This window comes from Leptosomus discolor, chromosome 12 (assembly GCF_034619465.1).
Source record: "Leptosomus discolor isolate bLepDis1 chromosome 12, bLepDis1.hap2, whole genome shotgun sequence".
NCBI classification, from domain to species: Eukaryota; Metazoa; Chordata; class Aves; order Leptosomiformes; family Leptosomidae; genus Leptosomus; species Leptosomus discolor.
This window is the reverse complement of record NC_141402.1, coordinates 4,502,452-4,561,815: the sequence shown is the minus strand read 5'-3', so window position 1 is coordinate 4,561,815 and position 59,364 is coordinate 4,502,452. Positions and strand designations below refer to the sequence as shown.

The following is a 59,364-nucleotide window of genomic DNA, read 5'->3' as shown; positions in this document are numbered from 1 at the left end:
AAAATATCATTGTACTTTACCCTCTTAAGAAAAGTAGTAGTAAAGCTTATGAAATGCTATTTCTTGGACAAGCAAAATAAGCAATGTAAGTACGGCTGCTCCTTAAGTAATCCCTTAACTGCCCCTTAAAAGAAGCATCATTCACTGCTAGGTAAAAGGAAGAAACTCTGACAGGTCACTTTTGTTTAAGGCCACCACCAAGAAAATGACATCTTGCATTCCTACAATTGCAGTCTTGTGCTCAATACAATTATACCACTTCCTGTATTTACCACAATATCTATGCCTCTCTATTAAAATAATCTTACAAGAGATTACCACAAGAACCATGTTATTTTTTCAATATTATTCCTACTTTATTCTACAGCTTTTACACAGCCAGGTTAGAGTTGAGTCCAGGAGATAAGATGTCTTCCAGCAACAGCTAGTATGCATATCAAGTAGCAAGATAAAAATCAGGAATAATGAGTTTCTGCTAGGACGGTTACATAAACAGTCATCCTCATTAAAACACAGTTTCACTGAACTAGATGAGCCCTTTAGATGCAAATCATCACAGGCTTAAGTCGTGCAGCAATCTACAAATTGGAGATTTGCAAAAAACTCTGCAGCAAATTAACATAGATAAGTCAAAAGTCTGTCTTTATGTTCCCTTGCCATTTGCACCCCCTAGAAGTGCTTTTTGGGGTTTTTTTGGGTTTGGTGGGGGGGGGTTTGGGGTTGTTTTGGGTTTTTTTTCCCCTTCTCCTCCTCCTTGAATCAGACCAGAGATACATGCTTTAAACAGAGCGTACTTCTGTGGACTCACCACAGACAGCAAGATTCTTAACAGACTTCTCACAGATTCTTCAAATTTTTTAAGACACTGGCCAAGCTTTTGTTTTATCTACTTTATTTCAGCAGCTTATATTGTGAAGGACAGATATCTTTGTAAGAGGTTCTATACATTCCAGCTAAGTCCGAAAAAATAAAATCAGGTGAAACCCTTCACAGAGCAAGATTAAACCAGAATGTTTAGAATGATGTTAGAGTCACCAAGACAAGGTTTAAATAAAAGAGGGTATCTTCAGAAAGACTGAAAAAGTGACAGACTAACAAAGTTACAAAACCCTGAAAACCACACAACTGAAGTCCTGGGGAATAAAGACTTAAGGAAAAGTATGTATCCATTCCATGAGACAATTATTTTCAACACAGATAAAATCTACAGGAAAAAAAGCAGACACCAGATCCTTTTCCATACAATATATTAAGCTGCAGAGTTTGACATTCACTAAAGCCACAACTATTGCCATCAGGAAGGAATCCCGTCCTATCTACCGCCTAATTCCACAGTCGAGTGTTGAATCCGATCAGGGAACAGATTTGGAAAAAAAAAAAAAGCACCCAAACCAACAAAACACACCACAAATGCAAAAGCATTTTGCTGGGTTCCTTTATAGAGGGCAAGTCCCTGGTCCCATTTACAGCATAGCTGTGGCTTCCAGTGCCATTCAGTTATTTACTATCCTCCTGTTAGCAGGACAGTCATTCTAAACCTTCTTCTAAAGATGTACTGAGTGTTTTGTAGATGATCTAAGCCTAGAAGCCACAGGTAACATCCTAACAAGAAGTCTAATATACTTCATACTAATGGCTCAGACTGCCTCGGTATCCAAGCAGGCTTTAGGCTCTGTATTAATTTACAGCTGGTTAAGGATGCTATGTCAAATTTTCAGATGCAAGAACACCCTGACTTATGAAGTCCTCTCAATAACCCCTATTTGGCTTTTCCAAGAAGGGGCAGCATAAGGCAAGTGCAGTTTTCACAGTCTTGCTGTTGCCTAAAAATTCTAAATAGCAGTAGGATTTTTTCCTGAATTTTAATAAAGAAACCTAAAATAGGATCATAGTTTCTGACACTGTTCAGAATTGTTTGGGCTACAACTTTGAAGAAGATTATCAATGCGTTCTGGTGCTGCTTGATAATTACAGCAGCAAGTGATTTTTCTTAACGGAAAAAATATCAACATTGCATGATCTTCAAAATGACTATATAGAACGACAACTCTGGCTCCTTAAAAAAGTAGGAATCCTTATTTTTCTTCGGCAATTGACAGCTCTGATCTCTATACTCGCCAAGCGGTCTCCTACTCACAAGGAGTCACTGTTCCACAGTCACGATTGCAGATAAAACACACATTCCTTAGCACTCAGAAACATGGTGCACAGCTACTGCAGCACATTCATTTGGAACATCGAGAAAATCCAAATCCCTCAATAACTGCTTGTTTATTTTACAATTTCACATTACAGGGCTGCATTTTTGTCTGTGTATAATAGCACACTTGCACTGACAAATCCAGTGACTTCTAGCATTCAATACAGACACATATTATTAATAGTAGTAATCTGAAAAGTTGAATTTTATTTCTATTTTTGCAAGATGGTCTCATCAGCACATATACACTTAATTTGATCGCTGTATTTAAGTCTTGTCCTTGGGAAACTTCTAAACACAAATCAGTGTATAAATTCCTGTCAAATTTTATAAGCAGACTGCAGTTTTCAAACACTTTGAAGTTAATAAATGATAAAAAAAATCTGGTAAAATTGCAATAGTTTTAGCAAAACTTTATCCTGCATGCCAGTTTTAAGCAGTAAGTTCACATGATAGAACATCAGAAGCAAAGCTCCCTAGGCTTAAGCATGATTAAAACAAAGACAGACCTTCTCTTAAATAGTAACTACACTGCATCAGTTAACATTTTCACAGAAGTTTAGCTTCACTTTGAACTTCTGACTTTGTAGCCATCTAAGTTCAAAGGCAGAGAGCAAGCAGAATTTAAACTCCTCCAACACTTACAAAGAGAAGGGCAAATTCCGCTTGGACCATCTATCAGCAGGGAACTTCACTCACAAGACTGTTTCAATTCAAACCCCAGAAACAGGAAAGACAGATCCCCGAACCATTACTGACCATACCACACGAATTCACAAGAAGCTTGCAACAACTGGAAGTCATTGGAAGACCTACAGTCAGGACTGCTCTCATCCCAACTGCTGCACACTATTTTAAGTAACAGCAATTAATCAGTTTTCAACTGTCGATCTGTTCACCTTCAAGAGCACAACCCTTTCCAAACACTTAAAGAATAGGTCAAACGCTTCTTTTTCTTTTTTTAAAGAAAAAAAATAGAAGGGACTGAAGAGATTATAACATAAATTTGAAAGCGGTAACACAATCTCCTACACCACTCATTTCTCCCCTAAATTTGAAGTTAAACGGATACATTCATACTTCATACAAAGGCACCGTATTTACTGCCCTAGCAGTAACTCACCTATACTGCCTCTTAGTATATATAAAGCACTTCATATAAAAGCAGGTCTAAAAACCTCAAACATTCTATTTATCTACAGCCTTGAAAAAAGGTAATCTGTCTCTTGCAGTGAGACTTAGTTAATGTTGAGCAATATTTTCTTTAAGTATTCAACCAGATGTGATCAGACACAAGCCTGCAGACCTTTTTCTTTCGCTCTAGTCTAGCACAGCTTCCCTAAGAGCAACACTCCCTTGGTGGCAACTTTGAATAAGTGTGTTTAGAGTCCAAAGTTTGTTTGCTTGGCCAGGTACCTGTGTATTGCTATGTAATTTTATTTCAGTATTGCTCATTATTCATTATTTCAAAGGAGTAAAATGCTCTTCTTTTTTTAACAAAAAAGAAATATGCAGCAACAAAACTTTATTAATATCAAGAACAAAGAAACAAAGAGACATCTTACCATCTCCCTCAGCTCAAAGTTTCTGCACGGAATGGAAATTAATTTCAAATCAGATTTTTCACTTAGAGGCTTACATAAAAAACTAAAAATATATTTACATATGCACTAACCTAGCAAATACATGAAACTGAACCACAAAGAAATATTTTTCTAATGAGGAATTTATAGGTTTTTGGTAAGAAGCCTCAGGAGAATCAATATAGGATGTTACATCTCTACCAGGACAAAGACCCCCAAAGTTTAAATTAGTTTCCTATCTTAATGAGCAAGGGATGACTTTATTAGAGATGATCCTGTTACCTTAAGCAGAGGTAATCTCACCATCTGCTCATGTACATGTTAACATTCTTCTCTACTTCAGAGGAGTTGCACAACAATTTTCTTTAAAAAAAACAAAACCCAAGGCTTTTAACATCCTATTTATAATTTGTTCCAGTGCTAAACAAGCACAGAACACATTACTTGGTAATTCATTCTTAAGAAATACTTTGTACTTATCAGAAATCACTGCACATAAATTCCCTGGAGTCCAAGCACTAAATACAGAAGCAATGATAACAAGTCAGACCATTTCCTGCATTCCTTATAAAGTAATGCCCTGACATAGAGTAGCCAGAGGTCCCTCAAAACAAGTGCTATTTTCACAGTAACTGCGGTTATTTTGACATTAATTAAAAAAAAATATATATATTTGGGGCATTCCCCTAACCTTGAATGACAGCTAACTTCAGAATTAACAAATCTTGCCTGCATACCAGAGACGGTAGCAGTTCTATGGGATACCACAGAAAACTTAGCAAAATAAGACAGCAGTAATATACTATGGAAAGTACTAATCATCTGGAAAGGAATTCATAGCAAGACATTTGCCACAGCAGGAAAACTCCTTAGCAAGAAAAAACACAAGAACTTTGATGTTCAAAAACCCTCTCTGCCAGATCCATTCAGATGGCTACAAACAGAGAAACAATTGAACGGGTATTTCAAAAAGTCGTATCATCAGCAAATCCATTATTTTTAAAATTACTGTTAAGTTTAAATTAGAATTTTTTCTATCATGTGTACATAAGTAGTCCTGAAAGCTTAGTGTTTGAGGTATACAGTTCTACCACCATGTCTTTCCAGTTAAAACTTAGTAGCTTCTTTAATCTGGTAATTTTACCAAACTTAGAAAGTGCCCCCCTTACAGATGAGATTAACACAGTTAACCAAAAGGTTGAATGGATTTTGTTTCTGGTCATATCTACAGAATCTTCAGAGACAATTTCACTAGCTTGAATACAGGTGCAATTCTTAATTGGGCACCAAGTCTGAATCAGCACTCATTTCTCAAATGCTCAAATCATTCAGCTGGTAAATACCCAGGCATCTGTACCGAGACCAGCAATTGAATCTCTTAACTTTGATATTGAAATTTCATTTGTGTTTAAAAAGCATAAATTCATCACAAAACTTCTGACCTTGAGAGCTAGGTCAGAATAGGGTGTTTCTAGTACTAGGACAGGAAGCCTCCAGGAATGCTGCAATGTCTTTCAACATTGGCAACAAATCCCTTGAAAAATCCAGCCCCGTCCGCTTCAGTGCTTATAAAACCACCTATGAACTCTTCTATTTAAATTAACTGTCATGGAGGACACTGTGCCAAAGACCGTTACTAGATATGGCATACCTTGTAACTGTGTTATCTTGATTTTTTGATCAATGCGTCAACACAGACAAAGGGTGGAAGCGTCCATCACGATGTTCCAGCCAACTCAGTGTAGGCAGCTACAGCTACCTACAGATCATATGTTCTCCATCACCACAAAGTCTTCTTCCCCTTCTGGAATCAGTGGTTCATACCATTAGCCACTGAAAGCCACTCCACCAGTAGATACTGATACATGCAGATTTGGTACAGTACGATTGCAAGCTTCTTCAGCATATTTGTGCTGTTATACTCCTCCCCCGAAATTTTGAACCGAATCACCATTTCATTTAAGTCTGTTGAAGAGACAGGGCTCTTAACAATAATTAAATTCTACAAGTTTCATAAAAACAAGCAACCCAACACCACCAAGAACACTGGGTGCGAGAGCTAGAAGAGAACAGTAGCATGAGCTCCTATTATTGGACACCACGGATTTATTACCAGGATAATCTTTATAAATGCTTGAATCATGGCAAGAAGTCCTTAAAGCAAATCAGCTGATGACACAAATCAACAGGAAACTTGACATTGGTTTGATCACCTGTAGAACTACTCACCAACTTTTGCATCTCTGTATTCCTCCCTATTTTGTTCTCAGCTCTCTTAACAGCACACCTGCAATTCTGTTCCTGCCTAGTATTTTATGGATGCAGATACAAGAAAAAGCAGTAACAAAACTGATGGCATCCAAGGCTGTTTCATTCTGATGCATTTGGCCAAGATTCTTCTTTTCCATGCCTTACAGCCAAGCCTATTACCAGCATTGTTTGACAAAGGCTAAGAATTCTAGTTCTGTTGCAATGTTTCTCCTTACAGAATAATGCTTTCATATCCTTCTGTTTCAGAAGTTTCCTCTTAGAAAACTGGTTCTCTTGCTTTCAGGGCACCTCTGAAGTTGTGCTTTTATCCATGTCACCCTTACGATCACACTTTTTCACCAACCCCTCTTTTCAAAGGGTACTTGAAAAACATCCATGCAATACGAAATATTCCACACAAAATCAACATTACCTATTGGTTTAGGGTTTGGTATTTTTTAAGTAATGTCATTGCCTCAAATATTTTTATTCCCCAGCTGAATAGTTTACACAGTAATCCATGACTTGCAAAATAATTTTACTCTAGAATATACCATTTTCATGGAACAATTAAGACTAGAAGGGGCCTCGGGTCTCTAGCAAAAAAAAAGCAGGGTCAGCTTTGAGAAGGTGACATGGGTGCTCAGGGATTTATTCAGGCAGCACTATCACAAGTTTGGTTATCCATACAGCGCAGGCCTGATCACAGCAGTATGTGACAAACCACCACCATGCATCTATCTATCTATCCTAGCACTTCCACTAATCCCAATACCAGCAGTGCTGAGCAGAAGGTAGACAACATTTCAATTATGTACCCAATTCAATCAAAAATATAGAAAGTGTCCAGAGCATGGTGGGGGCGAAGAAAGACAGGAAAGAAACATTTGTGCTATCTGCTTTAATTACCTGAATAGAGATGCCCAAACACCTTCCATATAGTTTTATAACACTCTACAGCATAGGGGGAGGGCCATGGTAAAAACCCAAATTTTAAGTTATATGCCTGAAGTAAGCCCTGCAAATATCCTCCTAATGTCATGAAGCATTCAAAACACAGCAAAATGCAGGAAGTTCATGATGCAATGCACAGTGGCTATTAACACAGGGAGATGAAAACAAGCCTCCCCCACAAAGACCCTATTCTCTGCCCTGTGCAGCAGCGCACAGTATACACCTTCAACAAAACACAACCAAAACCACTAGTAGCATAGGGAGAGAAAACCACGTCACCACAGCTCTGTCCCAGACTTAACTTGAGATCACTGTATTAGTATCAACCTACCAGTCTAACCAAACGCAGTTCTGCTGCGGTAGCCTGATTATTTCTACCACTCGCTTCAGCGCATGAGTTTCCCCTCAGGCAGGAAACTTGCACAGTTTCAGTTATAACCAGCAGATGCTTCTTAGTCACAAACCTAGTACTTACGAAAGTATTAAGCAGAATTGTTGATTATTGACAGAACAAATGCACTGTTCTCATGTACTTTTTTGCTTTATACTTTTGAAAATACTAAATGCTTGTTAGATATATTGATTCAATGACTACTTTTAAAAACAACAACGCTACACTAGTGGAAAACTGAACAGCATGGCTATACTCGGTCAGACCAAAGGTTTATCTCAACCTTAACTTGTCTCTAAGGGTGGCTTCAGAAACACAAATGGAAAAAAAGCTAAACCAAGGCGAGCATGTAATGTCGTTTCCTCAAAATACTCTTCTGGTCTCCACTAATTTGCCACTCAAGTACTTCCTGAATCCTGAGGTAACTTCTCCAATATTAAGATCTCTGATGGATTTTTTCCCTCCAGGAATTTGTCCAGCTGCAGGCTGAACTCACGCAAACTTTCAGCACTCACCTTACACCTCAGCACTGCCACCACCCTTTGCTCTTCTGCTGTGACTACAAGCTAAGCAGAAGACCATATTAGTTACTGATAACCTGTTCTTGAGGTGTCTCCTACAACTACTACCATCAATTACTATGAGCTATAAACTCTACGTGGACCAAATTACTTCATCTAAGTAATCACACTGTAAGCAACCTCTAGATCACAACTCTTAACACAAATACCATGCAGTCCTCGTACACAACATACTGCCAGTTTCCAGTTATGGTTGGTTTTCTGTAAGTGATGTTTTGTTCGCAATTTTAATGCCACACACCTGAAAATTACAAGTTATATGAAATACGCAGACATACGTTCTCTATCTACTTCAGTCTCTTCAACAAAAGCACTCTGAAGCGATCATCACTTGAAATTATTTACTTGGAGTAAGTTTAATTTATTTCAGGTTGCATGTCTACTAAGGCATAGATCAAAATAATATTTCTCACAACTTTTTTTTAATGTGAGCTTAGAGGAAAACATTGTATTCTAAGTCTTTTATAGCTTAAATGAGGTTTACCATTACTGGCATGCTTTGAAACATTTCCCCTTTCACTTACTTGTCCAGTATGGAAACAACTTCTGCATTCTTCCGCAAAAACGGACATCACAGCAACCTCCTCATGTACAACAGGGCTGGATGAATGCTCTATTAGATGACCCATGTTACTGACCACTGCTGATAAAACCGAACACTGGTTCTGGTAAGTAATTACACATCCTCATCTTCTACTTAAAGTAGAGAAACATGTTTACAGTTACACTTCCACAAAACAAACAATTTATATTTGCGCTATACTCTCTCATTTTTAAGTTTGTTGTACTATTCTAAAAATAAATAAATGCCACAGTAGTTTCTGCACTAACTGCAGACCCTAAAAAGCAATACTTCAAAATAAAAAAAATAGAAGATCATTAACATTAGGGTTGACCTTACAACAGATACTACATTTTATGAATTCTAGTCATGTTCACATTGTGCTTATACTGTCCTACCTATCCATGTAAATTTACAGCAATTTTTAAAAGCTTCCATAAGATAGCCTTAAGATTGTTCAAGAGTTTAACAACAAACAACATTCAATCCTACTCTAATCAAATTCAAATCTAGAACTCATTGTTCTAGATGGCCCCATACTGGTCTGGTTTCAGTCCCATGTCAAAGCCTAACAGACACACACAAAAAAAATCCCAAGACATCACCTCTGCATTTTTTATTTTTTAAGCAATGTTTTAATTCTTCAGCTAGACAGCAGATATAATAGCAGCACTGGATAAGAAATACCAGCAGTTTCAAGTTAACTTAGTTTGAGACATAAGAAACAGAGGAACACAAATTCAGAAAAGATTTTTTTACTTGACGTTTTGAAATGCATCATTCTCCCTTGAAGGCATTCGATTTTTCCCGTTGCTACAGAGACAGCTATTAAAAATATATAAAGATAACTAAATCCTCAATTTATATACACTGATTATCTGTGCTGATGAACCTTTTGTTTGAGCTTTTAATGACAATAATACTCCAAAAGGAAAGAGGAAATTCAAATATCTAAATCATTACTATTACATTGTAATCAAGACAAATGTATTTTATTAAATCAATCAAAATTTTAACTCGTTCTTAAGATTTGCTATGCATTTTTTAATAAAAAAGCATCTTTATGTAAAAGACTGTTCAAATACAGCACAGTGTTTAAAAACATGGGACTCCAAAGTTTATTACTTGTTTGGTTTTGCAGAGGGAGGGTTCCCAACAAAAAAGGCCATTAACTTCCAGTACTTGTTACTTCTCCCTGTGCTTTCTCCTACTGCCTTTAACACAACTTTCTTCCACTGTCCATTTATTCTTACTAGCTTTGCTTCAAATTTTAAAGTTTTGCTCTCAGTTTAAAGGAAAAAAAAACAACTTGGTGGGCACTATAGCCCCTTCCCCCCTTCCCCCCCCCCCCCTTGGATAAATGAGCCAAATTTAAGCAACTTCTTTTCCTCCCAGATGCATAAAGGAAGTTTTTTCCAGGCCCACTCTGTGTTGGGGAAAGGACACAATTGCCTTCAAAGCTAACAAAGTACTTTTGTCTGTCAGATTTCATTCCTCTACCCTATTTCTGCTTCCCCTTTGGATTCTTCATAAATCATCCACCACTACCACTCTTGAACACAGTTCATATTCTAAGTACGTATTGCACAACAGCTTTTACAAACATCACATTTTTTCTTGAATTTTCAGTTCCCTTCGGAAAGGGATTTGCATTAAATGTGCAATGATGTTATTTAAAACCTGTGCATGTCTTCCCCTACCCCAATCAGCTTAACTGCACTATGCTCTAGGACCACATTTCGAGTAAGTAACACAATGATGACGAAGAGCACCAGAGCCTTTCTTTTCTTCCAACCTCCTTTTTTTTTTTTTTTTTTTGAGTGCATCTTACTACCACATTCTCTTTCGCCAACAACAGCATAGCTGTTAGTGGGAGGTCACTTGTGCTAACAAAGATACCAATATACCTTTTTTATTGCATTGATGCAGAATAATAAACTCGATTAAGTTGTGAACAGTCAGTCAGTTACAGGGTTCTACTACTAGTAGCCGGAAAGCTTCCGGAGGAAGCAGCGGAGCTGTTTAAGGATCAGCTTTGTAAACACTCAACTTCTCTGGCACCACGGGACGCACCACCTCGAGGCTGGCTGACCCCCTCAAAAAGCCAACCAGAAGATGAACAAAAAGGAAATGTGACCTGGTGTGTCTCCGCAGCCACAGCCAAGGCCCCCCCTACACCGGGCGGGCACTCGGGCTCCCGAAAGCCTCCCCAAGCGCCTCCCGCTCGGCCCCAGCGCGAGCTGCCCGCACCCCGAAGCCTTCACCCTCGGTACAAACAGCACCCCCGAAACCCGGAGTGCCCCGAAGCGCAGGCAGCTCCTCAAGACATGTCGGAATCGCCGCCCCGGGCCAGCGGCGGCACCGCTCCGGACAACGCAGCTCGCCCATCGCGTACTTTTAGCGGGCAGCGCCTTCGCCGCCGCCTCCCGGCTCGCGGGAGCCCGCACAGACACGGCGCTGACCCCGGCCCCGCTGCCCACCCGCCACCGCGGCCCGAGCCCCCTGTCCCACCGCTCGCAGGTGCCGCCCCGGCAGCGCGGGGAACACCGGCCGCCCCCGGGCCTGGAGCCGCGCCGAGGACGAGCGCCCGGAGGCCGAGGGTCGCGTCGCGGGACCCTTGAGGGAGGAGAATGCGAAGGGGGGGGGGGGGGAAGGAAGGCAAGGGGACACCGGCAGCGAGAGACAGCACCGGGGGGAGGAAGCAGAGCCCCACCATCCAGCGGCTGAGCCCCCCGCGCCTACCTCGCAGCGCCGCCGCCCCGCGGCGCCGGCCATTCCCCTTCTCCCCGCCGGGAACGCGCGCCCCGGGCCGGAGGCAGCCCCCTCCCGCCGCTTAACCGCCGCCGCCGTGCGCTCACTTCCGGCCCGGCCCGCAGCGCTGGTGCGGGGGAGGGGGCGGGGCGCGGCCCCGAAGAGATGGGCGGGGCGGGGCGGGGCGGGGCGCCGGGCACCCCACTCGGACCCTGCCCCGGGCGCCTCCCGCCGCCGCTTCACCTGTGCCCCTCGCCTCCTCCCCGGGGCCGGCGGCGCGGCACGCGGCGGAGCCCGGCGGGCAGCGGGGGTCCGGCCCCGCGGGGGAAGCGGGCTGGTAGCGGCGGCGCGTCCGGCGGGGGCCCGGCGGTCACCATAGCGGCCGGGCCGCCGCGGCCACGACAGCGGGGGCTGGGTGGCTGTGAGGTGACTCTCCGTCATTTCCTCCCCTTATCTCCCGATCCTCTTAAGAACGCTCGGCGCGGCTGGAAACTCACACAACGCACCCTAAACGTCCGGCCGGGAGGCCGGGCCCGGGGCCACCGCCACAACGCGCCGCCCCGACCCGCCGGGAGCCGCGCAGGGTGCGCGGGAAGAGGGGGAGGGGCGGCGGTGGTGCCGCTGGGCGCTCGGTACCGCCCGGGGTCCGGTGTAGAGAGAAACGGTGTCGCCACTTGGCAGCCGACGGCCCCAGCGGTGCGGGACGACGCGTCCCGCCACGCAGAAGTTCGCTTCATTGAACGTCAGGGCCCTGTCGTCAGCTCCAACCTTCCCGACGGACCCACGCGCCTCGGACACAACGTTTTGGTTTGGCCTTCACAATAGCTTCAAAGGAACAAAATGCTTTGAGGGCGCTCAGAAGTATTGCCCGTGGGATCTTATACAAAGTTTAAACAATGGGCCTTTCCTAAGATCGAATTAGAAGTTGCAAGGGGCATTTAAAAGTAACATGATTTTTAATGTAGATGAGAAACAATTCCAGAGAGAATATATTTTGTCCATTCAGGGGATACTACTTAAAATAATCAAATTCAGTTTATGCCTATTGGTATTTTATCCAGCACTTAGCACACCAAAGTTCCAAAAAATACAAAATGCTTAACGAAGCATAGATGACACATGAAAAAGTGTCAGTTTAGATGCTGCAACATAAATGAATTAATAAAAATAAGTCAGAAGTACATTGCTGGCAGTGACATTTTCTGTGTGATCATACATAACCCCCACCGTTTTCGCATCTAAGCATCTTCTGTTGGATAAATCTTGTCCTAATACCACTAAAGACCATGAAAGCCCTTGCAGGTGACTTCAACAGAAGAGACTTGGAAGGCTGACACAAAATGTGTTCCTGTAGAGGCACCATAGGCATGACTCTTTAATTACACAGATTAAAAAAAAATCACTGGAGCTCTTACTACCCTTGTGATCTAGGCCATCGAGAATTTTTCAGGTTGTCAGTTACTAAGAGGAGAAATCGATCCTTTCTAATGCCATTCCAGTATCGACAATCAATAAGCCAACTCTGCTCCACTTTGAACACAGAATGGAGCATCAGTAGAAGACATCCACTTTGCTCTCAAGGTCCAGGTTTCTTTCCAGACTGCCTGTCCAAATACACCTTCTTTTCGGATGGCATTTTGTATTTTTTGTCCTGGCAGTTGTGTCTCCTGGCCACCTCTTCTGCCGGGCTGCTGTGGTGATCCTGGCCAGAAGCACACTGTACGTGGAGGAGTCAGTGACCCAGGTCACAACCAGACGGAGGCCTGTGCTGTGCTGCCTGTACAGCCTGGCCTTCAGACCTGTCTGGTGTCGTGCATGTCCCTTGGCCGCAGGACGAACCTCGCAGCTCCTTTTAACAGGAGTCTGCCAGCAGCCCCCGCTCGGTACCAGTGTGCCCTGAGAGTTTTACACCATCTGTGTCTCCTTGCCCTTATCTACAAGTGCAGCAAAAGGTTCCTCTGAGAACACCCTTTCTGTTTGGCTGTAGAAACGATGGGCAGAATTGTTTTTGTGTAAGAAAACCCTATAATGACTGACATGGAAACCCTTTTCTATGGATGGGGTCCACAGAGAGTGCTGTGCCTGTCCGATGCTGCACAACTGAGGGTTCCCAGCATCTCCAGGGGTGTAGGATTGCCTACGCTATCCTCTCTTCATAGTGCTGGCTTTAATGAACAGCAGTTTAAATGGTCCTTTACAGAGGCAGAGTGCCTTTCTTACTGGGATCCTAACGGACCAGCACCTCCTGGGGCAAAACAGTTCCCATGGGGTTTGTGCTGCTTTCCCCCTCACCCACAGGTCACACTAAACTGCTCTGGATTACACCTCTGACTCACTGGCCACAGGGTTTGTGCAGTCCTGGGACAACTATTTGTCTAGATTTCATCCATCACCAACCGAAGGAGCATTAATCTGCTTAGTCTAAATAAAAGGCAGCTACCACATCCAACAATTTCAACAAGATCATGACTATTTGACTGACCAACCTCCATCACATTGCGTAATATATGACAGTATGACCAAGTCAAATACAAATCATAAAAGCTGAGATAGGAAAGATGATTTGGTTCATTCTATGGATTAGTGCAGAACTTCAGACTGTTATCAAGCCAGTACCATGATAACCGTGAGAACCTTCTGTGCCTTTCCTTAGAAAGTATTTCCTTCTTGTCAGAAAATTTTCCTGCTATTCTGCATTTAGTTTAATAATTTAAGCCCATCCTTATTAGCAGTATCTCATTTTTGCAAAATATTCTAAAGGTACTTCACGTTAAATAGGTACCGCTTTCCTTTTATCACACCGAGTACAAACTGAACATGCTATTCCTTCCTTTGCTTTCACTCCTTACACTGAAGAACAATTCGAACGTCAGTACTTCTGCCTCTGCTTTCATTGTTTCTCGTGCACATTACATATATACCAATTACTGGTGCACTCTAGCAGCAGTAGCAGCCAGTTTTAGAAACAGCATTTGTGTATCAGATGCCACGTAGTGTTCTGCATAGCTGGGCAGCCAGAACAGTTCTGCTTCAAGAGAGGGAACTGCTCGGCATGGGAAGCCCAGCTTCTAGGTAAAGCGACACTAACCCCTAGATAGTTGAGCCACCGAAGGGAACAATGACATAGCCTGCAGACTTGCTTAGGAATGGATAATTACAAGTTACACATTCCCGCATGAGAAGATTACGTCAGTTTTAAAGTATTTCTTATACAGGAAGTTATTAGTAAGTCCATGTAAATACAATGCACAAGGTGTGTGTCTCAGCAGCCTCACTATCTTGCTGCTACGCATGTTGTCTGTGATATGTTGGCCAAATGCCACAGTTGCCCTGAGAGTTTTCAGCAGGCACTCGATGAAGCTATGTCTTGTAAAAAATAAAAGTGTGTTGCAGATAGACAAGCAGTTAAAACCCATATTATTTTTTTAAGTAACATTTTTATTAAAATTTGAATTGCATACTACAGGCAGAATAAACATGAGAGATTTTCGTCAAATATTTGGAGAAAGTGTGTGCTGTGCTCACTATCCCGACACTTAAACTTCACAAAAGGATTTCAGCACAACATAGGCAAAAATCAAATCAACTTGTGTAACTAACTATACTGACACTGGTATTAACTGGAAATACGACAAACTGCAACTGGCAGACGCCTTTTAAAACAATACTTAGGATACAAGGAAGCTTGATGTATTCCCAGATCAAAAGGACAGCTACACATAACAAAACATAACAAATGTGTTTTGCTGAAGATAACACGTGGGAAGTAAAACAACAACAAAAAAAAACAAAACAAAAACCAAACCTTTAAAAACATTGCCTTAATTTTCTTCTCAGCCTAAAATGCGTTTATGTAAGCCCTCCAAATTTAACAGATGAACGCCTTAATTTAACTACTGGAATTGCTACTTGCCTCTAACTAATTGGAAGGAATAAACTTGATGTCTGTTGTTAGAGTACTCTTTTTGTGAATGAGAAATTGTTAGTAGAAGCACAGGGATTATTAAAGGACCAATGTGTTTCCTCTGACAACAGCAAGATAGAGCATATTGTACCAAGGACAAAAACTCTGTGCAGATAGCATGACGTGTACCAGAACATGGCACTTGGTGCAGCACATCTGTTCCAAGGAAATTCCCAAACATTTGTTCATTGTGGCAGGGACTGCCGCACAAAGTTCACCCCCGTCCCGCTGATATGCTCCCCTTGGCACAGCTCACGCGCAGGCGCCTCACTGCCCGGTGGAGCGGTCTGGGGGCACGGCACCGCGGGGCACGGCTCGGCAGGGTGGGCCACGCTCCGCTGCGGCCAGGGGCGAGCACCCGTCCCAGGGCAGCCAGCCTCGACACCGCAGTCCCAGCGCGACTCCGAAGAACTTCGTGCAGTTGTCGTAACTGGCGAGCCATGCTCAGCGCTGTGGCTATTCTTGGGTGGCCTTCAAAAGCCTTATGGCCTGTGACTTGTATTTATGGAACAGTTTAGAAACTCCTATTTAAAGAAAAAGGCTTAATTTGAGTTGTAAAGCACACTAATTCCGACTATGCAGGAAAGGAAAACTATGCATCTGCATTTACAACTCAAATATTAGGCTGCTGTTCAGGATAGCTGTAAGATCCAGTGATGTTTGAATTAAAGGCTAAAGAGTTTAAATTTATCTTGTTATATTTTCTTAAAGATGTACATATAAAGAACTCATGTTAAATATACTGAGAAACTATTAGCTTAAACAGAGTAAATACTATCAAAATCTACCAGTCCTCAGCTAAGCAAGACAGGTAGTACTAATGTCCTCAAGGTGACTCCTATGTATTGAAAGGCAACAAGTTTTAAGCACTAATTCTGGAATATCTCATAATCTATCTCAAAATTTCAGCTATGAACTTTTTTTTTTTCTTTGAAAACCAGCAGAGGGAGACAGGTTCTTTTTTACTCTTAAAGAAATCAAAAGATCATATTACTTCCTCAAAAATTCAGTATAATTTCCTAGATTAGCCTCACAATGCCTTTTCTTGCAATTTTGAACTTCATTATTAATACTCACTTTTCTTGTTCTGAGTATTTATTCAAGCTTAGCTGGCTACTGCTTACATCTGCAGATATTTATTCAAGAGTATGTTGCTATTAATATTTTATTGTGGATTTCTTTCAGGGAGAAAGGGGATATCAGTGTTAGTAATGAATGAAGGAGAAAAACAGGCCATTCCTTCACTGCTATGCAACAGCTTGCATGTGTTTTCAGCGTGTGCAAGGTCTGCATATGGCTCTCAAATCTATACAATAATTTCAGCTGACTATATATACAAGTTACATATTTAAGGCTCAAGCGTAGGAAGAAAATTCTGCTCTGCAATCAGAAAATACTGCAAATAATTTCAAGTGCAAGTAAAATCCTCTCTTGGGTTAATTTCTTAGGTTCTGTTTCAGTAAATGGGAATTTAGGCACTAGAAGCCAAAATACTACTACAGATCTTGGCACAGAAGCTTAGGTATGTCCCAGACAATTTAGGCAACAGTCTCATGGCATGACAGGGCATACATTTGAAATTCATAAACGACTTTCCATATTTACCCTTTTTTTTCAAATAAATTATGTCCAGAAGAGCTATTAGGGTAGGGAACTAAAAAATAGAAGCAACTTAACACATTTCATTACTTGTTTTACTGTAAATACTTTGTGATAACTTTTAATCTATTTTTTCATATAACTTCCCTTTACAGATGGTTTACATAATCAGAGAAGTAGTTACAAGAAATGTTTTTCGGATAGGATGTGTTCCATGCAATATGCACAATTTCTACCATTTGAAGGCTTTAAATAAAATGAAGCTTCTGAACATTCCTAAAACAGAGTGGAAGTAGAAGAGTTAGAAAAATGCACACAGAAAGTGTGTCAGTACTGCAATATACTCAGGAGGTACCATGGGACAGCTGTTAGTCTACAGTATGCTTTGGCCAGGGCTATTCAGGTAAGGATGATGCCAGAAAAACCTGAGGGAGAAACTGCGGGCAACAGGATGCGTACCTGGAAATAGCAATCATTCCTTGGGTAAAGGTAATTGAGGTAATTGGGAAAACCTCTGGTATTTAAAATCCCAATCACAGCAAGTCACACTTAATCAGACATCCAAAGGCAGAGGATGATAAAACTTCATATTGATGACTCACTTGAATTATCCTGTATTGAAGAATTAAAATCAAACAAGCAAAACTAAACCAGCACTACCAGTAGGGATCCTGGAGCAAGAGACTTCCACAGTGATCTCTTTGGCAGGTTGCTAAGAAAGGGGCTACAGGGTCTTCTCCCAGCTGCCCAAATTCCTGCAGCTCCAAGCTCTCACTAACAAGATCTGCTATTTCCTTTCTGGCATGACCTAACTGCAGGAAGCTTCTTGTAGTGACCCTATGTTCATCAGTAACACCACTTCATAGTTCTTTAAGCATTGCAAGTAAATGAAAATATTCTACTATTAAAAACATTTGAACAATTCCTCATGTCATGCATTTATTTGTAGCCAGACAGTGGATATTGCTGAAAAGAAATTATCCTATCAAGTACATTCAGTGAGGTAGTTTTCATATCCCTGTCCAAGTCTAATTTTGTCACAGCTCTGGCCCTTAATCCTTGTATTTTGGTACGCAATTTTTTGTTGTTTTCATGGGGGAAGTTAAGTGCACAATGTGTTTCCTGGAGGACGTTTGTAAAATTGGTTTTCAGGTTAAGGGTCAGTGATTCAAATTCAACAGATTTTATCTAAGAGATGTTCTGGAAGCAGCAAAATTAATTTGAAATGCCTGAAATCCTTGCCAAGATGCTTTAATTGGTAAAAAGCATCTTCTACTTCAGAATGACAGTTACATAAGAACAGAGTACTGGCACATTATTCAAAGGGATTTATTGCTTGCCTTTGCTGTCTACATTCATGAGCAGAAAGACACTCATGCTTGAGGGACAAAACTGCATATTGTTTTCACGAAAATGATCTCCAAGTTTGGTGGAAAACTTTTCAGACAGAATTGCAGTAGTCAGCCCCCAGCAGAAAGAAGCCAACAGCATTAATGTGTGTCACAACTCAAACAACTTGACGCGGAGCTTGTGTACGTGGGAGGAAAAATGTAGTGTGTGTTCATGTATGCACTGCCCACTGAGAAACTTCAAGGAGGAGTACGGCTAATCAGCATACCACACAGTTCTGGCCTCATTACAAACTCTGTCTTTGTGGATACTCCTCATCCATCAGAGCAATTCTACTGAATGTATCAGGAACTCTGTCAGGATCCAGCTTATGCACCCAAGTGTGGGTGTGCAGAACACGTTGGAAACGTCACTTCTCATCTTCCAAGGTGTCAGAGAAACCACCTGTCAGCAAACCTTCTCAGGATCCACAGTCATCCTTCTGCAATGAAGGAGTGACACATCAGGCCACGGAGAAAGAGAGCACTTCATCCTAATGAAGAGCAGAGCTCCGGCAGTACCGAAGCATTTGCAAACACAGTATTCACGTTAGGAAAATTACTTATTTCCAAATATAAATGTAATAGTAAGTTTTAAATAATAATGGTCCTTTGCTTGAGAAATACACTCAAGAGTAGCTGAAGCATATAGAAGAGGATACAGATAAGGGAATGGCACTGCAATGTAGTGTCACTGGCTAACTCTGCCTGTGATACCATACCTAATTTGCCACAGTGCAGTAAGTATTTAAATTTATCTGTGTATGTGGTGAAAGTATAAAGTGGTCTAGCGACTCTTTGAAACGTCTTAAAGGAAAAATGTGTAGCTATCTCATTTTAACTAAATCCCAAGCCTTTCAGAAAAAAAATTGTTACATTGTGTGTATGTCACCTGCAAATACTAGTTCCATTAGAGTACTGCGTGGTCTTTTGGAAGAGCAGAAATTCATCATCCAAGTCAGGAACCACATCACAGTAGCATTAAGCATGAATCTTGGTTTTGTATTTAAATCAGTGTAAGTTTTGCTCTGGTTTCACTGAAGCCATAGCCTAGAAAGTACAAAATTATCTTTGCTTCATTCCACTAAAACCAATGGATTAATCCACCTGCAATGTTTTGGCATCCCCCAAAGGTACCCGGCTGAATCCTTGACCTGTGAGAGACTACATATTAAAATACCAAACTAATGAAAAGCTAGGTCCTCCAGCTATTTGTTCATACTCTGTTAGCGAGATCAACCTGTCCTTCTTAGTCCCACGTTACTAAAAACAAGTCCAACTCTAACCTGGTCATTGGATTATGAATTAAAATGCCTGTCTCCTATCTAACATTACAACCCTTTGAAAATCCACAAGGTTTGAGTCAGAAAAGCCAGAATTGTTCTAAACCCAAGTAATCTTTATGAGATTTAAAACCTGAATAAAGATTAACACGCTAGTCTTATAAAATGGCTCTACAGTGCAGTGAAGTACTATAAATTTAGTTCCCTGGCACCTACATTTTCTTAAAGCAGCAGAGAATACACAATACTGATCAACTCTGATCTCCCTCTTTGGTTGAGAGAGACTTTAATAGCTTGTTCGGAAGACAGGCAGAACTGGACTTCTCTCGACCCTGAAAATATAAGAAACATTCCCAGCCTTTTAGAGAATTCCCTGGATACCTCTGAGTATGCATACAGCTTTCACTAAAGGGGAAGATACCGATTTGAAACATGGTGTGGTTTTTTTCCTAAAATTATTGCTACCAGAAACCCTACAGTTTGGAAGTCAGGCTAAAAACCCTTTTCTCAATCATATCGCTTCTACATGCTTAGTTTTTTTCACATCACAGTTTCATGAGCTTTGCAGTCACCACACAGTTTTCTGAGGAAAAGGACAGATAGCCTGACAGCTGCACAGAGCTTACACTGAAAGCATTTAAAGAATCCTTTAATCTGATTTTAGTGGAAATTAAGCTTTACTCGTATTTACACCAAAATTAACAGAGTTGATCTCACGGATAACTAAAATATTCCCTGGAAGTTTGGAATCTGTTATGTGTGGTCTCAAAAGCTATAATTATTATTATTGTTGTTGCATTCAGGTAAAGAACAAACAAACAAATGAACGGTCCAGAGCAAAAAGCTGCAACTATCTGTTTCTGCGACAGCGTGTATCATAACGTAATTTGTTCAGATTCCATCTAACCCCTCAATAAAGGGTATTTGCAGCAAACCCTGGAGTATACTCAGTCTCTGAAAACCAGGCCACGTGGTGGGATGTGGTTAAGACCAGAACTCGAGTATCCAGCTTCCCATAGGCTCTTACGTAACAGACTGTTTCAGAAAGTCCCTTTTAACCCTACATTACTTTAAAAATACTCATAATTTTTTAATCTTATTTCAGATACTGCAATTCTGAGAATTCACTAACCTTTTAGATTGTAATCATCAATGACATTTTTCCACTGCTGTATTTCTTTTCCTTTTTTCCCTTTCTTAAATGAACACATAGGCTGAGGAAGCTCAAACAAGCACGCTAGGTTATTTCAGCACCTAGCATTTCAGTGACTGAGCCCAAGTCATTTAGGGTCAAAACATAACTTTTACAACACTGACGACTCTGCAACTCATTATACACCATTACTTCATCAGTAAAGAATAAATGTTGTGTTATGCTCTCAACTAAATGCACACATGGAGATTGGAGAGTACTAACAGAGCATGACTAGCACCTTTGCAAATGAAGGACTTCAAAGATAAATACACTGCTTGCCTAATGGCAAAAGGCAGACAGATGTGATGACAGAGGTAGAGCTTCTATTGAAAGCTTTTTATTTTCTTAAACCCATGCTTAAACCCTATGTCCCTCTGGGATCATTAAGCACTGGGAATGAATGTTTGGGGCTCCTGTTGTAAATGAGGATTTAAAAAAAATCTGATGCTGATATATTTACTGGCTTTGAAAACAATTAAATGATTAAAAATTTTGACTGCAGTCTACTACTACCCCTTTAGTGGTACAAAAGTCAGAATATTTTGATGCAAGACACCAATTCTCATCCAAAATTTTAGTCCTATGACAAACCCTATGTCTGCAGTCATTAACATGAAGGGAGTTTTGCCTTGACCAGATGATAAAACCTGAAGACTGTGTTCCAGTAGCTAAAACCCCACTTTTGTGCAGTCACTTCAGTTGGTAAAATTCCTTAAAACCTCAGAAAAATAGTATTAATTTAAAAATAATATGGGAAGCAGTATTTGTTTCCATTTCTGTGAGTATAGCAATTCCACTCAACACAGACTGTGTGATTTGCTGGGCAGGCTGGGGAAGGATGACTCTTCAGGAGGATTTGCTGGGGCTCCATATGTCCCTTTGCACAAGAATTTTTGGGGAGAGGCTCAGACATGTCAGAGAAGGATGAATGAAAAGGATTCATTGGGCGACAGACCTTCCAGTCCCCTGGTAATGAGGCAACTGAACCTGCGTAATTTCTTAGGTGAAATTATACATCTGCAGCCTGAGGCTCACAGCAAGTTTGATAACATTTTTACAACAGATACAGTTTGTTTAGGCAAAACAGTTTGTCTCAGCTTCACTTCATGAGCCTGTAAAGTGGACACTACCTAACTGGTTTTGCAAAATAAGGGACAATTGCAGAGTGCTTTCCAATAGACTGATGAAAGCTTTTACTTTATATGTTACATTTTTATTGGTGGAGAGTATAGAATATGGAAAGATGTGGGAATAAGGCCAGAAGATGTGACAACATAAGTAAAGAAAATAAGGTCTAGAAGAAGAATCATTGTTGTCCTGATCTACTTTATGGGTCAGTCTGTCTCTCAGACATTTCCATCTCCACTGCCTTCCACAACTGTAAACACCTGCAGCAAGTACCATAAAGAAAGGCATTATGAGCCACCTTTAATCCAGTGACACCCTAGAAAAGCAGGCAGCGTGTAGCTAACCAATTCTAGAAGCTCTTAGGTGTTGATGAGGAAAAACAGGGCAGTTCCTCCACTTCTACGTTGTATCAACTTGATTTCCTTTCTCCACAAGGTTTTCTGTACTCTTTGCTTCAAACCATCCTTCCCTCTGTGACGTGAGTCATTCAGGTCAACCACATAACTTTTCATTCAAGTTAGATACCTTGAGTAAAATTACCAGTCAGATACCAAAGCAAATGTCTATATAAAGTCCATCTTTTGAAACGAAGCTCAAGCTATGCAACAAAACGTTATACTGATCTGTGAGTTTTCCTGCTCCAAGATATGTAATTTCTTTTGAAAGAGCTTGCATTAGGATTTATTTCCATTTCTCTGCAGTAGGTAAAGCCTGTATTTCCATTTTCTAGACACAGCTCAGCAGAGGCAAGAAAATTACAAACGATGCTCTTTCAAATATTCTCACCCAGCCTTATCTTTATGAATACTTTTGGAGGTGAGGAAAAATATTTGCCATGCAGTATTAAACATATGTGAATTGACAAAGAATAAAGCTCAATGGTTGATAAAGTACAAAGGGTGACAGAAGCAGAGTGAAACAACTTTTAAGCTACTTTTAACTAGGGTTTATGTAGGTCAATACAAACCATGCAAATTCCCCCTTGGCACATCTTTTGTAGAAATCTCTTTTTAAAATTTCATCAAAGAAAGGAAAAGTTGGGATGATTTCCCTTTCTGTAATAAAGTTGCCCCTTGCCACAGATTATTTACACATCTTGCTCATAATACTACTACTGAAGAGAAAGTGTTTCATCTCTGAAGTAGACAAAATGTTTCCTGATGGCCAGGGTCCAAAACGAGGCAGGATGGAGCAGAACTTGCAACCATATCCTCCCATTCTTGTAACATTCAAATTTCCTCAGCAAGTTTTTCAGGAACAAGATAACACTGGGGTCCAACAAGGACACCAACAATACTTTTGCTAAATACTGTTCCTTTTTTCAGCGTGAGGAAACAAATACACGTTCAGTGCGTAACACATTGTTCCAATGAGCACACAGATACTTTTGTGTGTGTGTTTTATTTTCAGCTTCCAAAATTGTAGAAGTTGTCAGCACTATTCTACAGATGTCCACAAACATGCATATTTCATTTCAGCATAACCAGATGAAACAGTGGACAAAAGGGTGCTTCAGGCTGTGCAGAGTCTAGAAAGGCTGGGGAAATGGCTTCCAGAGCAGAAATATTCTTGCTACTCTTTCATTGGAAGATTCAGTCTGCAGCACATTCCCCATGGAAGGGTAGCAGGGAAAAATTAATAGACTCCAGACAGGCAGGGGAGTGGGGAGCCAGAGCCACCTCTCTTCAAACGTCTCTGTGGAGCACAAAAATGTACGGCCATAAATTCTGGTTTAAATCCTCCACTTCCATATTTCCTGGAAAACGTGCAATACACACATTCACCTGCCTGCTTGCTCGTGCCTGTGCATGCTCACACTCACTTGCACATGCTCACCAGTACCTACGCACACGGATGCACCTTTACATTCACTCACGTGCCTCCCACATGCTCACACACACAGACACCTCCTCTGTCTCACGCCCACGCTCACATGTACTCCCTCCAGTCACTTGGTCATACAGCTGCACCCCCTTGCACTCACATCTGCTTCCCCCTCATCCTTTGACATTTTTCTTTCTAGAACATTCATGCTTCATCTATCCATTCTGTATTTTCAACACCAAGTTCTGCTAATGGCATTGATTAGTAATTTGTCTGCAATCAAAGATAAATTCTCACCAGGAACTAAGCAACATAATCTAAAAACCTAAAGGAAAAGGAAGACCTTTGGTTCATACAATTCTTGACTACACCAGGCGATAGGCACTGCAGATGAAAAGTGCTAAAGAGCGGAACTGCGCTTTTCACAACAGGCATAGGAAAACGAAAAGTGCTCTGAACTTTAATCTCTCAAAGATACATCAGATCCTACCTCATCTTTCTCCACGAAGCAGTTAAAAAGGTTAAACTTTAACTCTGATTTGCAATCCAGCCCAAAAGGTGGGATAACTTCACAGAACAGAAGACAGTTGAGAAATTGTGACGTGCGATACCAAGGAAAGACAGGTGGCAACGTTCAGCACGTACCTTTGAATTTGCCACCTGATTTGACTCCTTTTTTTCTTGTGTCATGAAAAATAGCGACCACTTCTATGTACCTCCAGCACGCCACTCATTACATTACAGGAGTAGGCCTGCATGCCATATTTACAATACAGGTGTACAACGGATTTCTGCAGTAATATAACAGCCCTTTGCATTTTATGCTATCACTTGCCTAGCAATTCCATTATCCATTAATACTTGCTATTTTGACCACCACTGAGCATTGCACTGATGTTTTCACAGAACTTTCTTATTACACATCCACAATCTGAGCAATAAGAGAGCTAGTCCAGAACTTGCCATTTTGGATAAAAAAAAAACAAGACCGCCTTTTCTTCAAGGCAAATCAGTTTATATTACTAACATATCATTTGCTGCTTTATCACCCAGCTACTGAGTATCACGAGAGATCTAAAGTAAAAGGTCAACTTTCAATTTTATTACTCAAGTAATTCCCTGTCATCAGCAAACTTTCTCACATCATTTTGTACCCCCTTTGGGATCACTTATGATAATGCTGAAGCACAGAGGCCTGGTACAAACTCCTGGGAAATATCACTGCTGACTTGCCTCCAGTAGTTCAAGGTTTATAAAAAATAACAATAAATAAACCAAAAAAAACTTCAACACCACAAGAATAAAACTTGCATGTTGACTCCCCCTCTTTTCCCCTGCGGTAAGTGCGTGATAGTCACATGCATAAAATTATGACAGGACAGAAGTAGACACAATTTTAAAAGACAGGTATTTTAAAAATTGATACCACAGTCTTGTAAATATCTGGTAGACTCTTAGCCTTTGCCTAATGTTCAGATGCTACTCATCCGCTTTATGGGAACAGTGGCATTACATAAACTAAGATGACTTGAAAAAACACGTCAAAATACTGATTTACATGAGAAATCAAATAAAAACTGCATCAGTAATGAAGTGCTACATTTTTAATGAGACGTTTATGGTACTTCTTGTTCTGCATGAGATTTGTGTGATATGCACACACCGTGTGTCCTTTACCATAAGCCTTTTTTTCATACTTTTTTAAATACTTCCATCAGTGGAAGTGAGAAGCCAAAAAAGTGCTGTAAGTGATACACTTCTTTCTACAACCACAGTACCCCTTACCTTTTACTTCCTGTTTTTCTTGCTGTTCGTTATTATCTTATTTCCAAGCCACACTCTCTTCAGTTGAGAGTACCAAAATAGCTTGTACCAGCTTAGATGTCTTACCTCCTTTTTAAGCAAGATATTCTTCCTCTTCTGCCTTCTCTTTGTGACTTTTCCATGTTGCTTCAAGTCTGAAATTATCCTCATGTCCTGTATCAGTATTCTTATTTTTCTATACCTTCAAAACAGTGACACCTGGTGTTTTGGTTTGGTTTTTTTAAACTAGACTTTCTTCCTCAATTTGCTGGGTTTGGTTTTTTTTTTCTGAATATATTATTGGTCTTGTCTCATTTTGGAGGCAAGATCGCACCTGTTTCTCTGACCACATCTCCTTCTTTGTTTCTAAAGCACCCTGCATCTTTACCAGATTTTGGTAAATGTGCATGTAAATAACCTTCCTCTACAGAATAAAAAATGTCTATTTCCCTTTTTAATCAGCGTAGAGTTGAAATTTTCGTGCAAGCTTCCCTTCTCCGATCTCTAACCTAAAGTCTTGAGTCACTGGCTTGCTCATTAGAAAAATATATTTTATAAAACCTTACAGAAATGTGAACAAACACTCAAAACAAAGTAGGCATACATCTAAACATATGATTAAATATTTTGCTGTACCAAGGCCTAAAGATTCCCGTTTCCAAATAAAATTATTTGGCTGATAAATTTGTTTAAAAGTTGCAGAATTTGAAAGAAGAATCTGATTAAGTATGTTTACATTTATAAAACGTGTCCAGTTGAAATAGAACCTTCTTTGATCAGACTAAGATTTATTATTTTTGTTCTAGGGTAGCCACCCCATTAAAATTCAGTAAATAAAATTTTATATAATGAAAACATTTATTTTCCTCATCCTTTCCGAGTTCCAGCTTTCTAAGTTCACAGTATATTTTATTTTTTCTTTCACTTAAAATATACAGAAATAGAAAAAAATATCTTTTATAATTTTCAAATTAGAAAATCAGTCTAAAAATGAATACATCACTCTGAAACCTGCAGCAGAATGCCAGGTAGGTACATGCCCAAGAAAGTATAGGCAGAAGATGAAAGGTAATATAGGACAGCTTTAGACTTACAAACTTTCACAGACAACGAACTCTTGTTCTGTGTCTGAGCTGTTCAGTACCTAATAGGAAAGGGACCTGGAGTTTCTACTACTGCAATACAAATAGTCGCAGTTACACTAGTAACTCATCTTTATTCTAGAATTTGGGTTTTGGTCAACATTAGAAGACAACGGATTTTTCTCCCTACCTCTCCAAACTAACTAGTGTAATGGAATTCTCCTCAAGAGTCGCAATAAATTCGTTCTCATTACATGTCATGGACTAGACGGCTAACACCAAAACAGCAAGAAGTAGTCTCTAACAACTAACCAGAACAATCCATCTAGTTTTTCGTTCCAATTCATCACGTGACATGACCAGACACAGATACACCAAGGGCACTTGGCACTCCCAGTCACAAATAGGCACACATCCCCCCCCATCGCTGTGGTCACACTGCCAGATGTGCCCCAGACCATGGGAGGGGGCACTGGCACAGGCCCAGAAAGCTGGGGATCCACCCTACCCAGAAGTTCTCCACCCTTCCCTTAAAGCTGTTCCAGCCTGACATGAAATAGCCACATAGTATCTGGAGAGAGAAAAATAAGCAGCATAACTAACTAGGCTAAGGTACTTATCAGCTTGTGATGCAGAGCGCGAAAACAATCCTGAAATAGTCAAAACAGTAATAGTCTTCTCCACTCCAAGCTGCAGACCTTACAAGAGCATGGGACCTGCGAGAACAACAAAGATATTATCAACCTTCAGCTGTTGATTACTTGTTTCTAAAACTACAAACTCTCACTGCTTGTTTTTCCTACTAAGGAGTGAGGTATTTCAGGCTTACTGTAGAATAGTTACCATGCTGTAAGAGCACGTTGTGGTTTAATTCACAGCAACTTATTAATTAAGTCATGCTTTTGGCTTACAAACCATCAGGTTAGAAATATTCCCTCCTCCTAGCCTGGAAGGGGTTCTTACAAGTGACTACAGTTTTCAGCTCCAAATTGCAACATTTGGATTAGTTCTATATAAAGTCTTTTGTTCTAAATTTCATTTCCTAGAAAGGTTTGTACTAACTGGAAGCAATATACAATGCTACTGCAATTCTACAATGGAAAGATGTATCTTGTCTCAGTAAATTCATCTCAGTTGCATAAGGAATAATAAATCAGTCCCATACATCAGCTACTAAGAGTTGTCTGTGTATGAGTTAACAGCAAAAGATCAGGCAAACTTTGAGGGAAATATTCTTCCCTGCATAAAAGAGACTATGCAATAAAAAAAAAAAAAGCTAAAATTACAGCATAATTCCTCTATTCCCTTTTTAATCAGGATACTTGTACCAGGGCTTAAATGTAAGGAAGTAATTTTGCTGAGAGAAAACCTAACCCTATTACAACAGGAGAAAACGCCCACAAAATATGTAACTCTGGTACAGAAGTCTCCTGAAAGTCAGGATATGGTCATAACTGATAAGCTCGTTGAACCAGTAACGACATTTGGATAAAGAGTTTCCGACTGCTTACATATACAAAAAAAAGGTAGTATTAATCAGGGAGGACATGAGCTGTACTTGTTCAAACGGGGGAAAGACTCCAGGCAGAGGTCTGCCAGAGAAAAAGAACTTATAGGCTGTACGCTAAGCTAAGTAGAAACTCATATAACTCCTCTGAAACCAATGCTGCCTCAAGGAGACACAAGCCACAGCAGAGTCTCACCAGTGAATTAACTGCATTCTGGCCTGCGACTTTCATATGAAGTCAACAGCCCTCCCACACCGGATAAATTAGGCACTTAGCCATGACAGTCTTAACTTTGCAATCACTATTTTATTTCCATTTCAGGTCTGTGGTTATGCCTATTAACTCACTACTGTTGGGAAACACAGCAAATGACCTCAGCAACCTCCGCTCGGCAGCCAGCAGGTACTTGTACACGCCACAGGAAACCACACGTTCTGCTAGTTAAGCCTGAGTTTTTCAATACCAGCATTGCCACGGCCATAGGCGCGTGGAGAAACATCTCTGTTCTCATTTCTAGGTGAGATTCGGGTGAAAAAAGTTATAATAAGGCTTCTGTTACTGGTGCTTCTTCCGATGGGCAGAACTCGGGGGGGTGGGACGGGGTGTGGGAGTACTTTAACACCAGCCTTGAGGTTACCAGCTTACTCTGTGGTTACAACACAAACTAACACTAGTAAGTTAGCCTTTCTACCCACTTTTACTCTGAGAAAATAATGTTTGCAGCTGCCAATGGCAAAAGTACCATCTGTCACTGTGCTTCCCAGAGCAGAGACAGAAGAGGGAAATTTGGGACCCAAAGTTTAGGACTCCTGCTTCCAAGACATTTGACTACCTAACTCTTCGTTCTGCTGATGACAGTTTTGATATCAATAACCTTCCACAAAAAAAAATAACAGCAAAAAATAACAGCAAAAAGTAACAGGGCACTCTGATCTCTTAAGAGCTCTCTTGAAATCCTGCCCTTTTTCCACTAATATACTGGAATAGTGTAACAAAACAGTAGCCAAAGACAGTCCTTTCTTCTGCTCTGCCATGCTATATCCAGAAATAAGAACAGTGTTTCTCAATTTCAGATTAAGGTAACTGCTTCTGTTGCAATACTAAAATCCCTAGCAGTTTTCAAACCTTGCAGCTTCCTGCATGTCGAAACTGGAGTAACGTTTAACGATCCAAAAAAGCATCCTCTAAACCATCTAAAACAGCAATCAACCAGCTTTAGAAGCTGCGTGGCTAAAGCCAGGGGAGATCTGAGCTAAACAGACCCCAAAAAACAACATACAAACCCAAAGGAATTAAGTGAAAGAAAAAAGTAACTGCAAGAGCCAGAAAAAGGAGCATCAATCTCAGTAAGCGTAACACCCTCTTGTAACTTGGAACAGAAGAAAAAAACTGCTTTAGAATCTAGATAGAAATTTAGAAACTGGTTTAGAAATAGAGCAGGAAATTGAAACAGAACAAACCTTGTCATTGCACTGAAGGGAGTATATTTTATTCTAATTGTATATACCAGGATGATTTTTTTTTTTGCATTTAGACACGCCAGGGCTTCTCACGTATTGACCGGTGTCAGTACAGTGACTGCACCACTGCCTAGGCACCCTGCTGGATTACAGGATGTTTGCACATACTGACCATGGACATTTCTACCCTTGTATATTCGAGATCAGACGTTGAACAGTTTGACATTGTGCCTGACTGGGGAAAACAACGTTGGGTGTCCCGCATTACTATTAACAAGGGCACAGCGCCTCCACATAGCTTTTTTCCTCTTGACACCAACACTCATTTAAAGAATTTCCACCTCTCCCCTATGCTCCCCTTCTTCACTGTTGCTAACAGAACCAGGAAAAAAAACCCCTAACACTAGCCATATATTTTAAATACCTGGCAGCAAATGAATCTATCCTGCAGCCTTGCAAACACCTGGTCAGATACAGGAGACAAAACAGTACAGCAGAGCAGTGTGAGGCAGGCTATAACCTCAAACTAAGCTGCAAATGGTGAGGATGATCGTGTTCCCAGAAGGTCAACTGAGTCAGTTACGGCCAAACACCACCCAGAGCACTAGAGGTTTTCTCTCCTGCCTCAGCACACAACTGGCTCCTGACAACGTGCAGGTGAGGACGCTGGTCACTGCCTCGCAGGCAAGGCACGATCTCCCTGCCTACGGCGAGTCATGCTTGCGGAGCCCGTGACATGTCAAAAGCTCTGGTCCCATCTGGCTCTCCTCGTGCAACGTTGTGGTTTACCCTCACAAAACGTAGAGCTCCAAGTTTACAGGTTCTTCTCGCACACATTTGTGGCACATCTTCCACTAAACTTTAAGTACCATTGTATATTTGTTTCAATTGTTCCCACCAGAATGACTATTTGTTTTTTGCCTTAAGTTGTTTGTGATTACTGACATCTACATATGAATTCACACCTAAAATTCCAGTGCTTCCAGGTCCCAAACTAGTGAAGAATGCTACCTGACCACAAAACTGTTCCTAAAGTTAAAAATACTGTGCAAAAATTATTTCATAGTATTGAACAGGATTTCCTTGAGAGAGAAGGAAAGCTCCAAGGAGCGTCAGCCCTAGTACTTTAATAGCTTTCTATTGCCACAGATGTCATTATAGACAGTTTACATTCCCATTTTTCTTTCACATGCATATGCCACAAGCTACAATTTCAACTACCACTTTGGACTCCAGTTCTCATTACAATTAACATTCAAAACCCCATGGCAGTTTTGAGTATCTTGCCTAGACTGTGCAATCCCTCAAGAATTCATTTTTTCTCTTGTGTAAACTATCACAAGTTTCTTAAACAAAACTTATTTAACGTGTAGATATTTAATTATCTTGTAAATCAGAGCAACAGAAATACAATGCACAGCAATAGAACTTTTTCAAGAATCTGTACACAGCAATACCTCTTTGTTTGAGTGCAGGCTCACAATATTGAAGCATGCAACAGGTTACAGCTAGAATCTACGCTTATTCCAGAAACAGTTATTTTTTGATAGGAACTATAGTGTTTGCTATTACAGCTATCATTTCCCTATCTACTAAAAATAACTTTCCTGAATAACGCCTAAAAACTTTCAGTGCCCAGAAGGCAGAGAAGATATTAGTTCAAAAAACCCCCAAGTACCACACTTTGGAACAGGGTGGGAATGGAAATCGACAAATCAAACCCCAAGCTTAGACCAAGCATAACCAATGTGCAGGTTGAAAATAGTTTCCTAACTCGTTTAATCGGCATAGAGGTGAAGATTGTTTCCCCTCTTTCTCCTCTGTTTTCCTCCTCCTTCTTGAAGAGAAATCCAAGTCTGAATGCAGTAAGGCTTAAATGAGTGAAAAAGAATTAGCAAAAAGAAGGAGCAGCGATGGAAAAGGACGCCTGAAAACACGTTTTCAAAGTCTCATCCCATCAGCTCACGACTGGACACGTAACAGGAACGATTACAGCAACGAAGCTTTGCACGACATGCCGTTTGGTGTAAATTCTCACCGGAGGCACCGATGGAAGTGGCAGCGCACCCCCAGGGACCACAGGAGTAAAACGAGCTAATAAGGAATAGCTCCTGTCACCGCGAGCAGCAGACGCTTCCGAGGGCCAAGCGCCCAGAAACGCCTCTTCCTCGCCCAACACGGCCGGGCCGGGCCCAGCTCCCGCTGACAGGCGGGGGGCCGAGCCGGGGGTGTCTGGAGCACGGCGCTGCGCCCCCAGCCCGGGCCCGGCGCATCTCTCCGCAGAAACCCCAGGCCGGGGCGCCCCCGGGGACCACCCGCCGTTAACCGAGGCGTCCGCTACGCAGCGGCCTGGGGCCAGCGGCCGCGCGGCGCTGGGCTGGGCAGGGCTCGGGCAGACGAGACAGTGGGACCCGGGGCCTCGGCGCCGCGGGGCCTCCCCCGGCCCACCGGTCCCCTCGGGGCTGCCCGGTGCCCCGCCGCAGCCCGGCCCCCCCCGCGCCGCCCACGTACGTGCCCGCGGCCCCACCGCCCCGTGACGCCAGAGGCGCGCGGCCGGGGCCCGCCCCCTCGGCGACCGCCACGTACCTCCTCGGCGCAGGCGGCCGTAGCGGCGGCCCGGCCTCTCGCGCTATCTCGCCTCGGCGTCCGGCGTTGCCCAATCAGAGCCCTCCGCGACGCCCGGGCGGGGGTCAGGCCGGGCCAATCCCCACGTTTCGAGGGGCGGGACCTGTCCCCATGGCAACGGGAGCCGGGGCCGCCGGAGTGCCGTGGGGCTGTCGCGCCGCGCCGCACCGCACCGTACCGTGACGTACCGTACCGTTCCGTACAGCACCGCGCCAGGCCTCGCCGCGGCGCCGAGCCCCGGAGATCCTCAGGAAGACGCCCGGCGGACGCCCCCTTCATCCCCGCGCGCAGGAGACACCTCGCCCTTAAGAAGCAGCGGCTGCTCTCCCGCCGCAGCGGGACCGTAAGGTAGCATCGCCAGTCCCAGGCCGCCTCCGGGGCGGCGGTGCGCCCCGTGGGTGGCGGAGGGGGCCGGCGGGAGCGCCCCGCGGGCGCGGGGGCCTGGCGGCGGGGCAGTTCCTGTCAGGGGGAGCCGTTGGCCGCGGCGGGCGGCCGGGCGGGGGTGGCGCGTTTCCCCTCGGGGGTCCGCCCGCCCCCCCCCCCCCCAGGTGTGAACCGGGGCGGAACGGGAATGCGGGGGGCAGCGGTGCGCCGGGGGCGGGCGGGAGCAGCCCGCGGGGTGAGAGGCTTCCCGGCGTGGGGGCGGCGGGAGAGGGCAGCAGCTGAAGTTTGGCCGAGGGCGTCCCGCCACCCGCCAGGGAGGAGGCTCCCGGGGTCCCGCCCGCCGGCCGTTGTGCCCGGGCACCGGCCACCGCGGCGGTGGCTGTTGAGGGAGTGACCCTCCCGCAGCCCGCTGACCGACGTGTAAGGGTCGGCAGTAGAGCACCGGGGGGAATTCGTGCACTCCGGGCAGCAGCGGCAAAAGCCTGACTGGCTGGGAGTTGCACAACCGCAGGGCAAACTTCGGCTGCTTTGTCCAGGAGCCTCGGCCGGTTTCACTGGCCAGGGTGCAGCTTTGCAGCGCTGTGCTTACCGCGGTACCGCTGGAGGAGCTCGGTAAAACACTCTGGTGTCAGGCCAGCCGCTGGACGTATTCCAAAAGAGAGAGAGGTTGGAACATGGTTGTAGAGAGGTAACTTTTTCCTGAAGTGAACGTAGCTATGGTTCCCAAAAGAGTTCACGCTTGGCAGCACTTTTTACTAAGCCTGTAGGAGAGAAAGCCTCTGTTGTTTGAGTTGTAGATATTTGCTGTGAGAAATAACATTTGGCGTTTTCAAGATTAGACCATCACGGTAACAACAACGAAGCACCAGTACACTGTGGTTAACAACAATGAAGCACCAGTACACTGTGGTATCAAGTTTAACGTGGAGGTTTGCTTTGGGGTTTTTTGTCATCTTGTTTTCTCCCATTCTAAAGAAGAGTCCTGTAGTTCATGTGATATCGGTGCGGTTCTACTCTGAATTCTGGAGTGACTGTCCCTCTCGACTAAACAGAACCGCCCAGGAAAGATTCCTGCTCTAAAGACTGGATAGGAAATGACGAGCCACTGAAAAATTGTTTGAAACCAGGTTTTGTTGTAACCTTTATGGGCCTCTGCATAAGACTCACAAAAGGTTTATGGGAGAAGCCCACATTTCTGTGAGTGCTTAAGATCCACTTGTATCTCCTACTGTCATTCGCTACACAATGATCTTGTCTAGTCACAGCACAACATCCACCGTGGGCTGCAAATTACTAACCTGATTACATACAGTACCTCCTCACCGTGATTATATATTTTCCCTTTCACTCGCTACTGTAATCTTTTGGATGGTGGCAGTGTTTTATTTTAGCATATGAAAGATAATTACACTTTTAAAAGTAATACCATAAGTCTTATCTCTAAACAAATTGTGTTGTAGTAGAACAATGTGAATCGCATTCACTTCTAACCAAAATAATTAACATAAACAAAAAAAAGGGGAAAACAAAATTATAAATTAAGATTCCCCATTGGGTCTGCTTAAAACTTCCATTGGCTATTGGATGCAAAGGCATCTAACATAGGCATCTGATGTAAATTTGCATGTACCATTTGAGGTACCATTGTTTGGTGTCTGAAATTATATTCAGAAAACCCCATCAAGCAAATAAGAACTAAGTAATACCAACAAAAAGAGTTATTTTGTAATAAGACTGAGGAGAAGTTTCTGTAGCTTGGCTGTGTGGTAATGGTAGTGTTGCTGAATATAAACTTTGGTTCATATAAGCCAAGATAAAGTTTTCTGTCAAAAGCTGCCCCCAAGTGATACGTATATAACTGAAATCGTAACCGTGACAGGGGAGAGCACTAGTTCTCTGAGATAATAAAAAATTTAAAGTAATGTTATATTGACTGAAATGTCGGAGGTGTGGAAATACTGACCCATACTTCTAGCGATATACTAACTAAACACATGGGCTTTACAGAAGAAAGATAAAATCCTTTACTGTTAAGTTAAAAGCCGGTATCGGTGTTGCCTTGATTTGAACTTCTGTGCAGCAGAGGTATTTATCTAATGAGGTATTGTTCTCTTGTCTATTTGATTGCTCAGTAAGCAGAAGAGATCTCTCTGAAGTTCCTGTTAGATATGTACTAGACACAGGCCTTCTGGGTAGGGATATGCTTGTATGTTGCTAGAAACATGGCCAGGTACTTAAGCCAAATCGAATGAAATCAGATGCAAAGTTCATGTTAATTTCAACAGGTTTTGCTCCTGCCTGCTATGTGTGATTTGATAGTTGGAAGAAGGAAAGAAACTGCATTTTATTAGAACTGTTTTAATCATATTGAGTTGTAAATATTATTCTTCATCATAGGTAATTCAGGAAATACATAGAACCTTTTCATTATTACATTTCTCATACTTTATATTCTTTATAAATCAAGAGTGGGATGTTTATGCATATTTGGCTTCCTAAGCAAGTAGAAATCAATGTGAATTAGCAAATTATGGAAATAATTCTCATTAGGCAGCTATCATTAAGTGCCTAAGTATTTTTAAATCTGGCTCCATATAATTTGATCTAGAATTATTCTTGAGGTATTTTGTATTTTCTTTCTAAAGAGGAAAAAGTCCTGGGGGGAACGTTCAAGGTTTACTTTAGCATCATAATTTGTTGTTGACTAGAGCAAAATGCATATTAGTAGAATAATTGAAATAATTTTTGATTTGAGCTTGGGGTTTGAGCAAATACTTTGGTTGCATGCAGTAGCATATTTGAAGGAAGGTTGATTTTTATGCCAGCACTGTCAAAATTGCTGTTCGCATTTATACAAAATGAATGTGTGAGATTTCAGGTGTGCTGTTGTGTTTTGTTCTGTATAGGAACTGAACTTATAATACAGGAAGCTATATTTGTAGTGGTAATTTTTTTTTAATTTATTTTTGAAGTTTATAAGAGTGTTACCAAGTATGCGTTGAATTCAATACAAGTTTTTGCTTGAGTATTGGCTTCACAAACTTTTCTTTTTGAGCCAACTTTATTGGAAAGAATTGATAAAGTCATGCAAGGTCCTTTTAAAACAAGACTACTATTTCAGCATTCTGCAGTTAGTAAGATGGCTTTGTAGATATTTATTTTTCTGAAATGATGATAGAGAAGTTCCTTGGAGGCAGGTAGTATTATAAATATGTATCTCTGTGTGTGCACACAGGGTTTTAAATAATGAACCAATAACATTGCAACAAGAAGAAAAAACTTTTCAAAGTTTCCTTATGAAAAACTTTACTTATCACAGAGCTAAGCATGAGTAGCAGCAGCCCTATGCTTTGCTTCTGTGCCACCTGTAGTTCTGGACATACAGTTGCATTGTAAGCAGTACTTGCTTCTTTCCCGCTTGAGCATTCATAGTTTATGTTACTATATAGTAACCCCCAGCATTTGGGTGACTCATTTAATAAAACAGCTGAAGTGTTTCTGTTTTTAAAAAGGGTTCTGTCAGCAAATGTTGTACTACACACACTTGAGGCATGCTGTCTTTTCTGAGAAGCTGAAAAAAGAAGCTGTTCTATCAGCCAACTTATAACTGTAAAGAGAACCAAGCAGATAAAGTGCAGTGAGAAAAATGTATCATATAGAAGTCAAAAGAAAAGGATTAGAAGAAAGGATTCTATTGCCTTAATGTACTTAAATAATGCTGTTTTGTGTAAAACTCTATTTACATACACTATTAAAATGCTTCTTGAAAAAATAAGGAATGTCCCCTGGTGCAGAGAACTGAGTGGGATATACTCTTAACAAAAGATTAGGACAGCATGTCCAGATGGAAACGTGTTGGATATTGGCTAGAAAAAAAAGAAGCAATCTCTGATAATGCGAGGAAAACTGTTGCTGCTTGTGTGGGTGTGACATTTACTGAAAGAGGAGAGGAGGGAAAAATGATGCGTACATATTGACTTTTAAAAGGATGAATTCTCATTTGGGAAGCAAATCATGCAGGTGTTTCTGCATTTTGAAAGATAACTTGTAAAGGGAAAACTGTTGCAGGTTGTAGCCATTTCCCTTTTTATGTCATTTTCTGCTCACATCTTCAACGAGAAGTCTCTATCTAGAGGACTGGTGACCTCGTGAAAAGACATCTTTGCCACAACCAGAGGTTGATTTTAGCATCTTGAGCTGAAACAGGTTTTTGCAATTGCTTCTCACAATTGTTGCCACGTGTTAGCTGTGCTAATACCAATTTAACTCATGGACTAACATTGTGAAGAAGATACATTAACTATAGATTCATTGACTGTCACTGTTGGTTAAGGTGTGATAGCCTACAGTGTCTGTGCAGCAAGTCGTCCTACAAGAACAGGGAAGAACTAACACTGATATATCAGGTGATTCCAAACAGAGGTTATGGCAGAAGACTAATTTGTTTCTGCCTAATTTCAAACATTTAATGTATTTTTTAAGATTTTATGAGCTAACCAATTTATATCTTTGCAAATAATTTTTAAAGAAATGGAAAAAACCATGGAATTAAACATTCTCTGGTTAAACAGTGGTAAATGGACATGTATATCACTTTCAGAGAGGTGAAAACAGATTCAAGGTGCTAGATGGCTAGCTCAAACTGCTGAAGGGATACTTTACATAGCTCAGATATAACATTTGTAATATCCCATTCTAGTACTGAGGTTAGAATGTTCTTAGAAAGATGAAGATCAGTAGATCTATTTTATCTCTTTCCTGTTTTGTTGGGTTTTTTTTAAATGCAGCGCTGCATACAAAGGTTGTTCACTTCTCCAGTGTACAGCATTAAAATAGGAAGTCACAGTGCAGTCGTGACTATGGAGAGTGTTGCTATCATCCTGCGTGTCTGCACTGTATCTCACGTAGGTTTAGTTACTTCCATATCAAAGACAGCATGTGTGTGGTAAATTTTATGAATAGGTAGGTTTATTTGTGTATTCTGTAAGTCTGGATTTGTGTTTACATTGCCCATCGTGGTACACGTGGGTTTGCCAAGTGCAGACGTGCCATATGACATTTACAGTGTTTTGCTCTCTTGCTCCATAATCATCTGCTGAGCTTCTACAGGTGCAGGCACTACACACTGTACACTGATGTCACTGTATGTTTTTGCCTATCTCAGTTTTAGAAAATTTGTCATTGAGTGTTACTTCTTTAAAAATATTTGTGCTTTGTTAGGAAGGTGATGGAGACATCAGTACCAGAACTATGCTGTTTTCTGGGCAGTAGGAGTTAAGTTAATGAAAAGTAAATTTTCAGGTTTATATTATAAACACCCAGCAGTTGTGTAAAACAGGTCTGCTAATGCCACGTTTAGCTGCTTGTGTTAATGTTGCTAGAACAAATTTTAGAGGCTGCATTTTGTACTTGTCTTTCAAAGCCCATAGCGCTTTATAATTGAAATGTCCGATCCTGTTCCACTGAAGTTGATAGGAATCTGTGATTAACTTTAGTGGCATCAAGATCGAGGTTGTTGGCAGATAGCCTGCTTCTTTTCTTTTCTGATTGTATTTTTCTGTTCATGCAAGTACATTGCTGGCTCTATTTTCTGCTATCTCATTCTTTTAACTCTTGATCTGTTTTTTTAAAATACTTCATACTCGGGGAGGTTTTCATGTTTTGTTTCCCCTGAAAGTTTAGGATATTGGCTTTGTTTATATACTACACCATTTGTCAGTTCTAGAGCACTACTTTCATGATTAGTTCTCTTTACGTATTACAAGGAGAAATGTTTGTTTATCCCTCTAGGAAAGATGAGATTGATTTTTGATACAAACAGATTAGAATTGTGCTAACTTTTCATCTAGGTGGGCTACAGGTCTTTGACTGAAATCACTCCATTTCCACGTGACAATTGTAACATTAGCTCTGTCCATCTGTCTTAAAGTAACCGGTCATCTGGGCAGGTTCATGACTGGTTATTCATTTCTATTAAACTATATAGCAGTAGGAAGAATAGTAATGAGTAATAAGCTCAAGCGATGCACGCGTGGCAGGGCACAAGGATGTATACTGTGCATTACGTACCACTGATGACAGTGATCAGATTGACATTGCTCCTCTTCCTCAGCACTGGGGTAGTCTGCTGACTTAGTGGCTCCTAGTCCTTACAGAAGAAAGCACATCCCTGAGTCAGACACGTAGGTTCAGCTTAAAGTCCCTGGGAAGGGATGGGTATCCGGCAATGGGTTTCTCAAAAGTTGGGAACTGCTGAAGGTAGCTGGTAACAGGGTGAGGGTGGGATGAACTCTTCATAGTAAAGTGTTCAGTGGAACAAAAGCTGGAATCTCAGTTTTCTTCTCGTCCTGCCTCTTGTCACTCTTCCCTCTGGTTGCTGAATTTGAGATCTGTGCTGAGTTTTTTCCTGCAGCTGATTAGTGTTAGACTTTGCAATGGGCCTGGTTTCTATCATCTAATACGTGTCAGAGGAGAACGTCCTCAGTGACTCAGTTGTGACTGTCACAGTCTAAATGTTGACATATGTCTTAGTCACCTGCTTTTATTGAGGCAATTTTGATGAGTATAGTCTTGGACTGATAGATACCTAAATACAGTAACTGTCTTCAGTAAGTATTTATTTTTTATTCTAATAAGTGTATTTACAATTTACTTGTTATAGCACAGATTGTGTACACAGTTGGTTTCCTCAAAATACTAGTGGTGTTCCTGCGTTAAGCATAGTAGCCCACAAAGTCAGCTGCAATGATGTTTTTTGCTTATTCATTTTGGTCTTCTCTGGTTTTAATTCTTCCTGGTACTTGTGGATTTTTTGGCCTGTTTTATAAAAAGGGCTACAAGACAAACACCCTATGCACAACCAGAAACAAAACTGCCTGATGGGCAGTAGATAGCCTTCTTTTCAGAGCAGCTTATGACATCAAATAGATGTGAAGAACATGTTGTGATACCATCCAGTCCTTTACGTTATGTATGACAACATGTTGTATACGAATCCCACGAAAGTCAGCAGACCCAGTGGTACTTAGATTGATTAGGGCTTTTGATAGATAACCTCTGCTGACTACTGCAGAGGTAGTTTAAGATGATATAGCTCCAGTTGCCCATCCCAAATCTACTGGATATTGGCGCTCCCTCATACAAGGTTTGGCAGACCATCATGTTTGCTTATGCCTCAGTTGTTTCGGTTCAGCATGGACGTTTTATGTTATTACTCAGTTTTCCTAAGTGGCAAGGGAAAAAGTCCCAAAAATGTAACAGTGTGCCCCGCTTCGGCCTAAACTGGCAATCCACATCTCTGCAATTATTCATCTTTCTAGGTCAGCAGCATAAAAAAGATTATTTATGTCTTTAAAATGGATCAAAGACCAGGTTTCGTTGTTGAAGTGTTTGCTTTAGTACTTCCTGTAGGCAAAGAATGAATCGGTGCCATAACTATAGCTAGCGCTTGAGTTTTTGGCTTCTCTGCCGTGTTTTGGCTCACTACATGACCCGTTGGTCTTAGATGAAACGAGCGTGCTCAAATAATAGCCACACAGGATATTCAAAACCACTGTTTATACACCTTACATAACTATAGTGGCTTATGATAATATTAAATGACTTGTATTTCTATAATTTTGTATATATGAAAATATTTTGGTTGGGAAAACACCCATCTATCAGGGGTCCAAATGTTTAGCATTATCAGAAGATACAGTGTCTTTAAAATAATACTTCACCATACATAACCTTTTAAAAAAAAAACATTTTAAAAATACTGAGAGTATAGTTGTTATATACTTTATAAGTCTTCTGCTTTTTATTAGTTTTGTTTTATATCCGTTACATAGTTATGGCCTTTCATTTACCAGTTGACTAGACTGCCCCATTAACACTCTCTGCAGGAATTTCGGCACTGACACCATAATTACAGTTTGTCATGTGTCATCGTCCCCTGCCACAAAATAAAGATTTGCTGCTGGTGAACATAAGTACTTCTGATAGAATTATTTGAGTGACTCGTTAAAGCGCTTGTACAGAAATTCTCCTTGTGGCAGGTATTCTTCTGATTTGTTTGTCCATTTCTTGAACAATATGTCTTTTTCTTTGGCATATCTAAGCTAATTTTAGACAGTATTTGACTGGCAACTTTCACTTTCCAGGAGGTGATTTATGTTACTAACTTAACATTGGAGTTTGCTCAAGCTTTTTATAGAATAACCAGAAACTGTGGATTGTCATAGGCTGAATTGTTTCGAGAGCCTGGCTTCTCTGTCAGATGCTGGATTACCATCATTACTTTTTTAGCCATATTTCCTGTACTCACGCTGTTTAAGTGTTCCATCTTACCAGTTTCTGAATGGATTGAGCTGTTTTCAACTAAATTTGATAGAGAGGGAGAAGACAGAGGTCAAGAACTCTCAAAGTGCTCAGTGGTCATTGAACTATGTGTGAGTTGGCCCCATATAAGACATCAAAGAAAGTCTAGGGGAGATTGGCTTGATAAAGCCCCAGCCTCAGCAACAATTGCAGGTACTGTGAACACTTTTCTTCAGGAATCTCTGTCAACTTGAAATACAGATATAACATGGATTGTAAAATATTTTTCATGCAAATAAATTTTGGAGGGGACTCCAAATTTGGGTCTTGACTCCATATTAGGCAAACTACTGCATTGGTGAAACATAAAAACTACTGGCATTACTACACTAAGATCTGATTCAGTGTCCATGATTATCTTTAGGAATTTGAATAACTTCATCAAAGATGTGATTGGAATAGGAATGTCAGTATTAGTTATGCAAGACTTGGCCATCCTAAACAAGTGTATGAATGTTGGGTGTTCCCACCTGTTCTGCGGAGCTGTTGATAATACCACAACATGTTAAAAACCCTCTCACCATTTACAGTACAACTTAGGTTTGCCACACAACTGTGAAATAATCTGAGGCAATCTGCTTGTGTAATAATGGCCTTTAAAAATTAAAGCTGTATTTAATTCTTTGAGTTTCAGTGTTCCTTGAGAGCAGTAGAACATGTGGGAAGTGGGTTATTACAGGTATCTATGTAGGAATGTAAAAAAATTCTGATGAGTACAGTACAATAACATAATCTATGTTAATTTTTGTAACTTGGTCTCGTTTCAGATGAAGTGGCTATCTGTCCTTCCCCAACAGTGTATTTTGCTGATGACGTGTCTCCTAATGGCCTTGGAAGCTGTACCTATAGACATAGATAAGACAAAAGTCAAAGGAGAAAGCCATGTAGAAGGAGAGAAGGTGGAAAATCCAGTAAGTGTAATGAAATTTATCTAATTAAGTATTTTTTCCTAATTGTTAGTAATCTGGCTATAGCAAGCTCCCTTCCTGAAATTTAGGTGTTCTTTACTGGAATTACTTGCAGGAAGGAAACTAGTATTAGTCAGTATTGTTGTACAGTCTGCCATCTACTATGGTGAGGTTCTGTTTAAATTTGTTCTCTGTTATTTTTTTTTTTTTTCAATGAGCTGCTAAAGGTGAGGTGGCACATGGAAGGAATTCCCCAGCTTACAATAGAAAGAACTGCTTACTGTTCCACAGAGGCTTCTTTCAAGTGATTGAGTGGTGGCTTAGGAAATTCCACACAGTGATTCCAGTTCATTGTTTTAAATAGAACAGTAATGAATGAATTGCACTGTTTTAAAAAAACACGTAAATTAATATGACAGATGCTTGTATATGACATGGATTCCTAAACACTTTTCTCCTCTTCCTTGTCAGTTGCTGAAACAAAGGAATTGTAAGAATAAGCTGTTGTAGGGCAATGATGCAAATCAGAAAAAAGAAGATATGTAAGGAAGTATAATACCTGTGTTGCTGAGAGTTGAGTTGCAGTAGTATATTCTTTTCTCAATTTCACATTCTGTTTTTTGCAGGATACAGGACTTTATTATGATGAATATCTCAGGCAAGTAATAGATGTCTTGGAAACAGACAAGCATTTCAGGGAGAAACTCCAGACTGCTGACATAGAGGAAATAAAGGTAGGTACAAAAAAAGAATTAAATTAAGGTTAATTAAATCATAATCATAAGCCATGTGTGTTGTATTCTTTCTTCCTTTTTTTTTTCATCCTTCTCTCAATTTTTCTGAGCTTAAACTTCCTCTCATTTCTATTTACTTAGGTATTTATCTCTTACCAGATCTTTGTCTTTAGTCAAGAGACAGCAGAACTTCTGTTCATTAAAGAATATCCCATAGCATTAAAAAAACCCCAACGCATACTTGAATGCATAGTTTCTATCTATATACTAAAAAGCCAGTTTCAGACTCCGTACAGGTGGGTGAACCTCCATGTACTTCAAAACAGCTGCAAGCATCACTCTCACTTGCTGTTGCCTGCTGAGTAATTTGGAATGCTGTTTTGAACATAGAGGTGTATTTGCCTTCTGAGGTTAAGATAGTGTGTCACAAATGGATATAGTGGCATGGAAGAGAATTACAAGACAGTCAGATTTTAAAGTCTGGAGAAACTGAGGAGTTGTGCTAGAGGTAAAGTCAGTGTATATAGGAATAAAATAGACTGCTGGCTTTCTCCACTGCTGTCCTTTCTTTTGTGCCAGTCCACATAGCACTCTCTCCAAAACCTCACCACATTCCTGTCTTTTCTACTTTAGTTCCTGGCTCCAGGTGGTGGCTATTCTGCATTCCCCTTTGTAAGCTAGAAATTCAGCAAGGGAACGGGTAGGAAACAGTCTCAGTGATAGACTTAAAGAGGAGATCCTGCCTTTTGCGTTTCTTTTAATCCCTCATGTTGCAGTTGGCAGCTTTTGTCTCCTTTTTCTTCTGTGCTACATCTAGTGTAACCCTTGAAGGTTACTATCCATTTCCAGATCCTGTTAAATAGACTTGCAGTGCACATTGGTGGCTGTTGCTGTGCTTGTACCTTCTCTCAAGTCTTACAGCTGTCCTCAAGCGGATGACGAACACAGCACTTCGTGCGCATCTCAGTTCTTTTGAACTAATTTGAGAACATCTGATCAAGAAATTTGTCACTTCTGAAACATTATTAGGTATTGCTGCTTCAAGGTCATACTTTTGCTCTTTGGAGGAGCAAGATACCTAGAAATTCTCTTTTCAGAAAGTTTTTCAGATTCCTCTCTGTTTTTATAACCATAGGCTTAAAAAAATTTGGATCTGCTCTTTGAAAAATTTTTGAGATTCTTACAGTGTGGGCTACAGTATTGCCAAGTATTGCCCCTAGTCTGCTGTCTTGCAGCTCATGCCTAATGGGAATCCTAAAGGCTACTTTCTTCTAGTTTTTGTACGTAACTTTTGTTTTCTTTCAGAGTGGAAAACTAAGCAGAGAGCTTGATTTAGTAAGCCACCATGTGAGAACACGGCTGGATGAACTAAAAAGACAAGAGGTGGCAAGATTAAGAATGTTAATTAAAGCTAAAATGGATTCTGTTCAAGGTAAGAATACAAAATATAACTAGGTGAGTTAACAGATGGGATTGTGTTGGAGAGGTGCCCAAAGTCCATCCGTTACGCTTTGTTTGTTGTCAACAATAAGCTGATGAATGTAAGCTGAAAGTGAGTGTCCTTTCTGAGCTGGCCTAGGGCCAGTGGAGACCCATCTTTATAGAGAACTGGGGAGAAGAACCACCTGTATTTTATAACTAACCTTGATTCTGGCAGTGGATTTTTCAGATACTTCTAATCCTTTTTCAACCTTTTTGTTTGTTTTTGTAGTGCATCAATTTATAGGTTACTCACTGAGAGCTAATAACACAGTAGGACTATGTTTAAGAATACAACATGACATTGCATTTCGCGTCTTTATAGAGTAGAAGACGATTTTTTTTTTTTTACAGTCATTTAAGACAAGTTGTCCTTTTTCTCTTTTTAAGCCTCCTTTCCACCAATTAGAGTTATTGTACAGATTTATAACAAATATGAAACATTTTGGTTTAGAAGATTATTTTTCTTATTTTTGAGGCAATTTTAAGCTCCTGAATAAAGAAAAACATTTGGAGTGAAAAAAATTCTCTGTAGCATTTTCGTAATTGCTAACGAAATAGTACAAACTCAGGCAATTTATTGGTATAAGGAATAAAGTATACCAGTTTGTAACGATGTTTGTGTGGGAAATGGTGCTATCCCTTTTTATTTCTTACTACTGAAGAACTTCTAAAGTTTGCACTTAGAACTAATTCTGTGAATTTCTTATTAGTGGTTTCTTTTTGAAGAGAATTAATTGCTCATAAACAAAGATCCTAATGATGGACTGCATGATCTTGTTTCTGAAATGCTGTTTTTCACAAAGCTCTAATAAAAAGGGCTGAATTTGCCTATCAGATAATTTTAGTATTAAAAAACTTTGCAAGTTATGGGGAGGGATCCCCCTGAATTGAATAGGTAAAATTTAACATACTCCAAGAACAAGGATCTATCTTCTAGGTTGAGCTGAATTTAGAGGTGTCAAGTAGACTGAAGAAGTATGCATGTGTAAATATGTGTTTATGGAGATGTTACTAGGGTCAGGAAAGCATCAGGTTAATTTGGGAAAAAAGATATCTACAGTGTGGTACCTTTCTATTGAAGTCTTTAGGTACTACCATAGTATAATTAGCTGCCTGGAGCCTGCTCTCATGCTCCTATTGCAGGCAGGCAGTCCAGTGACATCATGGTGACACTCACAGTGAGCTAGTTGACAGCAGCTAACGATACCTGATTGTGTACATAGTAATTTTGTGTATTCTGAAATTTTTTAATAGATTAATGGACTGATTACTTCTAGCCCTCTTGACTTGCATAAATTCAGACTAACTTAACAGAGCATGCTTTAGAAAAATTATTCCCCCCAACAGATCAGATCTGTTACAGTGTAACTGTGAGATCCTGCGTTTGGGAAAGAGCAAGAACAGATTATTCCAGGTGAAAATATTCAGATGACTGCTAAGATGTGAATACATCGGAAGTGGGAAAACATTTTGTAAAGTTTATAATCAGCCCTGCCAGTGAGTACTTCACATCACAAGTACACTTCACATCACTTCATACATACATACATGGCCAGGTTATTTGTAAAATACAGCTGCATCTGTACACCTAGGCAACATCTGGGAACATATATAAGAGCACATTCTATAGTAACAGCAGGCAGAGCTGTTTGATTTCCTTTCATTTGTTCTGTTACTCTTTTCCCTATAACTCCACTTACTATCTTAGTCTTCTATCTGATCTGAAAAAAGAGAGAAAGAAAACCACACAACCCCCTTGTTTCTTCCCTCTCATATGGATCAGGTTAAGAAAAAAACCAGACTTGAGATTATATTCTGCACGTAGTCCTGATCCAGATGTGTTTTTAAACATTTTCATCAGGATCCTACTAGAGTGATCAGTACAGGACAGAATAATATTAGGGGTTGCATCCCAGATAATACAGCAGTGTGGCAAGTAAATACTGCCAAATAGAATGAGTCTTTCCCCATAAATATAAGAAATTGAGAAAAATTGGCTTGGGGGCTGGTGGTTTGTTGGTTGGTTGGTTGGTTTTTGTTTGTTTGGGTTTTTTAAGCTTATTGTTACACTTCTAAAAATGTTTCAAAGACAGGCTAAGACACATACATTTCAACAGAAATTATGATCTCACCAGGGAGGAATGATGGTTGAAATCTGCCCCAGCCAGTGTTTGCTGTTTTGTGATAATACAAACACAGCATTGAGTGTAAGACAGATAGTTTGCCAAAGAGTAACGTGTTCAAAATCGTGTTTTCCTTTTTTTTTTTTAAATGAAGTATTTGCTAAGCCATCGAGTAAAAGCTTGTCAAAATCGTTATACATAACATATCAAAGTATGTGCTGATTAAGAGAGCATTGTTAGCTAGCATTAGCAGTCAGAAACCATGGTAACAGCTAGAAAAGCCTGTTGTAGAAATGTGTTTTGTTGTTAGTGCATTGTGTGTTGGTGTTGTTGGGTATTGTTCCTGTCGTAAGGAAGACAGAAATGGTGGCAGATTTTAGACACAGGACCTGACTCTCCACTGTCTTGCACCTCTCGTTTTACACAAATGAAATTTGAATACCTACTTATCTGATCTGATACAATTTTATATCATATTGTACAAACATTTTTAGCCAGATATAAGTCATTTGCAAAATGCAGATGCTGTAGAAGAGTCATAGAAGAGTATAGAAGAGCTACAGAAGAGTCAGACTTCTCCCAGTTCAGGAAAAACATGCAAGTTGTTAGCTTTGGTACTGCACATAACTTCAGCTGTCCTCTCATTTATATAAAAGAGAATAAAGTGTTTTTCTTAGTTTGTGAAACTCAAATTGATTGTACTTTTCTTTGCTGAAACACAAGCCTTAATTTGTGCATGTTAATTTTGTGTAATGCAACACTGACACATCAGAAGGAATATAGTGCAAATTGCTGTCAGGTTTGCCAGTCTCCTTCAGGAAAAGCCACGTTAGAAGTGTTGCTGTAGTTTTCTCCAACAGTGAAAAAGTAATCCAGTCCTTGGGGAGTGTCAGGTACTTACAAGTCACAAGCTCCCATATGAAAGTTTTTAACTTGCTTGATTTCAAACTTATTTTAATGTTTTATGTTTGTACCTTGTTCTTTCAGACACTGGCATAGACCATCAGTCTCTCCTTAAACAGTTTGAGCACCTGAACCATCAGAATCCTGACACGTTTGAACCTAAAGACTTAGATATGTTGATCAAAGCGGTGAGTGCTAGATATAAACTACTGTGGGGTTTCTGGGTATTAATTATTATGATTTTTATCTCTGGTAAAGGCAAATCCTTTCATATATATACCGCTTTTTTTTATAAATGACATGCAGTTTTCACTTTCAGGGAAAAGTCAATTGTCTCCATTGCACACTTGAAAACTGTTGTCAGGGTGCGTTATGCTAAAGAGCCCGTAAATTTTGGGGTGGCATCTTAACAAGATTTGCATTCATGTGCCAGTATAAACAACTGTGGGAATGAAATACACCTCTCTGGGAACCTTTAAATTAAATACAATTTTGATAGGGGTAAATTTTTTCCTAAGTGTATTTTCTGATTTCTGTTCCTAAATGATTTAGGTGTCTCACAGAATGACATAAATAATCATCCTTAAACTAGCCATTTGAATTTTGATATCTATTATACATACACGTCAAGCTGCAAAACCACAGCAGCATAGAATTTAAGATATCAATATTAGAAATTGTGTATGCTGGGTATGGCATTCAATGTCTATTTAGCAGATTCAGTATCGGGGGTTTTTTTCAGTGCCTGTTATTAAAGGGGTGCAGAGAAAAAGCATAGCATGGCATAGCTTTTTTCAACTGCTGGAAAAAGTATGCTTCCCAAGGGGAAAAAAGACTTTAATCTCAGATGTGCTTTAGAGGGCACTGCATGTCTGACATGAGAATTTGACATTTTTTATATTTGCAAAATAAACTGAAAGATAAGGTATATTTCAAGCTTTCTGTAATTTCTGTGGATTTTTTTACCCATGGAAAATTTTATCTTCATTTTCTGTAAAATTATTTTTTATATAGATATTAATGAAGTTTCTTGCAGTTTCTGAGCATCACCTCTGGGAAGAGTCTGGTTGGCTAGGAGATGCATATCCTCAATGTGGCAATTCTTTCTCTTATTATTTTTTTGTCTTCTCATTTCTCAGCTGAGATATTGACAGAGTGTAATGGGCATTTTAGGGGGTCTTTGCTTTGGAATTGTTTTTGAAAAGGTACAGTGAATCTGAAAACTAAAATGTAAATCATGGAGAGACTATGTGGGTAGAAACACATTACTTTGAAAAGCAGAACCAAAACACCCTTTAAGAAGTTGAGTGGTTTGAAGATGATGCGTCTCTAAACTCTATACAAGTACTTGTCAGAAATTCTCCCCTCACACCCTTTCTCCACATCTAATTGGGTTTTTTGATTTAAGCTGTATTAAGCTACTGCAGTCTCCCATTATTAATGAAGGCACTTTTTTCATTAAACTGTAGGATAAGCTACAAATGTTCTTATTCTGAAATAATCAAGGAGTTAATGGTACTATTTGGAGCTGTGCTTAATTAGTATGGGACTTACTTAACTTGAGTTAATTTATTATTAATTGATGAGAAAGGACATCTTGATGCCTTCTTACAGTACTGTGTAGTTGCAAAGATTGTCTAGTGGTTGAACCCTTGGAAATTAATTTCTGTGAAAATAAAGTGAGGAGAGATGTTTCTGCATCTCAGTCATGTGAAAGGAAGCTCCCAACCAGTCTACCTCATGTTCAAAAGGAGAATGGCAGCATGGCCACCCTTGCCCACAGATCCGAACAACAGAGCATTTTTACTGTCATATGTGTTAGCATAATCATGCGGCATGATGGTATGTCTACATATATCTATATTTTTAGGCTACAAGTGACCTGGAAAACTATGATAAGACCCGCCATGAGGAGTTTAAGAAATATGAGATGATGAAAGAACATGAGAGAAGAGAGTATTTGAAAACACTGGATGAAGAAAAGAGGCAGCGAGAAGAGTCCAAATTTGAGGAGATGAAGAAAAAACATGGCGATCACCCTAAAGTTCACCATCCTGTAAGGCTGCAGTCTGTTCTTACATGATTGGGTGGAAGCTTTCCTTTCCAGAGAGAAAAAGCTAATAAAGAGAAGGATATGTCTTCTTTGTTCTTGGCATTTGCCTCTTCTCATTGCCGTGGCAGCACAGTGTGGGAGCAATGCTGAGAGCATTACAAAACCCGCTATATATAGCCCCATTTTGAGTCCCCAGTACAAGAAGGACATGGACCTGTTGGAGCGAGTCCAGAGAAGGGCCATAAACACGGTCAGAGGGCTGGAGCACCTCCCCTATGAGGACAGGCTGAGAGAGTTGGGGTTGTTCAGCCTGGAGAGGAGAAGGCTCAGGAGACCTCATTGCCGCCTTTTGGGGGCCTATAAGAAGGTTGGGGACAGACTTTTTAGCAGGGCCTGTTGCTATAGGATGAGCAGCAATGGTTTTAAACTAAAAGAGGGCGGATTTAGACTAGTTATACAGAGGAATTTTTTTTACAATGAGAGTAGTGAAGCATTGGGACAGGTTGCCCAGAGAGGTGGTAGAAGCCCCACCCCTAGAAGCATTCAAGGTCAGGTTGGACGGGGCTCTGAGCAACCTGATCTAGCTGAAGATGTCCCTGCTCCCTGCAGAGGTTTGGACTAGACGGCCTTTAAAGGTCCCTTCCAGCCCAAAGTATTCTATGGTTCTATGATTTTTTCTGTACAAGTATGTAAGTAACAATTCTGCCAGCGAATCACAAAGAAGCTGAAACTCACGAGGAAGCAGCCAGAATGCTGTTCAGAGCTGTAGGGATGCCTTCATGGTGTGCCTGTTCTGCAAGGAACTGCATCACCGTACCATTTGCTCTAGAAAAGGCAAACAAATTTAATTTCTTTCAGTCATTATTTCTTGATGAGTCTGTGTGGGTATGACTCATTATTACATGCATTTCCTTGACACTCCCTCTTTCCCTGGGCTTTTCTGTCTGCTGAAAGTGTTAGACCTGACCAAAAAGGAATTAAAGAAAATTCCGTTTGCAACATGACTAGTCAGAAAACAAAGCCTTTCAAAGAAACTGCAATGCAAAGGTAATGCAGAAAAATTACACTTAATCATCTTTTGAATAGTTTTTCTTTGTAACCAATCTACAGGGAAGCAAAGATCAACTGAAAGAGGTGTGGGAAGAAGCAGATGGACTAGATCCTAATGAATTTGACCCCAAAACGTTTTTCAAATTACATGGTAAGACATTTAGTTTAACTTAATGGACAAGTGAAGTGACTTTCTGTTACCTTCTGCTGAGGGCAGGTTTGTCTTGTGCTAGGATGAAGTCTTACACTTCAGGCAATTTGGATGAATCTGAAGAGTATAGAGGAGAAAATATTTATGTTATTATTTGTAAGTTTACTGCAAAGTTTTAAGTGGGGGTTTAAAAGTTGAAAACAGAGTTTTGTTTAACTACTCATGACATCATGCAGCAAATAACCAGTAGTGATTCCGCAGGGAAGTATGGGTACTTAGAGGGCTGTCCATATCTATAACTTTGCTTACGCACTATGTACTAGGAAGAAACCCTCAGAGTTGTGTGTGGGAAAACCTGCTTTCTCATCATCTCTACAGATAAGTGCCAGACACCCCTTATCTTTGGAATGTTCATAGAAGTGCCTAGCCTCTTCAGAAATTGTAAGATTCCCTTAATAAAACAAAACCCAAAATGCCCCCCAATCCTGCCTTTATATTTCTAAGCAGTGCGCAGCCAGGAACAGTAAAATAGTAGCAGAGGTGAGGATGCATCTCAGTGGGCATTTTGCTTTACATGTGGTTATATAAATATGTAACCTTATATTTCAGCATTGTTAAACGCTTCATAATAAAGTACCCTTAAGCAGATCCTGCCTGGCACTGGGCTGTGAAGGGTTGAACAGTACATAGAATTTGACTAATCCCAAAGATTTAGTGAAGAAAAGTGTTGTAGCTTGAGTCTGAACTTTTATCTTGGTTTATAAAATATATAAATATCTATTATACTTATTAAACCTTCTTTCTAGAAAGAGATCTTGAAAGATAATTTTCTGAAAACTTTTGGTAGCTTTTTTGTGCAAATCTTACTGAAACCGAAATAGCTGAAATAACCTTTTGCCTTAGGGCTTAGTATATAAAAAACTTTGAGGCAATTAAACAAAAATATTGCATAGAAACACTCATTTGAAGTAAACATTCTCTTTCAATTTCAGAGGTAGAATATAACTATTCAGAATAGAATGTAGGATAAAGACGGATTGTTAGTTATCAAGTATTCTCTGCGTTTGTCATGAAAAGTCATTTCACATGAGAAGCACTTGAAATCTCATGTGCTGCATATTTATACATATTTTCACATCATTCTTTAGTTTTTTTGAGAGTTATACTGTTGGTTAACAAAGTTTTTGTGCAGATTTTTGTTGCTCCTGAATCTGTTTACAAATTTAGTTGTTAAATTGGGACAACTTGTTCTCAGCAATATTTTTTGGCAATTGCACTGTGCAGTCCTGTTGTGACCTATTTTAGTTTGCTAATCTAAGAAGCGGGGACATTACTCCAGACTTGTCCAACCAACCAATCAACCAAAAATGGCAATACAGTTCTGCCAATGCCTGATAAAAATCTAAACAGAAAAAACGACCTGTGTAACCAGCATCTTGCTAAATTAGTTTCTTATTCCACATGAGATATCTATGCTGATACTTACCTAACTCATGGAGAACTACTACGTGTATCACTTTCTGTACATACTCAACTTGTATTTTCAACACTTCTTTCTGTAGATGTCAATAACGATGGTTTCCTGGATGAGCAAGAATTAGAAGCCTTGTTTACTAAAGAGGTAAATAAAAGTTCAGAAACTTAACTTGTTTCAATAAGTGGTTAAGGGGATGTCTATTTTTTCCAAGTATTACTTGGGGGCTTTGGACTGCAAATGAGATTATTTGTTCATGCCAAGTTTTGTACATCCCTAATGTTTCTACAAAACTGTGAAAACATACCAGCAGGGAAAATAAAGTGGTTGAAACATAGGACTCAAACACCAGAGATCTAGTGCTCGTGTATTTCTCTGCCCCAGGCTTGCTCAAGATTTTATAATTAATCTGCAGGATAGCTATACCTGTAGAAATTGCAATGCAGAGAGCTGCACTCCTGCTCTACTGACTAGTTGCAGCCCAGTAGAGGTTCTGAAGCTGGGTAGCTGTGCTCATTCAGTGCTTATCAACAAGTCATAATGTCTTCATTTTTCCAGTGAGTTCTGTTTTGATATAGCAGAAGAAAACCCTAAACTTCCCATTCAGAGATCCAGTACCAAGGCTCTAAATATCTAGTCTTACAATTCTTTCTAGATTTCACGCGTCAGGGAGGAATTGTGCTATACAGAGTGTATAGAAGCTTATAAATTCAAATGACTGTAAGTTTTTGAAGAAATTAAGTTTGCAAATAGAGATTTCTAACTTTGCCATAATCCCCTCTAATATGATGAAGATACATGGCAGGTTTTTTTGACGATATGTCCCGCCATTTTGCAGCTTTGTAGTTTAAAAACAAATAGTCTGGGGCCTTAAAATTCCCTATGGCTAAACAGGCAAAGCTAAATGACTGAAAGATAAGTAGAAGTAAATAAGCATGAACTCACCAGAAAGACATTGTGCAAGAAGAGAAGTGGACCATTAAATTAAGCACTCCATTTGTGATATCCTGAATGCTTACAGGGTCAGCTGCATGCTCTGGTAAAAAGCCTACTCTCTCCTGTTCCAGAAACCACATGGAAACTCTGCCTGCTTTGAATCAAGTGTAGGCTCAGGCTGTGCATGCACACTGTAATGTCTGCAGCACTGAATTACAACAGACCACATGAATTGACTGAAAACTTCATTCTTAGCAATGAAAGGCTCACTTGTTGCTTAAATACTGCGCTGAAAGAGGAGAGTTACACTCAAACACACTCTCACTCTATGGGAAAAGTCGTGAACTCATGTTTTTAGCAACATCTCATGCTGCTGTTCCAAATATGCTCTGTCTTCTGAATGAGCAGCCCTTTCTCCAAACTAACATTTGCTAATTTTTAATTTCAGCTAGAAAAAGTTTACGATCCCAAAAATGAAGAGGATGACATGGTTGAAATGGAAGAAGAAAGGCTGAGAATGAGAGAACATGTGATGAACGAGGTAGGGACTGACGTTCAGTGGAGCTGCTGATTTCCTTCTATGTTCAAGAAATATAGTCCTCCTAACATGAAGGTCGGCCAAGTACAGCAGAAAGGGACAGCCTGTCAGAGTAGATGCCGTTTGTGCTGGGATTCACATCGAGTTAGAATTCTCAAGCCCTGTCCCCGTATTCCGATGTAAATGTGCCTGCTGACTAGTTCTTATTTAAGAAGTTCCAGAGAAGGAATTGTGCTGTAGCCTCCATCTTTTGCAGACCTCAGATTCAGTAGAAATTCCCTGTGAGTTTTGTGTCAAACAGAGAAGACTCTAAATGTGACTTTTGGCAAAGGGGTAAGATTTAGGTGTGAGAAGAGGCAGTAGAGCGATGTCTTCTACCATATAGCTCACCTTTGTCCCTTCAGAAGAGAGCTCAAAGCTCAAGGTATCACCCATGACAGTGAATAACTTTACTCGTTCTGATAGGTTTTTGGCTCAGGAGACAGAGGAAAGGGAAGAGGATGTTTTGAACCACTGTGTTTCTCACTAGTTTCTTTTCTATATTCAACTATACTCATTAAGCTTGAGAAATGGAGCAAGCCTGGTATTCTGTTAGTCATAAAGGGAAGCATTTCCTCCCTTCCCCTTAAAGGATTCTGACACAATTCACTTGGGGTTTTTTTGATGTTTTAAAACCTCCCCATCCAACAATGGAGATCAGTCTGACTCACAAAATTATTACCAGAAATCTACAAAACATTTTTCCCCAAAAAAGCGTGCATTCCACTGTTAGGGCTGTGACCACAAATAATGTTTCCAATACAGCCAATGAATTTTGAAGTAAAATGTGAAGATTTACTTTTTATTTCCATTTTTGTTAAGCTATAGAAGCTCGTGAGAGAAGTTTTCAGAAGATGTTGCAGGCACTCCCTTGAAAATGGGACAGTTTAAAAATAAAATGGTTATATTTAAAGATATTTGCATGATGAAAGTAAACATTATCCCCACCAGAACCTGTCCTTTAGGTTGAGTTTAATTTTTTTGCTTCAAATAGGTTGACATCAACAAGGACCGGCTAGTGACTCTGGAAGAGTTCCTGCGAGCTACAGAGAAAAAAGAATTTTTGGAGCCAGACAGCTGGGAGGTAATGAGAGCGCGTTCCAAGTGCCACAGACGGTGCTATTGCCATCGCTCTAACCAGGAAACCCAATGGCACGTCTCTGACCTTGGCTTTTTTTCCCGTTCTGTTTTGGTGTGTGCGGGGTTTAGCGCCGTAGCTAAGTGTAAGGTACAAAATGCAGCAGACTGATGTAATGCAGGTGTAATCTTTATGGTCACACGCAAACAGCAAAGGTCTTGCGCCACCCTGTGGGTACTATGAGAGCTTTTCCCACATGCTTTTCAAACAGAAAATGGACATTTTGTTTATGAATCGCTTTAAAGGGAAGAGCTCAGCTGGAAGCAAGAGGAATTTTTTCTCCTGCCTCTAAATTTGTAGTAGAATTTTGCTGAGAAAACAGCTGAGAAACAGCTGTTTTGCTCTTTCTTACAGCGAGCATACTCACCCTTTACAGTGTCATGTTGGTTCTGATGAAAATTCTGAGAGTGGTTCATCTGTGCAATTCAGCTAATAATAATGTCAGTGGGAAGATAATAAATATAGGTGCATTCCTGGCTAAGTCTTTATGTTTGTATGTATTTTCTTGCAGACACTAGATCAACAGCAGCTCTTCACTGAGGATGAGCTGAAGGAATTTGAAAGTCATATTTCTCAGCAGGAAGATGAACTTAGAAAAAAGGCAGAAGATCTTCAGAAGCAGAAGGAAGAGCTACAGAGGCAGCATGACCAGCTTCAGGCTCAGAAACAAGAGCTACAGCAGGTCCACTTATGAGAGCAAATTTTTTTTTGCTTTTTTGTATCCTTATATGTGTAACAGCTCAGGACAGTCTCCAACTCTGGAGCATTCTTTATCTTGATTTCTCATATGAGTCCCAACTGAATTCTAAAGTAATGTTACCACAGCAAAACATAATCTCGTATTCAAGATTGTAGCAAACAATGCAAGCAACTCAGTAGTATACCCGTTAACAAAGACTTTACATAATGACTGCAAAATGTGTTTTTAGTGTATTCATTTATGTCACATCAGAGAAAGTTGACAGATTCAAGTTTTTCAACTGTTGTATTTTATTTTTCACCAGGTTGTAAAACAGATGGAACAAAAGAAACTACAGCAAGGAAATCCTCCTGCAGGACCAGCTGGAGAACTGAAATTCCAACCCCGTATGTGTCTTTCTGTGTAGATTCACAAACTTGAAAATAAGATCTCCAATGTACAACTCATTAAAACTGTATTTTCTGTTGAAACAATATGGTTTTAATGATGTCTGTAGCGAGGCTCACTAAATTGTCTTTAAGAGGGAAGTATGGAACTCTTCTAAAGTATTCCTGAAATCTCAGTGCTTTTAAGCCATGGTAAAAAACCAAAAACCAACAGAGTTCTAACTCAAGGCATCAAATCCATAACTCATTGTCCTTATTTCTTTTGTGTTTTAAAGGGGCTCCGCTGTCCCAGACATCCTAACTTCACTTTTTCTCCCCCTCTAGAAAGGTTGAAACTAACATGGCTTTATTGGCTTCCGTGTTCATGCGCTAGCATTATCTGTAGAGCTCAAGAACTTCTTGACATTCATCTCAAACATAAGGCTTCAGACTATAACCAGGCAACCTTTTGAATACTGGAAGCTCTTAACTGCTCCTGCAGGACCAACAGTGCTATTTCAAACCTCAGATGCTATGTTCAGTGATTACAGCTTATTGTGTTGAGTACCCTGAAATTTTATCCCTAAGCCATTCAGTTTTGTGAAGAGAAATAATGAATTTTCAGTACCAATCTAATTTTCTCTTTCATTTTCTTCAAAACTGCCTGTGGGCAATTGTATTTTATGATCCTTAGTGCCGAGAGCCCTCACTTCCCCTCACCTTCAGTAAAAACATCATGTGTAATAGCAGATGTCCTGGGAGTTGGACTAATGAGACATCTTTTGATAGTGGCAATCTTGTAGCAGATACTGTTCTTAACACATATATTATTTTATGTAAAAACTTTCTGCAAAGTTATTTAGTCAGGTATCGTAAGAATTCACTATATTAGCCCGAACTAGTCACTGCTCATTCACTGAGTTAAGGAGATCCAAGTAGACAGTATTTCTAATCTGTAGGCTGCTGGAGCTAAATTACTAAGGGTAATTTAAGGAAAAAAAAAATTATAAAAATGCAGCTGCGAGTTCTGAAATCTTCAGCAAACTATGACATTAGTATTATTCAAAAGTAGGCAAGGGGGAGAATGTTGTAAGTATTGTTGGCACAGTGAGGAGTAAAATAAAGGAGCAAATTGGATTTTTTTTTTTTCATGCTTCCCACATTGGATTAGAGGTTTCATAAACGTGTAATATATTTCAGAAAGAACAATCTCCAAAGAACCGATGTGTTACGCAAGTAAAAATATTTCACAGTAAACAGAAACTACTAGTGACCTAAGATGCAATGCTGAATATTTTATTAATGCAGTCTATTGAGTAGTCTCAGTCCAATTTCATTGTTAATCACAAAGAAAATTCTTGATTCCATTTACAATCCATAAAATAGAAGGTTTTGTTTAATTGTCCCTACACTTTCCCGTAACTTTCCTTTAGAGTCTTTTCACATTTGGGGCCAATTTAACTGAGAAGTTACGAATTATTTTATTATTGTTTTACAGCTGCGGAACACAAAGTTGGAGATGTACCAAAACATCCTGCAGGAGGTGATCAACCTTTACCACCAGGACATGTCCAAGAACCAGCTTCTAGAACTGATCAAGTTCACCCTTAACCACTTGTGCCTCAACTTTATAGCATCTTTATTATTTGGGGGGGCGGGGGGGTAGGGTCAGGACATCAAAGTGAAACATGAACTCTCCACTTTCTTCCCCAGATTGTAAAATCATTGGGAATGTTAGAGGTGAATTACCAATCAGATTTTAATCATAAATTAAACTAACTTTTTCTCTAATGCATCAGTGAGAAACACAACAAGGGGATCATTTAGAGGCTATAATGGAGGAGGGAGTTAAGGAAACTATTAATACTAAAGATTTTTGTGGCCAGGGGACTGAGCTGTTAAACTCTTCTCTTAGAAAAAGGGAGGAGATGTCTGTCATTCTGTCTTTAGGCAAGAATCGGAATCTTCTCAGAGAGGAAGCAGGGAACTGACCTGAATGTCAAGTTAGGTCCAGTTTTATGCAGAAATTCTTTCTAGAAATGCTGAGAAGCAAAATATGGGGAAACGAAGACCATAGATAAAGGCCTACCATTTCCAGCACTACCAAACCCTTTCTTCTTTGAGACCAAATAAAAATCAAACTTGTAATCCTTAATCACAGAAAATTTGCACTTTCTAAAATCTAAACACAGCAAAGAATTATGTGGAACAATGAATATTTTTCATGTTTACAGAAGCCTAAGAATTTCACTGTAAGCCTTCAAAAGGAATACTGTACTTCTGGTGTATTGATCTGAACCGTCCTCCGTGTTGAGATGAATTCTGTGTAGCGGTTGAACACTCAACTGGCTCTTGGGACAGTACTGTTATCCCTGTTTCTTTCATCAGGTGCCAGCTGATCTCAAAATTTTGCATGTTATTAAGCAAGCTTTTTATGTTGGTGGAAGTAGTGTGCAAAACAGAGCAAGACTCAATGTCTTTTTCTGTACAGATTATCCTACCTCCTATGGTAATATCAGATTTTTCAAAGTGCACCATGTGCTTCAGAAAGCTCTTCTCAGACATGAACCTTTGACTTGTTCAGAGTCTCACTATTAACGCTTACTAGTCTTTCAGCAGTTGGTATAAATTTATGAAGTGTCCTAAAACAGGGGTGCTACTTGATTGTATTATTTTGGTATCGAACCAGGGTAGGTCCCTAATATTGTAAGCCAAGATTTTACAACAATAAGTTCGTTTTCCTCTGGGTTTTACTATAATGTTGAAAAGTTGTGCAATTGTCCTTGCTTGTCATTCATTTCAGACTGAAAGTATCCTAAAGTGTCAACCCTGTTTGGGTTTTTTTAATTTGCTTGAGTTTTTGTGGGGGTTTTTTTGAAAGAGGGATTGTTCTGATTCTGTAATGGTGGCTGCTGGCTTTGAGCTGATGCTCACGCACACCTTGACAAGCATCCTTTGCATTCCCCTCCTGTTCTGTGGCTAACACTGTCATTAACGGAGATCATTTGGGTTTTGAGCAAAGAAACAAGAGGCAAGCTTCTCTTACAGAAAGATGTTCTTTTCAGAATAAGACTTGGATATTTTAGGCAAACTCAAAAGAGACAGGAGACAGTTACTAACATTTTGTATTGACATTTGGGAAGTTGTCACTCAGAAGAACTTTGATTGATAGAAGTTAGGCATATTCTTTCTAGGTTTAAGGCTTCTTTCATCAGGCTTGCTCTCCACACAGTGTAATAGAACTCACTGCCGGAACAGATTAGGTTTCCTTATCTGTTTCATCTTGTTAGTTGTCATGTCACATTCCCTTCATTTATACCACTCAAACAATTGGGCTTCTTTCACCTTTTTTTTGTTAGTTTCTTTGTTCTCTACTCAAGCGGTTAACATTTTAATCTAGATTCCAAAAGCAGTGTCTCCGCTGTTGGTCATTTCCATGCAATTCTAACATCAGTTTGATTACATCTTTGTCAGGAGACTAAAATATCTTTCAACAACTTGATCTGTTTGCCAAGAGGCCCAGGCATAGTTACAGCTACATCCGGACTAGCAGAGTTTTAGAGCCCTGGCTTTGGGGTTGTAGCCTGATAATGGGTAACAGGAGGGAAACAAAGAGGAAATTATTCAAATGTCATAGAAAAGGTGAGAGGAAACTTTTTTTGTGCTCTCCCCATCCCACATGAAAGTTTACAGCGCACAAATGATACAGCCACAGATGTTTGTAGAGAATCAAGGACTAAAACCCTTGGTATGAAGGCACTTCTGCTGTACAAATCATTCCCTCAGGCTACGTCTGCCTCCTAACAAATGTCATTGTGCGTAACGACGTGCTTTGCAATGTAACGCTCAAGCTTCGGTTTCAGTGCAACCTCTTATGTTTTGATTGTAAGATCT

The 59,364-nt window shown here is 40.3% G+C and overlaps 1 protein-coding gene and 1 long non-coding RNA gene across 2 annotated transcripts; one reads left to right on the top strand and one right to left on the bottom strand.

Moving 5' to 3' along the window:
- Window positions 1-17,761: 17,761 nt before the first annotated feature.
- On the bottom strand, window positions 17,762-25,882 carry LOC147414602 (uncharacterized). The gene is made up of 2 exons (XR_015183842.1): window positions 25,544-25,882; window positions 17,762-18,666 (listed from the first exon to the last, which is right to left on the bottom strand). It is a non-coding gene; the product is annotated as an uncharacterized LOC147414602 (long non-coding RNA).
- Window positions 25,883-32,399: 6,517 nt separating this feature from the next.
- Window positions 32,400-57,105, top strand: NUCB2 (nucleobindin 2). The gene is made up of 13 exons (XM_086472214.1): window positions 32,400-32,479; window positions 41,644-41,787; window positions 42,411-42,518; window positions 43,824-43,950; window positions 47,111-47,214; window positions 48,897-49,082; window positions 50,190-50,280; window positions 51,843-51,901; window positions 53,139-53,231; window positions 54,262-54,351; window positions 54,917-55,093; window positions 55,410-55,491; window positions 56,969-57,105. The coding sequence occupies exons 2-13, from the start codon at window positions 41,644-41,646 to the stop codon at window positions 57,079-57,081; spliced, it is 1,374 nt and encodes a 457-aa protein (XP_086328340.1). The 5' UTR covers window positions 32,400-32,479; the 3' UTR covers window positions 57,082-57,105.
- Window positions 57,106-59,364: the final 2,259 nt, after the last annotated feature.

Bases quoted from the DNA above. Each gene is read 5' to 3' on its own strand.
- NUCB2 (XM_086472214.1), top strand. From the start codon at position 41,644: ATGAAGTGGCTATCTGTCCTTCCCCAACAGTGTATTTTGCTGATGACG. The intron at 51,902-53,138 runs GTAAATAAAAGT...TTTTAATTTCAG, and splicing joins AAGCCTTGTTTACTAAAGAG to CTAGAAAAAGTTTACGATCC. The intron at 54,352-54,916 runs GTAATGAGAGCG...ATTTTCTTGCAG, and splicing joins TGGAGCCAGACAGCTGGGAG to ACACTAGATCAACAGCAGCT.